This window comes from Rana temporaria, chromosome 2 (genome assembly GCF_905171775.1).
Source record: "Rana temporaria chromosome 2, aRanTem1.1, whole genome shotgun sequence".
NCBI lineage: Eukaryota > Metazoa > Chordata > Amphibia > Anura > Ranidae > Rana > Rana temporaria.
In genome coordinates this window covers 300,254,085-300,326,173 of record NC_053490.1, presented here as the reverse complement: position 1 = coordinate 300,326,173, position 72,089 = coordinate 300,254,085, and positions in this window count along the sequence as shown.

Below are 72,089 nucleotides of genomic sequence, written 5' to 3'. Positions count from 1 at the left end.
GATTCTGATAAGCCCTCCGCCCGCATACCCCGACAACCAACGGCCAGGGTTGTCGGGAAGAGGCTCTTGTCCCTATCGACATGGGGACAAGAGTGCTTTGGGGTGGGGGGGCAGTGCCCCCCTCCCCCACAGCACACACTCCCCCATGTTGAGGGCATGTGGTCTGGTACGGCTCAGGAGGGGGGGGGCGCTCGCTCGTCCCCACCCCCATTCCTATCTGACCAGACTGCGTGCCTGGGATAAGGGCTTGGTTTGGATCTTGGGGGGGGGCCCCACGCTATTTTTTTTGCGCGGGTTTAACCCCTTATGTTCCAGACCAAGCCTAAGAGCCTGGTATGCACCTGGAGGGAACCCACCTTATTTTTTTTTTGGGGGTCTGGAGTTCCCCTTCATGAACAGCGATCTGTCATTTACACATGTCAGTCCCACCCCCCTACAGTTAGAACACACCCAGGGAACATATTTAACCCCTCCCTCGCACCTAGTGTTAACCCCTTCCCTGCCAGTGGGATTTTTAGAGTAAGCAATGCATTTTTACAGCACTGATCGCTAGAAAAATGCCAATGGTTCCAAAAAAGTGTTCGATGTGTCCGCCATAATGTCGCAGTACTGAAAAAAATCGCTGATCGCCCCAATAACTAGTTAAAACAAAAAAAAAATATTTTGTAGACGCTATAACTTTTGCCAAAACCAAACACTAAACGCTATTTGCGATTTTTTGGAACCAAAAAGATGTAGAATACATATCGGCCTAAACTGAGTTTTTTTTTATTTTTTAGAATATATATTTTTGGGGATATTTATTATAGCAAAAAGTAAAAATAATTTTTACATATGTGGGCGGGACTTACGCAAGTCCCGCTCACATATATAAACATCGTTCAAACCACACATGTGAGGTATTGACGCGTGCGTTAGAGCGAGAGCAATACTTTTACCACTAGACCTTCTTTGTAACTATAAACTGGTAACCTGGAAAAAAAAGAAAAATGTGCATGTAATGGGACCAAAAATAGGCAGTCGTGCACTCTAATTGACTTTGGTCATTCACACCAGATATACAATTAGTTCTCTTTGCTTGGATTATTACACATCTATTTGTCTGTGGGGACAGTATATACTTCCTTTTGGTTTACCACTGTTACCTATTTTTTAACATATTTTGCCTGCCCACCCATTTAAGATGTGGGAGTGATGACTCCTGACCTGGGACTTGTGAGCCTTGTCTCACACCTCTCTCCGGGAACTGCGATGCGCACCATGGGACCTCCCCTCTCCCTCTATGGAGCGGGCGGGTCCTTCCTGCTGCGCATCGACGCCACGTATGACGCACCGTGCGTGTGACGTCGCCTGCACGTCTCCTCACCGGGAGCGTCTTATTCCATCTGCGGCCAACGAGAGGAGATCCTTGGAGTCTGACGCCGTATGACGGCGTCACCTCGCTCTCTCCTCCTCTGGCACGCTTGTGGCGTTTGGCTTTGTTCGGCGTGCGGACCACCGCTGGTTCGTGTGTGGCGGCTTGTCCCCCTCTGCTGGTTCTCCTTTGGGTATCGGCTAGCACCCATCGTGCACATCTTGGCTTCTCATGCCCTTTATCAGGTAATTTTTGCAGCCTATCCTGAGCTGCACTCTCTGTTCTTATTTAAGCACAGGAATATTACCTGGTATCTGATCATTACAAACACTCATTGTGTTTTAGAAGCCGCCCAGATGATCTGGAGCCACCATCCATTAAGGTTACGCTGAGCCATCACTTTGTGGACATGTCTCCTCCACGTGCCTCCGTTTGGACCTCCCTACGCCTTATGCTGCCACAGCTCCCGGAAAAGATGTCCTCCCAGGGGAGTCCTCGGGTCTCAGGACACCCATTCACAGAGTGTTCGTGAGTACTGCCACTTCAGGCCATTTGATATATACCACCTTCAGATACAGTAGATACCCGCTGTTCCTCCACCTCACTGACACAGACACTCTATGTCTTATTTCAGACCAGACATTGCTGCTCCTGAAGAGTGGATATCAATACTCCACGAAACGCGTCGAGCCTGTGTACATGCAATGTTTCAGCCGACCAAGTGTATCTCTCTACACTCTCATGGACATTTTTGCACATTATTACGGTCATTGAGATGTTATGATACGGGAAGTTTCTCAGATGGTGTAGCACATGCCCCTACCCACTGTCATGTTTATCATGTTCCTATGTACATATATGAATTTTTCTGTGATTTTATGTATTTAACCCATGGATTGTCATTGATTTACATTTTAATACACCATTTTCTGGTTCTTTACTGCTGACTGCGTGTCTCATTCAAAGTCCCGCCCTCCTAATTTCATTTTCGGTAACCTGGAAAAAAAAGAAAAAGGTCGCCTATGGGGATATTCACGGAATTCATTTTGGCCCCATTGCAGGAGTGTTTCCAATAGTAAAGCGTGACATGTAAGGTATCTATTTACTCAGTGTAACATCATCTTTCACATTATCCCCAAAAATTGGGCTCACTTTTGTGTTTTGTTAATTTTTAACCACTTGAGCCCGGACCATATTTCTGGTCAATGACCGGGCAAGTTTTTGTGATTCGGCACGGCGTCGCTTTAACTGACAATTGCGCAGTCGTGCGATGTGGCTCCCAAACAAAATTGGCAACCTTTTTTGCCCACAAATAGATTATTAAATGTGCGTGTTTACTTCTGTCTTTAACACCTCCCCTTCAGGCTGGAAAGCATCAGATCAGGGGAAACAAAAAAAAAAAAAGCTCTCATTCCATTGCAGCTTGGTTCCTACATGTGTGATGAACTGAGCATGCTCAAACACTTAGAAAACAAATATCCTTTCTTTTTAAAAGGTGAAAAACACTCCTTGGATGCTCATAGAGCGTGGTTTGGGTTAATTGCAGGTGTGCCCAATTACAAGCTCACCCAAACTAGAGACTGCAATTTGTTCATGTGATTTCAATTGCTTCATTACTAGCACTGTTATAAAAAGCTTGGATCGATCAGTCCTCAGCTGCCCTCAGAAGGGGCAGGCTGGCAGAAATGCTGTTGCTAAACACAAATGTGGTTTGTTGCATGGGTTTTGTTTTATTTTGCCAATGGTTTTGGTTTATTTTTAAATGATGTTCACTTTGATGTATTTGTCTATGTGGCCTTATTTTATGAAAAATGTGTGAAGCTATGGTTATTTAGAATTTTGAAATGTATTTTTGTTTGTGTTTGTTTGTTTGTTTGTCTTTTTTTGCTTTCCTTGTTTTGTTGACCAATAAAAATTACTTTAAAATTGTTAAGTTTGTCTTTTGTTACTTTTTCATGCTACATATGTTGACCGCTGCAGCTGAAATCGGTTTGGGCCTAACAAATTATGTGTGATTTTTGTCTAAGCTTCTTTCCTGGTGTGTAATCATGAAATGTTTGCCATGTTTATTCTCCATGACTTTAAAGACAAAACTGGTAATTTTATTTTTTCTGCAGTGGTCCTCAGCCCTCAAGTACCCCCGACAGGACATGTTTTGGGGATTTCTCTTATCAAGAATTGCTGTCCAGACTGTATTTTAAAGCACATGTGCAAGATGAAGGAAAACCTGCAAACATGGCCTGGGGGGGGGGGTTTGCTATTGGTGGACAGGCTTGACGTGCTGATTTACAGCACTGTGCTTAAATCTAGCGCAAGGCAATCCTATTCAAATTGTGGGTGTTTGAGGGAAGCCAAGTGAGTGTTAGAACCCCTGCTTTGTGTTTTTTTATTTTTGTGTTGAGCTTTGTGTCCCTTTTCTTAAAATTGGCTTCACTTCCTGTCACACAGCTGAACAGGAAGTGAGGTTAAAACCCTACCAGTGTAATTTCTTGGGGACACAGGTCAATCTAACTAGTGTCCCCATTAAGCAAATTGCACTCCAGCACTGCTGTGTACACCCCAAATCATGGGTCTTCAAACTACGGCCCTCCAGTTGTTCAGGAACTACAATTCCCATCATGCCTAGTCATGTCTGTGAATGTCAGTGCATTACAAGGCCTCATGGGATGTGTAGTTCTACAACAGCTGGAGGGCCGTAGTTTGAGGATCCCTGCCCCAAATGATTATTTAGTTTGGGGTTTAGTAAAGGCAAAGCCACTCTGCAGTACAAGCATAGTTGCTGAAAATCAGAGAGGAAGCACTGATGGTTTTAACATCCAATCCTGTAGAAGCAAAGTTGTTTTGTTTTCTTCCTTGCTTTGCACTTGTAGGAGTGGATTTGCCTTTAGTAAATGGACCCCAAAGTCCAAGATCCCTAATAATTTGGGGTGTACACAGCAAAATGCTAGAGTGCAATTTACATAATGGGAAACTATTTAGATTGATCTCTGTGTCCCCAAGAAAAGATATTAGTAAGGTTTTACCCTCACTTCCTGTTTGGCTATGTGACAGGAAGTGAATGAATTAGAAAGGGTGAAGACACCTCACAAATGTTGTCACTATCAGGGGTGCAGACATCCCCAAAAAAATGAGCAGATAATACTTATTTGCAAATTAATAATTTTTTAGTTAACATTGGGTGGGGTGCTCTAACACACACACATTCCTACATATTAGCAACGCTGTATCCTGGCCTATTGGCATGGTTATATTTTCTTAGGGCTCTCAATAAAACTCTATGAAATTTGTGCTTAAACTAGAACCAGGGGCGGACTGACAACTCATGGGGCCCCCGGGCAATAGAAGATTATGGGGCCCCTCTGGCTTACAGATGACCACCACGCCAGGAGGTAGTGCAGAGGCGGGCAGCTACAATCTTGGGATATTCACATTAAAAGCATGTCATTTTCGGACATATCAGGGACAGATCTAAAAAAAACACAGATTTTTACATACTGTCGCTGGTTTTACTGAGCCTGGCAACCCGGAATGGGGCCCCCTAGTGGCATGGGGCCCTCGGGCAGTGCCCGAGTGACTCAATGGTCAGTCCGCCCCTGACAAGAACTATAATCAACAAGTTTTATTTTCTTTAATTTTGGATAGAGTAAGGGAGGGTTATAGGCCCTGTCAGTTTATTTTGTATTATCTGTGTCCAATTGGGGAGATTTGCCTTCACTTCCTGCCCCATAGCCAAACAGGAAGTGAGAGAAAAACTATGCAAATTAACCACTTCCCGCCCAGCCTATGGCCGATTTACGTCCGGGAAGTGGTTACACAATCCTGACAGGACGTCCTGCAGGATTTCATGCCGCGCGCGCCTGTGGGGGCACGCAGCGCGGCGATCGGTGATGCGGGGTGTCAGTCTGACACCCTGCATCTCCGATCTCGGTAAAGAGTCTCTCACGGAGACGGAGACTCTTTACCACGTGATCAGCCGTGTCCAATCACGGCTGATCACGATGTAAACAGGAAGAGCCATCGATGGCTCTTCCTCACTCGCGTCTGACAGACGCGAGTATAGGAGAGCCGATCGGCGGCTCTCCTGACAGGGGGCGTTCGCGCTGATTGTTTATCAGCGCAGCCCCCCCTCGGATCACCACACTGGACCACCAGGGATGCCCACCCTGGACCACCAGGGTGTGCAAAAAAAAAAAAATATAGAAAAAAAAAACAAAAAGCATTAAAAAAAAAGAAAAAAGATGCCAATCAGTGCCCACAAATGGGCACTGACTGGCAACCTGGGAAAATCAGTGCCACCCCACAGTGTCCATCAGTGCCACCCCACAGTGTCCATCAGTGCCACCCCACAGTGCCCACCTATCAGTGCCCACCTGTGCCACCCATAAGTATCCATCAGTGCCACCCATAAGTGCCGCCCATAAGTATCCATCAGTGCCACCCATAAGTGCCGCCCATGAGTGCCCATCTGTGCCGCCCATGAGTGCCCATCAGTGCCGCCTATGAGTGCTCATCAGTGCCGCATAGCAGCGCCGCCAATCAATGCCACCTCATCTGTGCCCGTCAGTACTACCTCATCGATGTCCATCAGTGCCATCTCATCGGTGCCCATCAGTGCCGCCATATCAGTGCCCGTAATTGTAAGAGAAAAACTTATTTACAAAAAAATTAACCTAAAAAATTAAAAACGTTTTTTTGTTTCAAAATTTGCAGTCTTTTTTTAGTTGTTGCGCAAACAAAAAAATCGCAGAGGTGATCAAATAACAACAAAAGAAAGCTCTATTTGTGGGGGAAAAAGGACGCCAATTTTGTTTGGGTACAGTGTTGTATGACCGCGCAATTGCCATTCAAAGTGCGACAGTGTTGAAAGCTGAAAATTGGCTTGGGCGGGAAGGTGCGTAAGTGCCTGGTATGGAAGTGGTTAAGGGAATCCAGTGCCCCCCCAGAACTAGTGTGTGGGTCCCCTGAAAATTACTGGGCGGGTCATACAAAAACAGGGTGTGGCTTTGACAGGAAGGGGTGGGTCATTTTTCTATTAGGAGGTGCAGATATGTAGTCAGGCCTAGGGCAGAACAAAACCTAAATATACTACTGCATATTAGGGCTTTTTTAGACCGGATCCGATTTACAGCGTGTTTTTATATTGTGGGAGGAAACCCACGCAGGCACAGGGAGAACATGCAAACTCTATGCAGATGCTGTCACGGGCGGGATTCGAACCAAAGACTCTTTTGCTGCTAGGTCAAAGTGCTATACACTACACCACTGTGCTGAACGAACATGATTGCAGCTGAAAGCATGAGAACTTTTATTTTTTTTTTCAATACCATGCTTTCCAGCCTTATTGACCCCGCCTCTCTCCATAAAGAGGACCTGTCACACACTAGTCCTATTACAAGGGATGTTTACATTCCTTGTAATAGGAAGAAAAGTGATCCAAAATCAAAAAAAGTGTCAAAAAAGTGCAAGAATAAAAATATGAGGTAAAAAAAACAAACAAATAAATAAAATAACGCCCCTGTCCCTAGAAGCTCGCACTCAGAAGCAAATATGCATGTAAGTCCCGCCCACATATGTAAACACCATTCAAACCACACATGTGAGGTATTGACGCGTGCGTTAGAGCGAGAGCAATAATTCTAGCCCTAGACCTCCTCTGTAACTCTGAACTGGTCACCTGTAAAAAAAAAAACAAGCATCGCCTATGGATATTTTTATGTCCCGAAGTTTGGCGCCATTCCATGAGTGTGTACAATATTAAAGCGTGACAAGTTAGGTATCTATTTACTCGGTGTAACATCATCTTTAACATTATCCATAAAAATTGGGCTAACTTTACTTTTTTTTTTTTTTTAATTCATGAACCGTGTTTTTTTTTGGGCCAAAAAAAAGGCGTTTGAAAAATTATTGCGCAAATACCGTTGGAAATCAAATAAAAAATGACCGCTAACTTTATTCCCTAGGGTGTCTGCTAAAAAATTATATATAATGTTTGGGGGTCCTGATTAATTTCCCAGGAACAAAATATAATTTTTACATGAAGGAGAGAAGTGCCAGAATAGGCGCAGTATGGAAGTGGTTAAAGTGAAATAATAAAAGTGAAATATTCCTTTAAATTTGATACAGGGGGGGAGGGGGGTACACGCATGTTTCCCGTGCTTAGAACTGTCCCTGTACAAGATGTCATTTCTGAAGTGAAACAAAAAAAAGGAAGTTTAAAGTACTCATGGCTATAAAGAATACAGTCATTGCTCATTAAAAAAAAATACAAAAAAAAAAAAAGGGGGTCCCTCCAAATTAAATTACCAGGCCCTTCAGGTCTGGAATGGATATTAAGGGGAACCCCGCCGTAAAAACCCCCCCAAAAAATGGCGTGGGGTCCCCCCAAATATCCATACCAGACCCTTCAGGTCTGGTGTGGATTTTAAGGGGAACTCCACCCCAAATTGAGAAAAAAAATGGCGTGGAGTCCCCCTAAAAATCCACACCAGACCCTTATCCGAGCACGTTGACCTGGCCGGCCGCAGAAAAGAGGGGGGGACAGAGTGCGGCCCCCCCCCTCTCCTGAACCGCACCAGGCCACATGCCCTCAACATGGGGAGGATGTCCCCATGTTGATGGGGACAAGGGCCTCATCCCCACAACCCTTGCCCGGTGGTTGTGGGGGTCTGCGGGCGGGGGGCTTATCAGAATCTGGAAGACCCCTTTAACAAAGGGGACCCCCAGATCCTGGCCCCCCCCTATGTGAAATGGTAATGGGGTACATTGTACCTCTACCATTTCACCCCAAAAAAAATGTTAAAGTGTTAAAAATGACAGTAGCCGGTTTTTGACAAATCTTTTAATAAAATCTTCCTTTCTTCTTTCCTTCAGGTTTCTTCCGCTGCTTCTTTCTTGGGTCTTCTTGTCCACATCTTGCCCGACGTCTTCTTCTATCTTCTCCGTCCGTCCTTCAGCCTTGTGGTCCCGCATCTTGCCCGTTGTCTTGTCCTGTCTTCTTCTCCGTCCGTCCGCCAGCCTCCTCGTCCGCATCTTGTGTCTTCTGCGGTCTTCTTCTCGGTCCGCCAGCCTTCTCGTCCCCGGACCCAGCGTTTGAATTTGATTTGGCCGCCGTGTTCCCGCTCCTGGGACCCGCCCCCCTCTGACGCCACAAGTAAACTCCTTAGAAGGTCATGTGCGTCAGAGGGGGGCGGGGTCACATGAGTGTGACACGGCGGGAACTTCTTCTCCGGGCGGCGCGATTGAAATTGAATTCCCCCGCTGTGTGACGCTCTGTGACCCCGCCCCCCTCTGACGCACATGACCTTCTAAGGAGTTTACTTGTGGCGTCAGAGGGGGGCGGGTCCCAGGAGCGGGAACACGGCGGCCAAATCAAATTCAAACGCTGGGTCCGGGGACGAGAAGGCTGGCGGACCGAGAAGAAGACCGCAGAAGACACAAGATGCGGACGAGGAGGCTGGCGGACGGACGGAGAAGAAGACAGGACAAGACAACGGGCAAGATGCGGGACCACAAGGCTGAAGGACGGACGGAGAAGATAGAAGAAGACGTCGGGCAAGATGTGGACAAGAAGACCCAAGAAAGAAGCAGCGGAAGAAACCCGAAGGAAAGAAGAAAAGAAGATTTTATTAAAAGATTTGTCAAAAACCGGCTACTGTCATTTTTAACACTTTGACATTTTTTTTGGGGTGAAATGGTAGAGGTACAATGTACCCCATTACCATTTCACACAGGGGGGGGGTCAGGATCTGGGGGTCCCCTTTGTTAAAGGGGGTCTTCCAGATTCTGATAAACCTCCCGCCCGCATACCCCCACAACCACCGGGCAAGGGTTGTGGGGATGAGACCCTTGTCCCCATCAACATGGGGACATCCTCCCCATGTTGAGGGCATGTGGCCTGGTGCGGTTCAGGAGAGGGGGGGGGCCGCACTCTGTCCCCCCCTCTTTTCTGCGGCCGGCCAGGTCAACGTGCTCGGATAAGGGTCTGGTGTGGATTTTTAGGGGGACTCCACGCCATATTTTTTTTCAATTTGGGGTGGAGTTCCCCATAAAATCCACACCAGACCTGAAGGGCCTGGAATGGATATTTGCCGGGAACCGCACGTCTTTTTTTTTTTGGTTTTTACGGCGGGGTTCCCCTTAATATCCATTCCAGACCTGAAGGGCCTGGTAATTTAATTTGGGGGAACCCCTACACATTTTTTTGTTTGTTTTATGAATGAATCCCTTTAGAATTGTCAGAGCCGACAATTCATTATAGCCGCGTGTGAATTTTTAAATGACTTTTTTCCTTCTGAATGTCATTTTGTGCAGGGGGAGTTCTAAGTGCGGGAAAAATGCGCTATTTCACATGCTGACATTACACCCCCCCTAGGTACGAAATTTAAAGGAATATTTCACTTTTATTGTTTCACTTTAAGAATTATTAATTTCACTGCTCCCGAAAAAACGGCCGTTTTAAAAAATAAAAAAAGCATTGATACATGTTCCCTGGGACAGGACTGAGGTCCCCAAACACTTTTTAGGACAAAACTTGCAGATTAGCCTTTAAAATGAACACTTTTGATTTCTCCCATAGACTTCTATAGGGAGTTCGGCGCGGCTTTACATATTAGTTTCAATGCGCCGGCTGCTACGCTGGTTCATGCGCCCAATTAAGCCTCCACCCGGAGTACTAATTAATGCATGAACCAGCGCAGCGCACAGAGCATAGTAAATCAGGCCCAGTGTGTCCATATTATTCTATCGGACATGCACAGATTTTTTTTTTCGTACGACGCCAGATCGTGCGATTTTTGTTTAATCTGTACAGCTGTCGTTTGAATATGCAATACAAATGCATTACAACAAATGACATCACTTACGAATTTTAATTTTGCCATACGAGAATTTTCGTGACTTTAGTAAACTCATCAGACTCAACATGAGATTAGCATGCAAAAAGAAACAGACGATCATTCATCCGATAATCGGATCGTGTGTACGGGGCATTACTCTATCAATTCCTTTATTACTTGCTCCTTCTGTAATGTAATATATTTATTGCAGTGCCCTTGTGGCCCTCCAGGCATACTTGCCCTCAATCTTTTCATTATAATATACCGCATGTGCTTCTATTATGGATGCTCTCAAAATTTATAGAGTTAGGAATGCAGATAATACTGGGATGTAGTGACTAGGCCTCTGCAGCTTATGCATATATTTGCAAATGTGTGCAAACTAAACCCCTGTTTTTAATGTGAACTGTTCAATTCAGTTTGTTGCAGGCTGGCTGGTAAGTTTAGCTGGGAATTTTTATTTTGGTGTTTCATGTGCTCCTTGCTGTTAAGTCTAGTTATAGGTTGGAGCAGTTGTCGTTTATTGGTACTGTATAGAATTATATACCCGCTCCTTTGCTGCTCGCTGGCAGCTGTAGTTATTTGACTGGTTAGATGGTTCAAATAGTTGTTGAATACCTGTTTTCCACAATACATACAGTGGACAACGAAGCAGCATTTCAGGAAATAGGCCACTGTGAAGGTATGGTAATTATCGGGTTACTTCTTTTAGCAGGTAATTCCATACAAACTACACTTTGCTGTCAGGGTCATGTTAAGCCTTCATTTGTAGCCTTCGGTGCCTTTTTTAAAAATGTATTTCTACTTACAGCCTATAATTTAGGATGCTCACGCTACAATTTACACATTGAAGTATACAACTCAACAATAGTAACAGATTTCAGTAAATAATCCCTTTTCAGATGGCTCAGTCTAAAGTGCCATTCAGACATGTCACTTCTGCTCTGCTTCTTTAACTAACCTATGGTCCTCTGGTAATACTTTGTTCTATATAACATACTGTGTGTATATTCATATATATATCTATATATATATATATCTATATATTAGGGCTGTTACTCATAAAAATTTTCGTGTTCGATTAATAAAAAAATTTTAATCGATTAATCGACTAATTTTGATTAATTATAACACAGTTTTTACAATATTTTTTTATTAAACTCTCCCCCATACTGTAATATCCACATCTCCCCACATACTGTAATGTCCACATCTCCCCCGTAATGTCCACTTCTCCCCCCCATACTGTAATATCCACATCTCCCCCCCTATACTGTAATGTCCACATCTCCCCCCCATACTGTAATGTCCACATCTCCCCCCATACTGTAATGTCCACATCTCCCCCCCATACTGTAATGCCCAGATCTCCCCCCCATACTGTAATGTCCACATCCCCCCCCATACTGTAATATCCACATCTCCCCCGTAATGTCCACATCTCCCCACATATCGTAATGTCCACATCTCCCCCGTAATGGCCACATCTCGCCCCATACTGTAATATCCACATCTCCCCCGTAATGTCCACATCTCCCCAAATACCGTAATGTTCACATCTTGCCCCATACTGTAATGTCCACATCTCCCTGCTCGCGCCGCTACTAGGCCGCTGCTGGGTGTACCAAGATGGCCGCGGCTCCGGAGCTAGGCCAGAGCCGCGGCCTTTCCTATGGGTGAGACCGCGGAAATCAATCCGCGGATCGCCCCGATCAAAATTATTTTGATCGATCAAAGAAATTAACGATTAATCGAGAAATTAATCATTCATTTCCGCAGACCTACTATATATATATATATTTATATATATATATATATATATATATATATATATATATATATATATATATATATATATTCTGTATATAGTATATTCATGGCATGTCTTGAATGATATATGTTACAGTTACTAGTGTGCTCATGTTAGTTCTCAACCAAACTGCCAAGTGATCAAACGGCTGGTGCCATAACTAATCACAGTTGGCATCTGCAGGTCAAAATAAGATGGCAACTTCCTTGGCTGTAAAGGATAGGATGATTTAATTCTGCTTAAAGTGTTAATAAACCCTCAAATCAGTCTGTATATGCAGAATAGCATGTTTGTTATACTTACTGTGGAAATAAGGGGCTAATCCTCTGAATTGATCCTTTATGCACACATCCTTCCGCTCCTGCAGGGTCTCTCTTGGAAAGATCAGATAAGACACAGTCAGAGTAGTAAAGCTGCACATGCTCAGATTGGCCTATATTGCTGGCGAGAACATTTCCTTGTTAAAATGAGATTATCAGGTCACATGGTATTGACATCACACATTTGGGTGTATATACAGATCCTAAATGACAGCCCAGTCCCTCCCTCCCTCCTCCTCCATGCCCAGTAACTAAAAAAGAACACCTTGGGTCGGATGTCACATCTTGATTGATGGATGATCCGCCTCCCTACAGGCTGTCTAATAGACCCCAGATCTCTCCATAAAGAGGACCTGTCATGGCCCTTGCTTTCACAAGGGATGTTGTTCATTCCTTGTACTATCAATAAAGTTCATACACAAAAAATGCCAAATAATAAATAAAATTTAAATAAGGGGAACACAACATAAAATAGCAGCATATGCTGACGATATGCTATTCTCAATAACAAATCCGACAGTGTCATTACCGATCTTGATTAAAGAAATGCAACTATACGGCAGATTATCATATTTTAAAATAAATTGTAGCAAGTCAGAAGCCCTGATGATAGCAATACCAAAGGAAATATCAAAAGGAATAGGCCTAAGTTATATATTTAAATGGGCAGACCAAAGTCTGAAATACCTGGGGACAAGGATTGCAGTGACCTAAAAAAAAATGTACGAATTAAACTTTGTACCGTTATTGAATAAAATACGTGAATTGTTGGAAAGATGGAATAAGGGAATGTTCTCTTGGTTCGGAAGGAGTAATATAATTAAGATGAATATATTGCCTAAAATATTGTATCTCCTTCAGGCAATTCCGATTACATTACCAAGAACTTTTTTTAAGAATTTACAAACAGTACTTACAAGGTTTATATGGGCGGGTAAGCAACCAAGAATAAAGAGGTCACTGCTATCCTTACCAAAGCTTCATGGAGGTTTGGCAGTACCTGATATCTATAAATACTACCAGGCAGTACACTTAGGTCGGGTACTTGATTGGTGTAGACATAAGAACATAAAGATCTGGCCAAACCTAGAGCAAGCACAGTGTAAGGAATTATTAAGTAGAGCTCCCTGGTGTTATAAAGAAGCTGCAATTAATATAAAAAAACATCCAACAATAGGTACCACCTTACGGATTTGTCATAACGTATTTTCTAGGCAATTAATATCTACGTATAATTCACCTCTTATACCTATACTGGGGAATCCGCGATTTATACCTGGCACACAGAAAGGACCCTTTATGGCATTGATCGAGAGAGGGATATATCAGATTTCCCATTTCAGAAGTCGGGGCAACTGGCCAACAATACAGGACTTGATGGATAAGAGTGGACCTTACCAGTTAGAGTTCTGGCAAGCAGCACAACTAATAAATTTTTTAAATACTCAAGTGATGCCATGGTACCGGGAACGGGAAATGTCACCATTTGAGAAACAGTGTATGGAAAAAGAACCAAGTACACATACAATATCTAAAATGTATGCAATATTGAGTAGCCCATCAGAAATTTTCCAGTTGCCCTTTATTCAGAAATGGGAAACAGATTTGGGGAGGATTTTTGAGGAAAACCAAAAAATTTTAATGATACAAGCCATATTTAAGACAGCAACCTGCACCAAAATGCAGGAAAATAATTACAAAATAATTGCACAATGGTACAGGACTCCAGATAAGTTACATAGATATTACCCAAACATAAAAAGTGAATGTTGGAGATGTAAGGCAGAGAATGGCACGATGGTGCATATCTTTTGGACCTGCTCCAGAATTAGGGGGTTTTGGGGAGGTGTCCGGAAGATCACACAAAAATTTAGTAAGACGATTATACCAGAGGATCCAGCTTTCTTTCTTCTGCATCTGTCAGATATCTCCTGTGAAATAAATGGGAATCCTCTATTGTATCATTTGTTGAACGCTGCCAAAGCATGCATACCACTTAAATGGAAACAAACACAACCCCCAACCTTGAGCATGTGGATTAAGAAGGTGGAAGAAGTGAATAGAATGGAGGACCTGATTTGGACAAGTAGGAAAAAAAGAGAAGTATACTGTAAAATCTGGACACCATGGAATGATTGGATTCAGTCTGAGGGAGATGGAGGGCTATCAGAGGGGGAGTAGGGTGTACGGAGAGGGAGAGGGAGAGATATGGATTTTTTTTTATTTTGTTTTGTTTGAATTTTGAATATTTTTTTTGTTGTTTGTTGCTGTTTTTTTTTATTGATCTTTGATAATGGATAGGGTTGAGGAGGGAGAACTTGGGAATGAATATGTGGATAAGGAACTATAAAAACCAAGGGAAGAGAGTGTACGGGGAGTGGGTCAAGATAAAATGGAAGGACATGGGAGAGCGTCCCCCCATGACCGGACATTAGGAAATTTGAAGCTTTTTTGAGCGAGACTAGAGGCCACCCCCATAGAGCTCTCCCCTCTTGTCATGACCCAATATTGGGATTTAATGGGCATGCTCTCGGCTCGGAAGGGTGGGAGGGCAGGTACTAATGGGGGAGAAGAATAGATCCCAATGGTAGAAATATTATTGTTTCGTTTCTTCTCTTTCTCTTTTTTATCTCTCTCTTTTGCATTTTTTTTCTCTTGCTGAGACTAACGGAAAGAGAGATTGCATTATAAATAGGATCATTGAATGTATTTTGACTTTTTGTGTTAAGATGATTGTTAATTCCCATGTTTTGTATAAATGTAGGGGAAAACCATTTTGAAAATAAAGAAATTGAAAAAAAAAAAAAATTGTATAAAATAAATAATAATAATAATTTCAAAAATGTAATCGCCCCTGTCCCACCGTGCTTAAGGGCAAATGCGAACGCATATGTTACTTTCACAATCATATGTAATCAGTGATCGCACCACATATGTGTCATTTTTGCTAGTCAGCATGGCCTGCAATTATATGTGGAGAAAAATATTAAAAGTCATGTAAAATACTATATTTGGATATATATTTTTTGGCAAAAGCGATTTAAACCTTTTTATTGTTGTGGATAACATCTTTCCTATTGTATTTTTTTTCTCGTCGAAAATGTATGGATAATATGGCATTGTTTTAGCAAAAATAAACAGAATAACACAGTGTTAACAGTTTAATTTGTAGTCTTTAATAAAATGCTTTCTCCAGCACATGGAACATGTACAGTATATAGTGTAGAAACATCACTGCTTCACCTAAAATCCTTCTGTTTGGGCCATAAAGATTAACGAGAAAATAGCAGCAGGTAAAATCAGAAATGCATGAAAGAAAAGGTATAAGCAGAAAAATCTCCTAAGGGTATCTTAGAGCTGAGCATATGGGCACAGAGCCATATCTTTATATGCAACAGTTTGGTGACAGCTTGTAGTTAACAGCACTGATATGAACCTCTATAGTGAAGAAAGGCTCCAAAGCATATTTGCTTTAGTTTTGATAAATTAGCCTCTAAATCAGAATAAATCTTTATCATCAGTTATATTAATATATGAATGGGGGCCCAATAACAGGTCAAGAAAAACAGATAATTACACCAGTGTTATTTTTTATATTATTTTCTTCTGTCAGTACAGTATAAGCAAAAAGTGTGTGGGGAAAAAACTGAATTGCCCACAATCTTTACCAGTTAATTTAAAGTACCTAAACCTGTGTAAACGAAACCCGTGCTTTGCCCATCCAGAAAAAAACAAAAGGAAAACTCTACGTAGGTGCATTCACTGTACCTTTCCTTCAATATCACACTTATCCATTTGCATCCTGGGAGTGAGGAAAAACACCTTGTACTTCTGGGTACATGGGACTTCCTCACTTTTGACAGTGCTGGTGTAAGCCAATATATCGCTTAGCACCCAGAGTTCTCATGCCGCGTACACACGATCGCTTAAACCGATGAGAATGGTCTGATGGACCGTTTTCATCGGTCCAAACCGATTGTGTGTGGGCGCCCTCGGTTATATAACCATTGGTTAAAAAAAAGCCAACTTGTTTTAAATTTAACCGATGGATTCCTAACTGATGGGAAAAAAACGATCATTAGCAGGCACAACCATCGGTTTAAAATCCACGCATGCTCAGAATCAAGTCGACGCATGATTGGAAGCATTGAACTTTGTTTTTTTCAGCACGTCGTTGTGTTTTACGTCACTGTGTTCTGACACGATTGTTTTTTTAACCGATGGTGTGTAGGCACGACGGACCATCAGTCAGCTGATGAAAATGATGAAAATGGTCCACCGGTCCGTTCTCATCGGATGGACTGATCGTGTGTACGTGGCATTAGTCTTGTGCAAGGTCAAGCTAGCATATGTTTATATAATAATATATACTATAAGTTTGTTTAGTCAGCTGTTTGAACATTGTCAAGGCTGATTTGGGATATTTTTCAAACATTTGAAACAGTACTAACACACCCCCCCCTGTTTTTCTCCACCTACCTGTAGTGCCCTTCAAAGGCACATACTCACCTGCACAGTGAATCCAGCATAGTCCCTCTGCCTGGGTACCACGCAGTAGGTCCCGAGCCACCATCTTCATCCTCTTCAGTTGATTGTCTCTTCCAGGTGTAAGCAGCCAGCTCCGATGACAAGCCAGACCCACCTTCAGCATGCTGTCTGGGCTGCCCCCCAGCCGGTCTGTGTGCCAATCCTGCAGCCTCCTGGAAGATGGTGTAAGTTTCCCAGGGGGCTGTACAACTAGGTACACATGATTATGATGGGGGTGATTGAATTTGACAGCTAAAAATTAAAACTTTTTGCAGAGGGAGGAAGTGTTAAAGTGGAACTAACTTCCTTTCTGGAGTATAGTCCCACTTTATTAGCCTATTTACATGTATGCATTGTAGCAATACATGTTAACACACTGTACTTGCATTTTCTTCAGGACCCCAACGTACAATTGCCATTAGAACTGCCATACATTATGGTGCACTCCATTGCTATTCTATTTTGCTTTAACGCAACACTTGTTAAGGTATGACATAACAACACACCAGAAATTAAATGTGTGAATGAGCCCCGACCAGAATGAAAATCTATAAATGGACCCTAAACCCTGAACAAAAGTCAGACTTCTAATAGAAGTTAATTGGAGTCCTTTCTACCATGTTTAAAGCAAAATCATGATGCTTTATGGATAAAACCATTATGAGAAAACTGCACACTGTTTCACCGGTTACAGTAGCCAACAAATGGGTGTCTCTTTGCAATCCATGTACATCTAACATTAACCTAAGCCAGTGATGGTGAACCTTGGCACACCAGATGTTTTGGAACTACATCTCCCATGATGCTCATGCAGTGTAGTTGAGCATCATAGGAAATGTAGTTTCAAAACATCTGGGGTGCCAAGGTTCGCCATCACTGACCTATGCATACATCTGACCATTGAAGATCTATATATTTCCCCCTCTGCTAGAATTCGACATCTCAGCATTTTACAAATGAACAAGCCTTATATGTATGTGTCTTTTTGGCCTCCTGTTCTTTCTATTACCCTGTACCAAGTATTGCTGTAATCCTTTCCTGTCTTATTCCTGTCTGTCCTGTTTCCTTACCATTATTCAAGTTTATTCATTCGTATATCTTTGAATACAGTTTTATATATAACTTGATCATCAATTATTTTTGTTTGTGTTCACTGTCTTATCTGTAGTATGTTTTCTTTTTTACTTGTTAGCTGTTTCATCTCTTCATTATTATTGCTCATTATTACTTCCTCACCATGACAGAATAAACACGCCCTGGTTGCATTGTGACAAAGGATGCTAGAATTGATTTCCTGTAAAAAAAAAAAGTTGCCAAGCCTATAAATTTGGACATGGGAACAATTACATTTCTAAGGTTTTGAACTTTACTCAGTGGCATACTCATCACACACTGAATTTTAAAACAGTGTTGAATCCATTATACACAGAAATGCACGTCCTGACAAAATATCTTTGTTAGTAACATGTAAAATCATTTATAAACTTAAAATGAACTCCAGACTAAAGCCTAGGGAATTGCAGAGCTCTCTCGTCCTAGCTCAAGTCAGTTGTTGTGACCTAACAAGAAAGTCTGTGCAACCATGGGATACACAAGAGAATCACAAGTTGGAAACCACTACTGTTATAAAAAAGAAAACACAAAAGCTTATCAACACTTCATAGAAAAGCACTCAGATGTCACTCAAGGCTTCTGAGGTATTCTGTACAAATTGATGAATCAGAATGTTATGGATGGCAGACTTTGGTGTAATAGTTAATATATTATATATACTGTAATGTAAGTGCTTATAAACATAATATTCCAATTATATTTGTGCTCAATGTAATGGCTAATGTACCTTGTATACCCTCATTTTCAGAATAAAATACATTACAATATCAATTATAGTGGCTTTCATAAAACACTGCAATGGCCTGATTTTAGATTTAAAAAGACATCCTTTGTTGGCTTGGGTCACAGTCAATCTTTTCTCCACCCATCAATTAACTAACTCCGTGATATTTTCATCCATGTTCATTTATGAACATTTCCAGTTACAGAAATCTAAAACGCGCCAAGGCTGTCTAACAGAATGTAGTTAATTATGCCAGAGTGAATAACTCAATGATGGCCACTTATGCAATTATAGAGTAGCCCCACTTACCAATCAGTCAACAGATGAAAGGAGGGCTTGTAACTACACTGTAGGAGCTGAAACGATAAGATTCCCAACAGAACTGAAAAAGTAATGTAAAGCAGCAATTATGAATCCAAGCAGGTCCAAGACATTCAATGCAGAGAGGCAGCAGCACTAACCGTGTGATCAAACAGTTGCAGTAAGCCTACTAAAATATGAAGAGAATGCATCCATGTTCCCCTTAAACACTCAAGAAAAATTGGGGAAGTTCTAATTTTCTAACTCCCTTGTACATGATTGAATGTTCAAAATGTAAATAGGTGCATATTACTTCCTGCTCCATTTCACCTTTCTTCCTGCTCCAACACTTGATTTACTAAAACAGTGGTCTCCAAACTGTGGCCGGTGTGCCAGATGCGACCCTTTGTTTGCATCATTCCTGCTACTGGCATCAACACCAATAATGGGGCACTATTCCTCAGTCATACCAATGATGGGGCACTATTCCTCCCGTTGATACCAATGATTGAGCACTATTCCTTCCACTGATATCAACAACAGGGCACTATTTCTCCATTTGACATCAATGATGGGGCACTATTGCCCAAAATGACACCAATGATGGGGAATAATTCCTTCCACTGATACCAATGATGGAGCATTATTCCTCCCACTGATAACAACCATGGAGTACTATTCCTCCCACTAATACCAATGATAGCACACTATTCCTCCCACTAATACCAATGATAGCACACTATTTCTCCCACTGATACCAATGATGGATCACTATTCCTTCCACTGACAACAATGATGGGACACTATTCTTCCCACTGACACCGATGATGGGTCACTATTCCTCCCACTGACACCAATGGTGGGGAACTATTCATCCCACTGATACCAACAATGGGGCATTATTCATGCTACTGGCATCAACAACATTGCACTATTTCTCCAATTGACACCAACGATGGGACACTATTCCTCAAACTGACACCAATGAAGGGGAACTATTCCTCTCACTGATACCAATGATGGGGCACTATTCCTCCCACTAATACCAATGATAGGACACTATTCCTCCCACTGACACCAATGATGCGGAACTATTCCTTCCACTGATACCAATGATAAGACACTATTCCTCCCACTAACACCAATGATGGGTCACTTTTCCTCCTACTGATACCAATGATTGGGAACTTTTCCTCCTACTGATACCAATGATATGGAACTAATCCTCCCACTGATACCAATGATAAGGAACTATTTCTCCCACTGATACCAATGATAAGGAACTATTTCTCCCACTGATGCCAATGATCGAGCACTATTCCTCCCACTGACACCAATAATGGGGCACTATTCCTCCCATTGATACCAATGATTGAGCACTATTCCTTCCACTGATATCAACATCAGGGTGCAATACCTCCCACTTATACAAAAGAAGCATTGTTTACTCCCACTGACAACAGTCCGCTCACCCCCCCAAGTTTGGAGACCCCTGTACTAAAACATAAGGGAAGCTAAAGCGAGGTGAGGTAACATAAAGTTACCTTGAACCTACTTTGGGAAAATTGTATATAAGCTAAAGCAAAATGATGCTGTTGATGTTTTATAAATGGGTGAGGGGAAATAATCCTTGTACTATACACTAGCCAAAGCTAGTGCCAGAACAGGAGTGCTGCCTGTAGTATCTGGGTAGAATGAAAGTATATTTTTTATAGTTAGCAGCAGCAGCAGCACTGAATACATAGGATTGTCATCATTAGAAATAACTTGTTTTTATAGAGTATACTTAAAAAAATGCTTTTATCCTATATGTGCTTTTGTGACCATCCTGTCTAAATACTAACTAACACCTTTTTATTGGAGCTTACAAAGGCACCCATACCAAGGAAAGCATCAAGCAAACCAGGACTCCAATACACAAACTGAAGAACTGACTTCTTTGCAATGGAGCGAAAATCTGATCAGAGAGACTTAAGAACAGAAGGGCCGATTCAAACTGGTAGTATAATTTTAAACACTATCACGTCACAAAAAATAGAACATCTTTGGTATTAAAGGTGGAATTCCAGTAAAAAAATCGAAATCTCACCCTCACCTATTTGGTAGATAACACTTTTGTATTATGCACATTTTGGATTACTAAATGTCTCATTAGCAGTGTTTTTAAACTAGCCTTTACTTCCACTTTAGGAGATGGCTTTAGGAGTGCTACTGTTAGGCCTCGTACACACGACCAAGTTTCTCGGCAAAAACCAGCAAGAAGCCTGCTGTTTTTTTTTTTTTGCCGAGGAAACCGGTCGTGTGTACACTTTTCGACGAGGAAACCGTTGAGGATCTCGTCGAGCCAAAAAGAGAGCATGTCTTCTTTTTCCTCGACGGGAATGGAGAAAATTGGCTCGCCGAGATCCTCGACAGCCTAACAAGGAACTCGATGAGCAAAACGATGTGTTTCGCCCGTCGAGTTCCTCGTTCGTGTGTACGAGGCTTAAGACTAACAGGGGGTTTTGTGACATTGGCCTCCATTCACAGAACCAGATGCATGCAGTATTTAGGTGTTTTTACAAATACCGCATTCAAGCCTGAAAATGTAAATTCACTACTTCTTTATGTGGTATTTACCGCAAAACCATTAGGTACATTCTGCATATAATAGGAGTAAAGTAAATTTACAAATAAATAAAGAAATTCATGCGGTAAATAAGTTGTGGTCCCTGCATGTGTTATTTAAGGAACCGACAGCTGGCGGCATCCTTAACAAGCAGTAAACAACCTGGTTGTTTAGAAATGGGCGGCCACTGCGCCCTTAACCACTTAACGACCGCCGCATGTACATATACGTCCACAAAATGGCACGTACAGGCAGATGGGCGTACCCCCCCGGTACATGCGGTGGTCGGAAATCGTCTGGGAGCGATTCGGGATGAGGGGGCAGCTATTCGTTTCTAACCACCCCCTCGCCATCGCTCCCCAGAGCTGAAGAACGGGGAGAGCTGTATGTAAACACTGTTTCCCCGTGCTTCACTGTGGCGGCTGCATCGAATGTGTCATCCCTTTTATAGGGAGACACAATCGATGACGTCAGACCTACAGCCACACCCCCCTACAGTTGTAAACACACACTAGGTGAAACATAACTTCTTCAGCGCCCCCTGTGGTTAACTCCCAAACTGCAACTGTAATTTTCACAATAAACAATGCAATTTAAATGCATTTTTTGCTGTGAAAATGACAATGGTCCCAAAAATGTGTCAAAATTGTCCGAAGTGTCCGCCATAATGTCGCAGTCATGAAAAAAAATCGCTGATCGCCGCCATTAGTAGTAAAAAATAAATAATTAATAAAAATGCAATAAAACTATCCCCTATTTTGTAAACGCTATAAATTTTGCGCAAACCAACCGATAAACGCTTATTGCGATTTTTTTTTACCAAAAATATGTAGAAGAATACGTATCGGCCTAAACTGAGGAAAAAAAATGTTTTTTTATATATTTTTGGGGGATATTTATTATAGAAAAAAGTAAAAAATATTGAATTTTTTTCAAAACTGTCGCTCTATTTATGTTTATAGCGCAAAAAATAAAAACCGCAGAGGTGATCAAATACCACCAAAAGAAAGCTCTATTTGTGGGGAAAAAAGGACGCCAATTTTGTTTGGGAGCCACGTCGCACGACCGCGCAATTGTCTGTTAAAGCGACGCAGTGCCGATCGCAAAACCTGGCCTGGGCCTTTAGCTGCATTTTGGTCCAGGGCTTAAGTGGTTAACAACCAATGAGCAATCAGCTGTCAGCGGGATTCAGCGCTGACAGCTGAAACTAAAAAATAAATTTCCGGAATTTCCCCATGTTTTTGAATTGCCGACAATTGTTTTTTGTACTTTCCGCTGTCAGCGGGTTACCCCCCTCACAGTTAATGACTCATCGGATGTTAAAGACGTGACTGCCACCCGCTCCTTAACAACAATTTTATTTAGTGGTTATTAAGGACGCGGGCGCTCCTTAACATTGCCTATTTTTTAATGTTAATAAATATGCCGGCTACTGCCAGCCGTTAAATTACTGCATGTGTTCACTACTAAAATACTGCATGACTTCATACAATAATGCATGCAGTTACTAATACTAAAAAAAAATTGAAAAATTCTATGTGGTATCTTACCGCATACTCGGATGCGGTAAGATATCGCTTTATGAATTGTGAAATGTCTTTTTATAATACTTACCTTCATAAAAGGCATAATTTGAGACATGTAAAGAATACATTTGCGAAAAGCCCATGGAATCTTTAATAAATACAGCAGTTTATAATGGGCCCACCACTACCAAACATGTACATCAAATCGTAACTGAAGCTGTGAAAAGGACTGCTTGTGGTAGATACTGATTTTAATCCGATGTCACCAATTGCAAAGACGAAGTGACAACTGTGACACCAGTATTGTGATATTAGCCCTTGGGGCCAGAGAAGAACAAAATCTTCAGTGGGGATTGGAACAATATTAACAAACATTCTTATACTATGCTTTAGTTTTGCTTTTCTGCAAGACTAAATTATTTATTGTCATATAAGTTTTGACCTTGTGCATGATATGGAGGGAAAACTGTCTGAGGCAAGGGATAGCGCTAAACCAAATTGTTTTAATAGTAGTCAATGTATATTTGATAAGGTATATAAACAGATTTTTTCTTTTAAATTGTCATTTTTGCTGTTTGCTGTGAACTCACACTGTATACAGCTCTTGGTGTGTGCATACATACTTTTCAACTTTTCACAGCTTAAAAATATGCAAACATTTCAAAAGTGAAATTATAGAACTAATATCCTAAAATGCATTGGGGGTACATTTATCAATACTTTCACACATTAAGGCAGTGCTACAGTAAACAGGAACAGTGAAAGACCGAGCATCAGATTTACTATAAGAATACAGCTTGAATCATAGATTTTCCACCCTCTTTTTAAAAGACTGCACTGCAACAGAGTTATACCTGACCCTAAGAGCCGGTTCACACTTGGGCCACCTGGGATCAGACTTCAAGTCGCCCCAAGTCGCGTGGGCGAGAAAATGAATGGAAGTGAATGGGAGCAGTCTTAATGTACACTACTGAAGTCGCTCCGACTTCAGAAAAGGTTCCTGTACTACTTCAATCCGACTTCTAGGCAACTTGTTCTCATTGACTTCAATGGAAGTCGCCTCAGAAGTCGGATCACTGTCTTAACTGAAGCAACAATACAGGAAGATAACATACATTTCTCAGGCAAACCCGAAGTTCAGTTTCATCGGACCAAACCGACCGTGTGTATAGGCTATCGGTCTGTTTTTCTTCGGTCCAAAATGTTAAAACATGCTTCAAAACCGAACCGATGGACCGCTGCCTGATCGGACCAAACCGATGGTTAGTACAGAAAAGCATTGGTTCAAAACCCGAGCATGCTCAGAATCAAGTCGACGCATGCTTGGAAGCATTGAACTTCGTTTTATTCAGCACGTCGTGTGTTTGACGTCACCGCGTTCTGATCCGATCGGATTTTGGACTGAAGGTGTGTACACATATCAGGCCGTACGGCCACTTCAGAGGTGAACCGATGAAAACGGTCCGTCGGACCATTCTCATCGGTTTTGTCCGACCGTGTGTACGGGGCCTTAGGCCTTTGCCTCTTGTTTCCCCCTAAAATAACTATTGCTGCTTGGTCCTGACAAAGAAGAGCCTAGATCACTGGGATATCATCCCACTTTCCCCATTTGAATACCTGCTGTTTAACCACTTCAGACCCAAGGACGTCCCTGGGACATCCTCGGCTTTGTGCGGTGATACCTAAATGATGCCTGCAGCTGCAGGCATCATTCAGATGTCGCCGTCTTCAGCCGGGGATTCTGTGCACCAGAAGAATGATCAAAGCGGCGGTTCCGCCACTCGATCGTTCTTCTAGGCAGCGGGAGGGGATGGCCCCCCTCCTGCCGCCATCCAGTGCTTCTCCAGGCTCTCCCGTGCCATCGGGGGCCCGGAGAGCGAATCGGCCGGCGCTCGTTGGTGAAGCATAGAGATGACTGGTGACCAGATGGTATTGATATTTTTTTGCTGTTGACAACTTGGGCTTACTAGTGTTTTATTACTTACATTTCAGCAACTGGTTTATTTTGGCCATCTTTAGCCCTTTCCTTTTCTGGAACCATCTAAAGGGTCTGTCCAGTGTTATCCAAACATTAAATTTTGCGTTGGCTAAATACAGCCTCACTACTTACAGACTCAATTTCCCTTATGTAGACTCTCTTCAAATATATGGTAAGCATCAGGCTTCCTATTGATTATTATTTGTACTATGGCCACTGTGTTTTCTGGCAATGTCTGATCTTACATACATGTCTTTTATTTATTTCTTGTTACAGCCCTGATTGACATCTCATGCTACTCAATTAAGGTTGAGATACAAGTCTAACCCCCTGCTAGCCTTCGCTGTACAGCTCCCTATTCATAGAGTATTGCGCCAAGTTGTCCATTAATTAATTTTTCCATTAATTTTTCCTGTATTTTCTTGCCCCTTTACCTTGGATTAAATATCACTAAGGTAAGCAGTATTGCTTCAACTTTACTTATTTTTGCTAACTAGCATACCTCTATTTACTATGCTTCCTGTCTCCTTCGTACTGGAATCCTTGGGACTTTTTGTCAGGCATCTCTCTTGTTGTGTGTGGTTTTTTCCACCAATTTTTGGTATACATGGGTGACACTTTTCCGTCCTTTTCTTCACCGAAATGCATGATATATATCAGCACTCATGATTTTTGAATATACATACAGTTTGCTGTACATATTTATTTGTCAAAAAACATATACTATATATTCATGTTTGTGTCTCTATCAATACAGCACATTGATCTAAATAGGTCCTTTGAAGAAGCGCTTATCTATAGCGCGAAACATGTCGGGACCCCTATCAATCCAGCGCAAATGCTAAGATCTCCAGTTGATACAATCTGAAGACTTATTCCAGGAGTTACTTTATCCATCTATGGTCAAAAATGTTAGTTCGCATCAGGACGTCGTTTATTATTTCCAATTTAGTAATGTCTAAATTGGGTGCTACTTTATTATAACCATATATAATCTTCTGTGACTAAGCTACCTCAATCACTGTGAACGCTGTGTAAATTAGACATTATGGGGGTTATCCACAAAGCCGCGGCGCAACCTAACTTTTCGGATTTAAGTTACTCCGCCGCAAAATTCCCAAGTTAGGTGCCGATCCACAAAGCACTTACCTGGAATTTTGCGGCGCTGTAACTTAAATCCGTCCGGTGCAAGGCGTTCCTATTCAAATGGGCGAGTCCCATTTAAATTAGGCGCGCTCCCGCGCCGGACGTACTGCGCATGCTCCGTCGGGTAAATTACCCGACGTGCATTGCGCTAACTGACGTCGCTCCGACGTCATTTGCTTAGACGTTAACGTAAATGGCATCCAGCGCCATTCACGGACGTCTTACGCAAACGACGTAGAATTTAAAATTCGACGCGGGAACGACGGCCATACTTAACATGGCTTAAGACAACTAGGGCTTAGCCCTAGTTTTACGCGGCGGAACTCGACGTAAACGACGTAGATTTAGAGCGTCGGGCCCGTCGGAGCGTTCGTGGATCGCCGTAACTGGTCATTTGCATATTCTACGCCGGCCTCAATGGCCTCGCCACCTAGCGGCCGGCCTAGAATTGCATCCTTAAGATCCGACAGTGTAATTCAATTACACATGTCGGATCTTCGTCCTAACTATGGGAAACTGAGTCTGTGGATCAGTTCCATAGTTAGGACCAGGGATACGACGGAGTAACAGCAGTTACTCCGCCGTATCTCTTTTGAGGATCTGGCCCATAGTGTATATTTCTTGGAGATCAATTTTAAATTTATTTAAAGTATATTTTTGTAATAAATAATTTTTTATATAAAGTTCCCGTTGGTGGTGACTGTTATCTTTACCAACCTACCATGCCGACAAAGTCCATGACTAGCCCCTAAGTCATTTTTTCCTTATAAACTCTGTTTAGGACGTGGCATATGCGAAAATATCATGCATCCACATGCGCACTACATGTGAGGATGCATTTATCCTTTTGACAGTCATCTCTATGACCGTCGGAGGACCGCGCGCAATGTTATGACGTCACGCCCGGTACCTGGAAGTAAACAAAGCCGCTATCGCGGCTGTCGGCATGTAATCGGTGATTTTTTTTCCACCGATTTCATGCTTGTAAGCCTGTAGGAGAGATGTGGGGTCTTATTGACCCCACATCTCTCCATAAAGAGGACCTGTCACAGTGATTCCTATTACAAGGGATGTTTACATTCCTTGTAATAGGAATAAAAGTGATCAAAAAAAATGTAAAAAAAAGTGTAAAAATAAAAAAATGAAGTAAAAAAATTTAATAAAATAATTAAAACATTTTTTTAAAACGCCCCTGTCCCGGTTGCTCGCGTGCAGAAGCGAACGCGCATTCAAGTCCAGCCCACATATGTAAACACTGTTCAAACCCCACATGTGAGGTATCATCGCGTGCGTTAGAGCGTGTGCAACAATTCTAGCACTAGATCTCCTCTGTAACTCAAAAATAGTAACCTGTAAAAAAATTTAAAGCGTCGCCTATGGAGATTTTTAAGTACCGAAGTTTGGCACCATTCCATGAGTGTGCGCAATTTTAAAGCGTGACATGTTAGGTATCTATTTACTCGGCGTAACAACGTCTTTCACATTATACAAAAAAATTGGGCTAACTTTACTGTTTTGTTATTTTTTAATTCATGAAACTGTTTTTTTCCCTAAAAAAGGCGTTTGAAAAATTATTGCGCAAATACCGTGCGAGAAAAAAAAGTTGCAATGACCGCCATTTTATTCCCTAGGGTGTCTGCTAAAAAAAATATATAGTGTTTGGGGGTTCTGGTTAATTTTCTAGCAAAAAAAATTTGATTTTTACATAAAGGAGAAAAGTGCCAAAATAGGCCCGGTAACGAATTGGTTAAACACTATTATTATATTGTCATTCTTCCATGAAGCTGTAACTATGGGGCTTTTGACATGATTTATGATACATGCATAGTATGCACACTACATGTAGCTACCGTATTTATCGGCGTATACCGCGCACTTTTTTGCCCTGAAAATCAGGGCAAAATCGTGGGTGCGCGGTATACGCCGATACCCGCTTTCCCGCGCCGAGTTTGAATACTGCGCCGACATATACCGAGCGCAGTACACTCGTGTATTGTTGGGCAGTCTTGGCTCCTCTCGCGCTGACGTCCTGGACATACAGGACGTCAGCGCGGGAGTAGCCGAGCCTGCCCGACAATACACGAGTGTACTGCGCTCTGTATATGTCGGCGCAGTATTCAAACTCGGCGCGGGAAACGAGCGGGGAGGACGCGGAGACGCCGCAGAAGGATGCCGGACCCGATGAAGAGGACACCCGAAGCCGCAGACGGATGCCGGACCCGACGAGGCCGCCGATGGATGCCGCGCAAAACACCAAAACTGTAAGTACAAAAAAACTTTTTTCCACAGGAATTCGGGGCAACTTTAGGGGTGCGCGCTATACGCGGGAGCGCGCTATACCCCAATAAATACGGTACTTCTGCTTCTGTAATATATGGTTGTTGAACAGCTGTTCATTTTATTTTTTTTGTAAACTGGCATATTTTTTTATTTTTTTGTTTATAAAAATAAAGACCGCAGAGGTGATCAAATACCACCAAAAGAAAGCTCTATTTGTGGGGAAAAAAACACGCAAATTTCACTTGGGTACAGTATCGCACGATTGTTAGTTAAAGCGACGCAGTGCCAAATTGTAAAAAGTGCTCTGGTCAGGAAGGGGGTAAAAATCTCCCGGGGCTGAAGTGGTTAATGAGAGGCACCCTGATTTGCATCTACATTTGTTTGATAATAGTCTCCACTGTTGAAAATTCCAGTACAATTCAACAGGTTTACCATTGATTACGAGAACATCAAGTACAAAAGTCAAGAGTAAAAACCATGCAAGCGGTATATTTCATTATTTTGGAGAGGAACGCTAGGTGTGCTTAAACAGGCCTTGATGTAATTGTAAACTACACATAAATGATCTAGTTTTCAAAAGCACTCTGTAGAAACAATTTTAGTTCTTTCTGATCTTTTGTAGCCTTTTTACAGACACTTGAGGAGATGGCTGCATGGCATTTCTTAAAACTGGTTTTCTGATGGTGATAACAGTGGACATGTGTAATATCTGTACCTGCTAAAAAGGTAGTCTTCATTGAAATACCATGTAACAACGCAAGAGCACACGTGGTTGACAGGGATGGAGTGTTGTCACATAAAAGAAAGCGCTTAAGGAAAATTATTATTATGGCAGAATCAACGTGTTTTTTTACTGAAAGCTGCTGATTTAAAAATATGTAAAAATACACCCTGTTGCAAATTATTATGCCAATGATATTTTTCTCATTTACCTAAATAATTAATGTAAACAACAGTCAGCATAATTCTCATGTTATTAACTATTCAGAGTAGGGATGAGCCGAACCCCCCCCGTTCGGTTCACAGCAGAACATGCGAACAGGTAAAAAATTTGTTCGAACATGCCAACACCGTTAAAGTCTATGGGACACGAACATGAAAAATCAAAAGTGTTAATTTTAAATGTTAATATGCAAGTTATTGTAATAAAAAGTGTTTGGGGACCCGGTTCCTGCCCCAGGGGACATATATCAATGCAAAAAAAGTTCTAAAAATGCCAGTTTTTTCAGGAGCAGTGATTTTAATAATGCTTAAAGTGAAACAATAAAAATGAAATATTCCTTTAAATTTCGTACCTGGGGGTCTATAGTATGCCTGTAAAGTAGCACATGTTTCCCGTGTTTATAACAGTCTCTGCACAAAATGACATTTCTAAAGGAAAACAAGTCATTCAAAACTACTAGTGGCTATAATGAATTGTCAGGTCCAGGCAATACAGATAAAAGTCATTGAAAGTCATTGAAACATTTAAAATAAAATAGTGTGGGGCTCCCCCCAAATTCCATTACCAGGCCCTTCAGGTCTGGGGTTCCCTCCAAAAACCCATACCAGACCTAAATGTATGGATTTAAGGGGAACCCTGCACCAAAAAATAAATAAATGGTGTGGGGTTGCCCCCAAAAATCCATACCAGACCCTTATCCGAGCATACAACCTGGCAGGCTGCAGGAAAAGAGGGGGGTTAGGAGAGAGCGCCCCCCTCCTGAACCATACCAGGACACATGTTGATGGGGACAAGGAGTCTGTGGGTGGGGGGCTTATCAGAATCTGGAAGCCCCCTTTAACAAAGGGGACCCCCAGATTCTGGCCCCCCATGTGAATTGGTAAGGGGTACACTGTACCCCGACAATTTCACAAACCTCCGTTGTTTCAGAAGGGGACGAGGTCACCCGTACACGTCACTGGGTAACCCGGTGATTCCCCTTGTGTCTCTGGCCCCACCCTCAGCTATATAAGAGCTGTCAGGCTGGCAGCGCGCCATTCGTCGGGTGCCTCCGGTGGAGGCAGGATCGTGTGCGTCATATCCTCTCTGGAGATCATCGCTGAAGATCGAGAATGGATTACATTTCTGGAGATCGAGAATGGATTACAACGCTGGAATCTTTTTTTTTTCTTTTTTTTAATAAAGGACTTGTCCCAAGCCGACTCCTGTCATTTTTTACATTTTGCCACTTTTTTGTGAAATGGTAGGGGTACAGTGTACCCCTTACCAATTCACATAGGGGGGCGGGATCTCGGGGTCCCCTTTGTTAAAGGAGACTTCCAGATTCCGATAAGCCCCCCACCCGCAGACCCCCAGAACCACCGGGCAAGGGTTGTGGGAATGAGGCTCTTATCCTCCCCATGTTGAGGGCATGTGGCCTGGTATGGTTCAGGAGGGGGGGCTCTCTCGCATCCCCCCTCTTTTCCTGTAGTCTGCCAGGTTACATGCTCGGATAAGGGTCTGGTATGGATTTTTGGAGGGAACCCCACGCCATTCTTTTTTTAAAAAAATGGTGCGGAGTTCCCCTTAAAATCCATACCAGACCTGAAGGGCCTGGTAATGGAATTTGGGGGGACCGCCACATATATTTTTTTCAATGACTTTCAATGACTTCTATCTCTATTGCCGGGACCCGACAATTCATTATAGCCGCGAGTAGTTTTAAATGACTTTTTTTCCTTTAGAAATGTCATTTTGTGCAGAGACTTATAAACACGGGAAACATACGCTACTTTACAGGCATATTCGAGACACCCCCCCAGGTAAGAAATTTAAAGGAATATTTCACTTTTATTGTTTCACTTTAAGCATTATTAAAATCACTGCTCTTGAAAAAACTTCAGTTTTTAAAACTTTTTGTGGCATTGAGCCCAGGTTCACACTGGGTACGTTTTTCTTCGATTTGAGATGCGATTTCACATGTGAAATCGCATCTCAAATCGGCGCCATTTGCCAGCAATTGTTGGCAATGACACCGTCCTAATCGGTGCGACGCTGCATCTGCGGCGCTGCACCGATTTCAAAAAGTAGTTCCTGTACTACTTTTTGCGATTTCTGGCCGCGATTTACATTGACATCTGTGCAGAAACCTGCACAGATGTCTCTTAAATCGCGGCCGAAATCGGGACTCCCGGCGGGAGTGAAATCGTGCGAGTTCAGCTGAACTCGCACAGCTTCACTCCCGCAGCCCAGTGTGAACCAGGGCTGATACATGTCCCCTGGGGCAGGACCCAGGTCCTCAAACACTTTTTATGACAATAACTTGCATATTAACCTTTAAAATTAGCACTTTTAAAGGGTGTTCGGCGCCTTTTCGAAATTTGCCACGAACACCCCAAATTGTTCTCTGTTCGGTGAACAGCCAATCTTCGACCCAAACATAAAGCTCATCCCTAATTAAGAGTACAATTCAAATTTTATTGAACAAACCTCCTAATGATAAAAGTTTTTTTTTTCAAAAAAGTTTTTTTACAATGCACTGTTTGAAAATATTACGCACAGTAAGTTGAAAAACACTTTATAGGTTGTAAAGAACTGAAAATTGGCATTTGTTGTGTTTGCAGCATATTTACTGAAATCAAAAGCTATTATAATCAAACTTTGAACAACATTTTAACTTTTTAAACATTCTAACAGGTCACGTTCCATTTTAACATAGGACCCCTTATTTGATAGCAGCTTCACAAGTCTTGCATCCATTGAACTTGTGAGTATTTGGACAGTTTCTGCTTGAATTTGTTTGCAAGATGTCATAATAGCCACCCAGAGCTGCTGTTTGGATGTAAACTGCCTCCCACCCTCATAGATCTTTTGCTTGAGGATGCTCCAAAGGTTCTCAATAGGATTGAGGTCAGGGGAGGGTGGAGGCCACACCATGATTTTCTCTCCTTTTATCCCCATAGCAGCCATTGATGCAGAGGTATTCTTTGCAGCATGAGATGGTGCATTGTCATGCATGACGATGATTTTATTACAGAAAGCAGAGTTCTTCCTTCTGTACCAGGGAAGGAAGTGGTCAGTCAGGAACTCCATATACTTTGTAGAGGTCATCTTTACATCTTTACACCTTTGGGGACCCTAAAGGGGCCGACCAGCTCTCTTCCCATGATTCCACCACCGCCTTGCTGACGTTGCAGCCTTGTTGGAACAGGGTGGCCGTCCACCAACCATCCATTACTCCATCCATCTGGACCATCCAGGGTTGCACAGCACTCATTAGTGAACAGAACTGTTTGAAAATTAGTCTTCATGTATTTTTCTGCCCAATGCAGCCGTTTCTGCTTGTGAGCATTGGTTAGTGGTGACCGAATGGAAGGTTTATGCAGAGTTGCAAGACTCTGGAGGACTCTACACCTTGATATCCGTGGGACTCCAGAGACACCAGCAGCTTCAAATATCTGTTTGCTGCTATGTAATGGTGTTTTAGCAGCTGCTTTCTTGATCTGATGCATGGATCTGGCAGAAATCTTCCTCAATGTGCTTTTATCTGCACGAAACCCGTCTGTGCTCTGAATCAGCCACAAATTTCTTAATAGTGCGATGATCACGCTTAATTTTCGTGAAATATCTAATGTTTTCATACCTCGTCCAAGGCTTTGAACTATTTCAATATTTTTGGCAGCAGAAAGATCCTTTTTCTTCCCCATATTGCTTGAAAATGGTGGTCTGCTTAATAATTTGGAACACCCTCCTTTAGTAGTTTTTCCTTTAATTGGGCTCACCTGGCAATCTAATTATCACAGGTGTCTGATATTGTTTTCAGTAATCAAAAGAGCCCTGAGACACAATGCCATCCATGAGTTAAACTGAAAAACAAAATATTTAATCTTTGTGACACTGAAATAGAATTTGCATAATAATTTGGAACAGGGTGTACTTCTAAAATTACATTAACATGCTTAAACATAACATTTTAGTGACTCTCTTTACATATTCTTAAACAAATGAAACATGCACCACTGCTTGTCAAGTGCAATAATACGTGAATAACAGAACAAATGACTGCAAAGATATGCCTAAAATATATATTTATTTTCAAAGGAGGGAGCAGGTGAGCTACAATAAGGCCTTTAACTACTTGCCGACCAGCCGACGCAGTTATACCGCGGCAGGTCGGCTCCCCTGCGCGAGAGCCCGCCGCTCGTCCCGGACTCCTGTGCGCGTGCCCGGCGGGCGCGATCGCCGCCGGTCACCCGCGATTGCTCATTACAGAGTGAGGACCAGGAGCTGTGTATGTAAACACACAGCTCCCGGTCCTGTCAGGGGAGAAAGGCCTGACCGTCTATACAATGTATGAACAGCGATCAGTCATTTCCCCTAGTGAGGCCACCCCCCCTACAGTTAGAACACACCCAGGGAACATACTTAACCCCTGCCCCGCCCCCTAATGTTAACCCCTTCCCTGCCAGTGGCATTTATATAGTAATCCAATGCATTTTTATAGCACTGATCGCTATAAAAATGGCAATGGTCCCAAAAATGTGTCAAAAGTGTCCGAAGTGTCCGCCATAATGTCGCAGTACCGAAAATAATCGCTGATCGTCGCCATTACTAGTAAAAAAAATATATTAATAAAAATGCTATAAAACTACCCCTATTTTGTAAACGCTATAACTTTTGCGCAAACCAATCAATAAACGTTTATTGCGTTTTTTTTTTTTTTACGAAAAATATGTAGAAGAATACGTATCGGCCTAAACTGAGGAAAACATTTTTTTTATATATTTTTGGGGGATATTTATTTTAGCAAAAAGTAAAAAATATTAATTTTTTTCAAAATTGTCACTCTATTTTTGTTTATAGCGCAAAAACTAAAAACCGCAGAGGTGATCAAATAACACCAAAAGAAAGCTCTATTTGTGGGGAAAAGAATACGCCAATTTTGTTTGGGAGCCACGTCTTACAACCGCGCAATTGTCAGTTAAAGCGACGCAGTGCCGAATCGCAAAAAATGCTCTGGTCTTTGAACAGCAATATGGTCCGGGGGTTAAGTGGTTAAGCGAACCTTTCCATTGAACCTCCTTTGTAAAATACTAATGACAAGAAAGGTACCTGAATGCTCCTGCAAAAGCCTTTAAAGTGCCCTGGATCCCCCAAAACCCCAGATTCTCCTACATGTAGATATTAACATTTGTTCATATATACTGTATGTTAGGTATTGAACATGATTGGTGGCCTCAGTAACCAATAGCTATGGGGTGGAAAGAGATAGGGCAACCTTGGACCAGGAGTATCAAATTAAAAAACACAGCAGTTTAGATTTAGTTACTGCGGAACTGTTTATCTTGCAGCTAAACTATTGACTCTAACAGATTTTCTTATCTGGCTGATTGTCACAGTTTGCAGCACAGAGGCAGAGGGAGGGGACAGGGGAAGTGAAATAAGTGAAACTACTACCTAAAACGTAAGTAAATGTTGCTTTAGTATGTGTTTTATGAACACCCCCCTCAAATACCTGTATATCTTAGAGGGTAAGTCCATCCCAATTTTTACATTTATAATGGTGACCTTTATTACATCCAATTTTAATTTTTTTCCTACAAGGAGAAGAATAGTAAGAACTACAGCACACATAATGTAGCAGAGAACATGGGAAGAAAGAGTCACAGTGGAACTATGTGACCTATATATATGTCCAGCCTATAAACAATATTCTTAACGATGGAAGGAGTTGTTTTGTTTCATTTTTGCATCCTTTGTATCCTCACTTTCTATTGATGAGCAAAACAGTTGCAAACATACTCTGAACCCCTTTGAAGTCTATGGGGACGAATCCTGCAAATTAATTTAGCCCATTTGTAAGAATAATAGAAAAGGGACCCTCAAACAAAACACACGGGGAGCTGGAATATACCAGGGAGAACATGTAACAAAGCAAACAAATGAAAAAAAAAATACCCTTCAGCAGGAAGCAGCACTTTTAATAAGACTTAAAAAAAACCATTAAAATGTACAGGATACAAAGGAAACAATTAATGAATATTAAGCAGCAGGGAGGACTTGGAGTTCCAGATATACGGAAATACTACTATGCAACACATCTGAATAGGTTAATAGACTGGAACAGACACTCAGATACGAAGCTATGGGTACAAATTGAACAGGCACAATATAAAATACCCCTTGAAAGAGCACCATGGTGGTTCGCCTCGTCGCCGAAGGAAACAAACAAAAATCCGATAGTGGGCAACACGGTGAGGATTTGCGCAACAGTACTACCCATGATAGGTATTGAGCCTAGGACCTCTCCATTATACCCAGTGATAGGTAACCCCCTCTTCCCATTGGGATATGAAGACGGAGCATTCCGGCATTTAAGGACCAGAGAGTGCACACAAGTAAGGAGGTATATCCAAATGGGGAGATGGGTAACAATAGAGGAACTGATGGAAACAGGAAAGGTATTTCGTCTAAAATTCTGGAGCGCACTTCAGATGGTCCATTTTTTTAATACCTTGCCGAATCCTGAGAGCTTCGAAAGACCCCTCATGAGGTTTGAGAAAATGTGTAATGAAAGAGGAACGCTATCACATACTCTCTCAATAAGCTATGAGTTACTAGTGCAATCAGGAATCCACCCTCCGAAGTGCGTTCAAGAATGGGAAAGAGAACTAGAAAAGACATTTAGTCCGGGACAGCGTCAATGTATATATAGGCGAGCACATGAGACATCAATTTGCGTGAGAATACAAGAGACAAATTATAAGATCTTTACGAGATGGTACAGGACACCAGAAAGACTAAATAAAATTTTCCCAGAGGTAACCAATAAATGTTGGAGGTTCCAGGAAACCAAAGGAACGATGCTACATATATTCTGGGATTGCCCTATGTTGAGGAGTTTTTGGTTAGAGATTAAAAGAGCTCTTCAGCTCTGTTCAAAACACGAGATCCCGGAAGACCCAGAATTCTACCTTCTACATTTAAATCAAATATCAGAAAGAGATTACAGGGAAACAATCATACGCCACCTCTTAGATGCAAAGGCCTGTATAACGAAGAAGTGGAAGTCATCAAACCCACCAACAGTGGAGATGTGGATAGGTAGAGTTAAAGAAATAAGTAAATTAGAAGAGTTAGTCCTGACAGCACAATACCAAAAGGAAAAATATTTAAGAACGTGGATACCCTGGAAGTTCTATACGGACGCCAGAGGAGAGGCTTAAGGAGGGTCGGGTCGAACGTTATAGAAGAAGATCGGGAAGACCGGGAATGTTAAAGGGGTATGTGTATGGCTATTTGGGAAAATACAGGACTGCAGAGAGGGGCTGGTGGAGAGGAAAATCCTGATTCTTTTTTTTTCTCTTTTTTCATTTTTTTCCCTCCTCTTTTTTTTTTTTTTTTTTTTTGTTTTGTTGTTGTCCTTGTTTTTCTTGGATGCCCTTCCCGGGACTCCGGGGGGGGGGGGGGGGGGGCAAAAGATATGAACGAAAGAGAAATATGCCTAATAGGGGATGTATAATAATAAGTAGGATTGTGATGGTCGGGTTGTATTATTGCTTTTGTATTATGTATTATGTATTGTATTATTTTGCTTTAAATAAAAAAAGAGATTCATTTAAAATGTACTATTCCTTCAAATAACATGCTTGGGGGATGCCCTAAACCTGCCTGTGAACTAGCCCACCTCTATGATGTACTAAAGCAGCATTTACAAAGAAAAAACCGGCAACTTAAACTGCTGGTAAATAACAGCTCCCAGCTCACAGCTTGTTCTGTTTGTGACTGGGGACTCTGATAAACATTTATATAAATTACAAGGGTTGGGTATGAGTTGTAAGGGCAACCCCACAAAAAAGACATAAGAGGCCCCTAAAATACTTAACAAACCCTTTTTGAATTTTAAGGAGATACCCAAAGCAAAAAAAACAACAAAAAAACAGGAAAGTCCCCTTTTTAAGCTTAATACCAGACCTTTATCCCAGCATGCAGCGTGGCTAGCCATAAAAGAGAAGACAGCGAGCGAGCATGCGCCCTCCCCCATTCTGAACCATACAAGACCACATGCCTTCAATATAGGAAGGGTGCCTTGCCGAGGTAGGAACCTGGCAAAGCACATTTTCCCCATGTTTGTTAAGACAAGGGTGTCATCCCCACATCCTGGCCCAGTGGATGGAATAGTTTTTAGGGGAAACATATTAGAATCTAGAACCTCTTTTGAAGTTGTTTACATAGTACCCCTGGTTACCCATTCAATAAATGTAAAATAGTAAATAAACACACACAGTGTAAACAAAGTTCTTTATTAAAATAATAATATTATCCCATAATGAACAAAAATGAATGTCCCCTGCAGTCCAAAAATAATGTCCAAAAAGAATGTCCTACGATGTCCAAAAGTAATGTATTACGATGTCCAAATTTTATATAAATGTTGCATTTTACTGCAAATGACAGCAAAGCTCCAATGCTCTGATTTACAGTGGGCAGCTTCCAGCATCCTAGCAACCAATGCCCATCCTTTGCCCCATGTATTGCTGGCAGCCGAATGTAAACAATGCAATGTAACCTTTTAGCTTTACACTATGGACCGTCCTATTGCATTATTCTATGCCTGATGTTGATGTTGCACATGGCAGAGTTGATGGTGACACATTGACCCTGCTGAATACCTCAGTGCCTTCCTGGTCTTTGAGTTAAAGGACTCAAAGACTTCCTGGTTATGATTAAGCGTTCTTCAGATCTATAGTGTGGGAGTCTATTTTGTACTGGTGGAGAAATGCACAAGGGGGATTCACACAGAATAATTTGTATGTTAATTGGTCAAATTTTGGTTCAATAAATGGACTTTTATAATTTGTTGAATTCACTTGGGTGGTCTCACATGATTTGTGTTCACTTTATGTTATTTTCATTAAGTGACAAATTTAAATGCATATCACAACATTATTAAATTCATATTTATCTAGGTGCTTGCTGTAAGGCAATTCATTTTAAGCAGAACATGGAAAGATGGACAGCTTTGTTGACAGGTACAACACAATTTAGGCAGTCTAATGGTCTCCTTTGTAGGCATTCTGTCAATTTGTGATTCTTGGAAACTATTACACTTTTCTTCAAAAGTTAAAAGTATAAAGGAATAACAGATTTGTTGTTGAGTAAGAATCAAAGTTGGTCAGTCTATTTTTAAAGAAATTTTGCAAATGCATAAATATTATGCTGAGTAGTATATGTCTCAAAACCCTATTCAATGTTTTGTTCTTAGATTGGAAATAGGAAAAGAGTGTCAGCTTTGCTGACAAGCAAATAAAAACAGTATTTTTTAGAGATAGAATTGGCTATGGCAGTGTTTAAATCTCTAAAACAGCAGTTTCTTTTTGTTCCTTACACTAAATAATGCTGACTTGCATAATAACTCCAACTCACAGATTGCACTATCCTCTCTCACCCCTATCCTAGGAAAAAAAAGGTTTCTATAAGGAGAGAGCACGTGCATTTTACTGTTGTTGATTAGATACTTCAAACACAAGATAGCTTTTTTCATTTGTTTTAAATATTTTATCTAATATAATTAGAGAAATTGATTTATCTCCTTACTTTTTCCTTTGATGCATCCCTATACTTTTACATACAGATATGACACATAAAGCAAAACAAAGACACAAAGGGTACATTTCCAAATGTTCTTTTGGTTTCTATAGGCCATACTATAAGCATCCTGTTCTTCATCTCTTCTCTTCTCTCCTATCCCATCCTCTCCCTTCTATGACTCTACTTTTATAGAGATTATTAAAAACACCACACCTAACCTCAACCCCCCCAAACAATTAAACATATACGTATTTATTACTCGATGCCACTGTGGAATTAAAAAAAATAAAAAAAATGTTATCATTCCATTATTAGGCTAGGTTCAAATCTATGCTTTTTTTGGCATGCTGTTTGCACAGGCACAGCAGCCCATTCATTCAAATGGTCTGCTGTACCCACAGAACACGTAGGGAAAAGATCCTGGCACAAATGTATAAGAAAGAACCAGGACGGCCGCACTCCAAAAATAAAAATTTGTTCCTTTTAATAAAAACTGGTCACAACATGGATGTTTCACACTCTCATAAGATCCTGGCACCTTTTAAAACCATAGCTGCAGAGCTATTTTGCACCAGGCAGTTTCATGCACCCAAAAAGGTGCTGTACTTTCAGATGTGTGAGGGTGCCATTAACCACTTGCCGTCGCCGCACCGTCATAATACGTCCACAAGGTGGCTCTCCTAGGCGAGATCACGTATTATGACGTCCTACCTTTTAGCCGCCACTAGGGGCGCACGCGCGCGCCCCCCGCTCCCCCCGACCTCCCGTGCGTGTGCCCGGCGGGCGCGATCGCCGCCGGGCACACGCGATCGCTCGGTACAGAGCGGGGAACGGGAGCTGTGTGTGTAAACACACAGCTCTCGTTCCTGTCAGCAGGGGAAATGCTTTTCTTCGGTTCATACAATGTATGAACCGAGGATCAGTGTTTCCCCTAGTGAGGACACCCCCCCCCCCCCCACAGTAAGAACACACCCAGGCATACTTAACCCCTTCCCCGCCCCCTAGTGTTAACCCCTTCACTGCCAGTGGCATTTTTATAGTAATCTAATGCATTTTTATAGCACTGATCGCTATAAAAATGCCAATGGTCCCAAAAATGTGTCAAAAATGTCCGAAGTGTCCGCCATAATGTCGCAATACTGAAAAAAAAATCGCTGATCGCCGCCATTACTAGTAAAAAAAATATTAATAAAAATGCCATAAAAATACCCCCTATTTTGTAAACGCTATAACTTTTGCGCAAACCAATCAATAAACGCTTATTGCGATTTTTTTTTACGAAAAATATGTAGAAGAATACGTATCGGCCTAAACTGAGGAAAAAAATGTTTTTTTATATATTTTTGGGGGATATTTATTACAGCAAAAAGTAAAAAATATTAATTTTTTTCAAAATTGTCGTTCTATTTTTGTTTATAGCGCAAAAAATAAAAAACGCAGAGGTGATCAAATACCACCAAAAGAAAGCTCTATTTGTGGGAAAAAAAGGACGCCAATTTTGTTTGGGAGCCACGTCGCACGACCGCGCAATTGTCTGTTTAAGCGACGCAGTCCCGAATCGCAAAAAGTACTCTGGTCTTTGGGCAGCAATATGGTCCGGGGGGTAAGTGGTTAAAGTGGTTGTAAAGCCTCAAGGTTTTTCTATGCATTACGGTGAAAATCCTTATGGTGAAAATCCTCCCCCTTTTCTTACCTAAACCTGATTCAATCCAGCAATGTGCTTGACCACAGCAGCTCCAGCTGCTATCTCTCTCCTCATTGGACAGATTGATACAATCAAATGCAGTGACACAGGAGCAGGGGGCGTGGCCGTCTGTGTCAATGGACACAGCAGCGGAACTCAGGAGCGAGCACGCAAGGGTGCCCCCATTGAAAGTGTCTTTCTGTGAGGGCACCCGAAAAGGAGAAGGGGCCTGGAGCACCGGCAGGGCACCCCAGAAGAAGGGGATCTGGGCTACTCTATGCAAAACGATTGCACAAAGCAGGTAAGTATAGGCATGTTTGTTATTTTTTATATATAAAAACAAAACAAAAACAACCCCTTTAAGAATTGATGACACCCCTGTGTCTGCTAACGAGCAGCAGGTATTGACTGGGGGTGCCGGAAGGCATGCAATCTTCATGCATTCCCGCAACAGCAGTGTAAATACATTTCATAGAGAGGACTAATAAAGTGAGACAATGGTCACACCTATATTTTTAATAACAGGCTGTGAGGGAGTGGAGGGAATAATTCACCCTCCTTGAGAGTTGGTTTCCCAACTTTTATCCCATAGTATCTGACCTTATTTTCTCTCCTATTGATTTCCATACTCTTAAAGTGGTTGTAAAGTGAAATAACTATTACTGCCAGTCTCTCTGTTTTACTAAGTTATCCTACACTGTGTACACGTTTTTATAAAATTGTCCCTGTAAATACCTTATTTCAGATCAGTTCTGGCCGGTCAAGTGACCTCTGGCCTCTTTCCTCCTCCAATCAAAGGGGAACAGCGGAAGGGGCCGATATCCCACTCTAACATTAGCCGGGAGGTCACATTACCACTGTGCTCATTGCTCAGCCCCTCCTAGTGTAGCCCTTAGATAAAAGGAGGAGGTCACGTGACTGAGCAGAACTGATCTGCATCATGGTATTTACAGGGACAATTTTATAAAAGCATGTACACAGTGTAGACTAGCTCAGTAAAACAGAGGGCCTGGCAGTAATCTTTATTTAACTACTAATAGCAGCAGAAAGGGGGGGCGCAGTAGGCGGCTCACGCACACACAGAAGCTGACAGGCAGGTAAGGAGGGGGAGAGAGGAGAGCAGCGGGATGATGGAGGCACGTAACCTGGTAACAGTAATCATGGATCAGCAGCCATGATTGCCGTAGTAAGCACACTAATGGGGACACAGGAACAGGCAGGATCAACTGGATTTTTGTACAGCATAGAGAGGGACAGATTAGACAGCACAAGCACTGTGCTCTTTAACATGCTATAAGGGAACAGGATCTCTTTTTTTTGGGAGGGGGGTTACAATCTCTTTAAGTCATCTACCTTCTTTACTCCCATTCATGTAAGCTGCAAAAATTGGAACATCGCTTCCAATCTGTACAATACTTATTATAAAAGCCTCAATGGTTGTTTACCAAATCCTGCATGTGACAAGTCTGATCTACTTTCGTTAGCCACTTAAAACCCACATCTTGACACAGGAGATCAGTTTACCTATCCCTATCAGCTAGCACGTAACATTCAATATAACTGACTGAAGGTCTGTTTTGTTTGAACTGGGGATATCAGTCTTGTTTTTCTATGCTTAATGTAAAACAGACTAGTTCACTGCTCTATAAAGCATTTTTTTTTCAAGCTTAAAATTGCCTTAAATGAGCGATTGTAAATTTAGCATACCAAAAAAAACATTTTTGTATAGCTAAAGTTGACATCCACAAATGCCTATGGCCCCATCCATGCACTATGAAGTTTCTAGGATTTAATCATAGCAAACAAGTACTGTACACTGGTAATACTAAGCAGGCCCAGCATATGAACTCAAGAGAAAGGTTGTTCCAAATGACAGCATGCCAGAACACAGGAGGGCTTCTAAGGAAAATGCTTAAGGCTAACCACCAAATCCAAACAGGCCATTTCAAGGACACTGGCCACAAATATAGTTATCCTGTCAAAACCAATATGCTTTATTTTACTGCAACTAAGTTTGAAAATAAAAAGCAAAAGAACAGTGTGTTTTATTGTCTAACAAAATATGTTCTGTAATATTCATGCTAAATATTGGCCCGGATTTATTATAGCTAAATGTTTATGGATTATAGATTTCTCTTTGGCTGCTTACTTGCATCTTGCAGTGGATGGTTAGCAGCAAGAAAATGAACTGTCAGCTGTCATTGAGAAGATATATTAGGATGATAACACTAAGGTCCAGCTGTAAAGTGTTTTGTTCAAATGATGCTGCACATAAATGTGTCGACCCTGCTTTCTTCCTAGAGGTTACTAAGTATATGTTATGTGCAGCTAGGAAATGTATACATAAATATGCTGCAAAGTCAAAATCTTGGAAACATTTATAATATACCCTGTCACTAAAGAAGCTTGCAATTTAAAGGGGTTGATTCAAAGTGAAGTGAAGCTTCACCATATTCACTAACCTCTAGGTAACATAAGTGCAACTGCATTTGCAAAGTGCACAGTCTATTTGTTTTTAGTAATGAACTAGAACTGTTTTTTAATGAACTAAAACACATTTAAATATTTGTAAAATGTGTCTTCTATTTCTCCTTTCTTTTGTTTCATATTTGAAATGCAAGCTTTGTTCTAGTATTCTGAGCCTTCCTGTTCCAGAGTGGCTACAATCATTCCTCATGCCTCCCTTGTGTATGTAGCCACCCTTCACTGCTCATCCCCATTAAAAAAAAAACTACATCTATGACATTTAGTGCTGACACGTAGCATCCTCAAGGTCCCACCCTTTCACCTTTTTAGTGGTGGCTGGTGCTCAATATTTTGGGTTGGGGGTGGGAAAACCAATGCCACCTACCGGGGAAATGGATGGGATGGCGGCGAAACCACCTTCAAAAAAGGGTGTGCTCAGCATACCGAGCCCTTCCTTTTTTGAAGCCAATTAGAGCCTCAGGTTTTAATCACATGCTTAAAAAAAAAACCCTGTTAAAATCCATGCGTCCGGCACCCGGCATGTAGATTAAGGGCCTGGCGCATAAATTAGATGGGGTCGCCGCTGCTCCTTTTCCTTATCACTACCCAAATGCCTCAGCATCAGGCTCTTGATTGACAGCCATACCAAGCAATACAACACACATGTATGGTCAACCTCCAGCTTGCTCACAACTTACCACCTTCTGGCTCCAGCGGAGTATCTGGGGGGAAAACATTGCACATGTGCGGTTTTTGAACAACCGATACACCACTTCTACACTCATTCCTCATTATCATGGGGTGTCCTCACTCCTCAATGTACCATCCCACTTAGCTTATATGCAGGATGAAGCAGATCACACTGAATGTTATGTTATTGGCCAGGCTTTGTGAAATCCACAGTTGGCCTACAGTTATGTATTTTGAGGAAACATACATTTCTCTACACTACATCATGATTTCTAATCTACCTGACTGCACTGCAAAATGTATTATAAAGGTGAATTTTAAAACTTTAAACTTGCCTGTTGTGTCTCTGACTATCCCCAAATGTCAGGAATAAAAATATTACACAGTGTCAGAGGCTGGAAGAAATATAGGGTAAAGCCTCCTGTCTTAACAGAAAATAGATTTTGTTGGCATACAACCACCCAGCATAAACTGTGAGAGCGTAAATATTTCTGATGTTGATTTCAACTTCAAAGATCCTCCAAAAGCAAAAAGAAAAAAAAAAGAGAAATTAAAATGCTGCTATTTAGTGTTTTTGGTTGGAGGGAAAGAAATTAACATTTATACAACAATGTGGAGTTTTGTTTGTAGATACGCCTTTTGCTTATTACAAAAGATAAAACATGATCCCAAAAGAAAAACTCAATGTTTTCCAGATACAAATCCTACAACCAAGTGCAAAATGTAAGTAAATCAGTTTAACAGTTTAACCACTTAAGACCCGGACCAAAATGCAGGTAAAGGACCCGGCCAGTTTTTGCGATTCGGCACTCTGCCGCTTTAACTGACAATTGCGCGGTCGTGCGACGTGGCTCCCAAACAAAATTGGCGTCCTTTTTTCCCCACAAATAGAGCTTGCTTTTGGTGGTATTTGATCACCTCTGTGGTTTATTTTTTGCACTATAAACAAAAATAGAGCGACAATTTTGAAAAAAATTCAATATTTTTTCCTTTTTGCTATAATAAATATCCCCCAAAAATATATAAAAAAACGATACGTATTCTTCTACCTATTTTTGGTATAAAAAAAAAAACGCAATAAGCGATTATCGATTGGTTTGCACACAATTTATAGTGTTTACAAAATAGGGGATAGTTTTATTGCATTTTTATAAAAAAAATATTTTTTTACTACTAATGGCGGTGATCAGCAATTTTTTTCGTGACCGCGACATTATGGCGGACACATCGGACAATTTTGTCACATTTTTGGGACAATTGTCATTTTCACAGCAAAAAATGCTATAAAAATGCATTGTTTACTGTGAAAATGACAATTGCAGTTTGGGAGTTAACCACTAGGGGCACTGAAGGGGTTAAGTGTGACCTCATATGTGTTTCTAACTGTAGGGGGGCGGGGCTGGACGTGTGACATCATTGATCGTGTTTCCCTATATCAGGGAACACACGATCAATGACAGCGCCACAGTGAAGAATGGGGAAGCTGTGTTTACACACAGCTCTCCTCAGTCTTCAGCTCCGGGGAACAATCGTGGGACTCCAGCGGCGATCAGGTCCCGCGGTCACAGAGCTTCGGACCTGCGGGCCCGCACCCGCAACACACGGCTGGGCACTTAAAGAGGACGTACAGGTATGTGCTTGTGCCCAGCCGTGCCATTCTGCCGATGTATAAATCAATGTAAAGCTGATTTCCAGGAATGCTTTCACTTTCTAATATCTGCTGGCTTACTTCGGGCTTATTTTGGGTTAAAGGGGTTGTAAAGGTTTGTTTTTTATTTTCTAAATAGGTTACTTTAAGCTAGAGCATTGTTTGGTTCACTTACCTTTTCCTTCAGTTTCCCTTCTAAATTGTTTTTCTTTGTTTTCTTTGTCTGAATTTCTCACTTCCTGTTCCTCCTCAGTAAGCTGTTCTGGCTGACTTTCCACCGCTCGGATGAAGGGGGCAAGCTTACTGAGGAGAAACAGGAAGTGAGAAATTCAGACAAAAAAAAAAAACATTTAGAAGGGAAATGGAAGGAAAGGTAAGTAAACCAACAATGCACTAGCTTAAAGGGTCACTAAAGGAAAACATTTTTTTCTGCTGAAATGACTGTTTACAGGGTATAGAGACATAATAATTAACTGATTCCTTTTAAAAATGATTCAAAATAGACAAAAAACAATCATATATTGTACCTACAGTTTAGTTTAGTTTTTGCTGTTGTTTCCTGGTTCTCTGATGTACAGAGACAAAGAGCCAATAGAGGGCAGTGAAGGTTTTGCAAAAACAGAACAGAGAGGAATTACAGCAACATCAAAGCAAAAACGAACAATGAGGACATGAAACCAGGACTGCAGTAAGGTAAAGGAAGCTATTTAGCTAAAAAAAAAAATCCTTTAGTGACCCTTTAAAGGAACCAGGTTAGAAACCAAAAGACAAACCTTTACAACCCCTTTAAGTCAAACAAGATGCATGCCAAGCAATGGACTTATCTCTTTAATTTATATTTGCCAGTTTTACGTAGCGCCAGGAGTACAGTTATCACAATACTCCCGCTGCTCAAATAGTAGACACTGGCCCGGATTCAGAAAGATGAGCGCATCTTTCTGCGGGCGTAACATATCTCCGATACGTTACGCCGCTGTAACTTTGGGCGCAAGTTCCGTATGCAGAAAGAACTTGCGCCCTTAGTTACGGCGGCGTAACGTATGTGTGGCGGTTTAAGTCCGCCTAATTCAAATGGGGATGTTGTGGGCGTGTTTAATTTAAATTTAGGATGACCCCACGTTTTTTATGTTTTTTTTTTAACGGCGCATGCGCCGTTCTTGAAATATCCCAGTGTGCATTGCTCCAAAGTACGCCGCAAGGACGTATTGGATTCGACGTGAACGTAAATGACGTCCAGCCCTATTCGCGAACGACTTATGCAAACAACGTAAAATTTTCAAAACTCGGCGCGGGAACGACGTCCATACTTAACATTAGCTACGCCTCATATAGCAGGGGTAACTATACGCCGAAAAAAGCCTAACGTAAACGACGTAAAAAAATGCGCCGGCGGGATGTACGTTTCTGAATCGGCGTAAATACCTAATTAGCATATTCCTCGCGTAACTATACGGAAGCGCCACATAGCGGCCAGCGTGAATATGCAGCCTAAGATACGACGGTGTAAGACACTTACACCAGTCGGATCTTAGGGAAATCTATGCGTAACTGATTCTCTGAATCAGGCGCATAGATACGACCGACCCCACTCAGAGATACGACGACGTATCAGGAGATACGCCGTCGTATCTCTTTTCTGAATCCGGCCCAATGAGTATTATGTATTGAAGTAGTTAACTGCAAAATGGGAAGTATCTCTCCCTACACAGCATTGTCAGCTCTTCATATTAGTTTACACTAGCAATATGGCTACTGTGAGCCCATCTATTTTTTTTGGGCTGCTGTGAGCCCCACCATTTAATAGTCATCTATGAAGGTATATTATGTGCTTAGTTTTACACTGCAAAACAGGAAGTAGACTTTCAGTAAATAATCTAAATTAAAAATACAAAGGCAGCAAGTGTACCAACATAATGTAGCAATTTATTTTAATTAAAATGATAATTACTAATTAAAGTGATTCTAAAAGTTGTAAAGATTTGAAAAATAACAAACATATTATACTTACCTGCTTTGTTTAATGGTCTTGCACAGACCAGCCCAGATCCTCATATTTTTGGGCCCCCCACAAGCAGTTCTGGCTCTGCCACCCTGCCGAGTGTGCCCAAAAGCAAGCCTCTTACTATGGGGGCACTCGAGTAGGCTAGCTCCTGAGCTGCGCTCCTGTGAATGGACATTTTCTATTCACACACAGAGCATGGCTCAGCATTGCCCCCTCTCTCTTCATTGGCTCACTGGCTGTGATTGACAGCAGCAGGATCCAATGGCTTTCACTGCTGTGTAAGCAAAAGAGGAGAGATAGACCCAGGAGAGCCACTGCTCTCATGCACATTGCTGGATTAAGATGGGGCTCAGGTAAGTATAAGGGGAGGGGGGCTGCTGCGCCCAGAAGGTTTTTTACTATGCATAGAATACGTTAAGGTAAAAAAATATAATTAAAACCACTTTAAGATGCATGCACAACTGTAAAATGTGAAATTGTTTATCTGTGGCCCAGAGATTACTTTCTTTGACAGTCTAGGAGCTCTCTTGCCATGGCCAGTGGATGTCAGCACTCTAACATGTACAGAATGCTGGGACCTGCTTCCATGCTTTCTAGCATATGGCATCTTGCAGCCTGCAGGACGTAGAGTTCCTCCCACTCCCCTAGGTCAAAGTGCGGTTGGGTTTCCAAAATGATGCATAAAGTTTTTTGAAAAAGGATATTCGGCTAATTTAAATGAAAATGCCTTTAACCACTTGAGACCCCGCGCTGTAGGCGAAAGACGTCCACAGCGCGGCTCTCAACTGCCAGGTGGACGTCCCTGGACGTCATTTTTATTTGCATTCACCATGTGCGCAGCGGGGAAAAACTGTGCCTGGCGCATCGCTGAGCTGCCGGTGCGCATGCCTGGCGGCCGTTATGTCGGCGTCCCCGCGATCGGCAGTGACAGAGCAGGGACGTGGAGCTCTGTGTGTAAACACAGAGCTCCACATCCTGTCAGGGAGAGAGGAGACCGATGTTGTGTCCCTTGTACATAGGGACACAGATCAGTCACCTCCCCCAGTCAGTCCCCCTCCACACACAGTAAGAATCACTCCCAGGGAATACATTTAACCCCTTCCTCGCCCCCTAGTGTTAACCCCTTCCCTGCCAGTCACATTTATACACTAATCAGAGCATTACTATAGCACTGTTCGCTGTGTAAATGTGAATGGTTCCAAAATAGTGTCAAAAGTGTCCGATGTGTCCGCCGCAATATCGCAGGCCTGACAAAAATCGCAGATCACCGCCATTACTAGTAAAAAATAAAAAATAAATCATAAATTTAACCCCTATTTTGTAGGCGCTATAACTTTTAGCGCAAACCAATCAATAAACGCTTATTGAGATTTTTTTTACCAAAAATATGTAGAAGAATACGTATCGGCCTAAACTGAGGAAAAAAATTGTTTTTTTTAAAAAAAATGGGATATTATTATAACAAAATGTAAAAAATATTGGGCCAGATTCATGTACAATTCCGGTGGCGTAACATATCCCATTTACGTTACACCACCGCAAGTTTTCAGCGCAAGTGCTTGATTCACAAAGCACTTGCCTGTAAACTTGCGGCGGCGTAGCGTAAATCTGTCCGGCACAAGACCGCCTAATTCAAATGGGGTGTGTATCATTTAAATTAGGCGCGTTCCCGCGCCAAACGTACTGCGCATGCTCCGTTTTGTAATTTCTCGCCGTGCTTTGTGCGAAATGATGTCACACCAACGTAATTTTTTGAACAGCGGCGTGCGTTACGTCCTTTCCTATTTCCGGACGACTTACGAAAAAATAAAAAAAATTCAAAATTTGACGCGGGAACGACGGCCATACTTTAACATGGCTAGTCTAAATATAAGCCATTAAAATAGCATCCGTAACTTTACGACGGGAAATGCCGACGTAAGAGAATGCGACGAGCGCGCGTAGCTTAGTGGATCGCCGTAAACAGCTAATTAGCATACCCGACGCGGAAAACGACGCAAACTCCACCCAGCGGGCGCCGAAGTATTGCATCCTAAGATCCGAAGGCGTACGAAGCCGTACGCCTGTCGGATCTTACCCAAATGCCGTCGTATCTTGGTTTGAGGATTCAAACTAAAGATACGACACGGGAAATTTGAAAATACGCCGGCGTATTTCATCTGTGAATCTGGCCCATTGTGTTTATTTCTAAATTTTCTGTCTTTTTTGTTTATAGCGCATAAAATAAAAACTGTAGCGGTGATCAAATACCACCAAAAGAAAGCTCTATTTGTGGGGAAAAAATTATAAAAATATAATTTGGGTACAGTGTTGTATGACCGAGCAATTGTCATTCAAAATGCATCAGTGCTGAAAGTTGAAAATTGGTCTGGGCAGTAGGGATGAGCTTCGTGTTCGAGTCAAACCCATATTCGACTCGGACATCGTATGTTCGATCGTTCGCCTGCAGGTCGGCCTTGTGTAGTGTGTTGCGGCGGTGGTTAGAGATCTGTCTGAGAGAGAGAGAGAGTGTGTCCTTTTTTCTAGGTAGATAGAGCAGGCAGGCTAGTCAGTTAAAGTCACAGTGTGTAGAGGATATATATACATCCCAGGTGTTGTACATATATTTATACACTGTATAGTTTAGCTAGATCAGTTCTTCCTAATTTACTGGCAGGCAGTTGATTGTGCTAGCTGCAGTATTCTCACGTGGTGTATTGCCTGTGTCCTCTGTAGTTTGCACCTAAAGGCTAAAGCTACTTGGTGTGTACTGCACGTGTCCTCTGTAGTTTGCACCTAAAGCTACTTGGTGTGTACTGCACGTGTCCTCTGTAGTTTGCACCTAAAGCTACTTGGTGTGTACTGCACGTGTCCTCTGTAGTATGCACCTAAAGCTATTTGGTGTGTACTGCACGTGTTCTCTGTAGTTTGCACCTAAAGCTACTTGGTGTGTACTGGCCGTGTCCTCTGTAGTTTGCACCTAAAGCTACTTGGTGTGTACTGCACGTGTCCTCTGTAGTTTGCACCTAAAGCTACTTGGTGTGTACTGCACGTGTCCTCTGTAGTTTGCACCTAAAGCTACTTGGGGTGTACTGCCCGTGTCCTCTGTAGTTTGCACCTAAAGCTACTTGGTGTGTACTGGCTGTGTCCTCTGTAGTTTGCACCTAAAGCTACTTGGTGTGTACTAGCCGTGTCCTCTGTAGTTTGCACCTAAAGCTACTTGGTGTGTACTGCACGTGTCCTCTGTAGTTTGCACCTAAAGCTACTTGGTGTGTACTGCACGTGACCTCTGTAGTTTGCACCTAAAGCTACTTGTACTTGGTGTGTACTGCACATGTCCTCTGCAGTTTGCACCTAAAGCTACAAGGTGTGTGTACTGCCTTTGTCCTCTGCAGGCCATTAGTATGTCTGGAAGGCCAACAAGGAGAGGCAGAGAGTCACAAGGGCAAGCAGGCTCTGCTTCTAGGGGCAACAGTGCTGGTCGTGGACACGGTGCATCCTCATCAGCATGTGGCCGTTGGACACGCTTGTCCTTGTTTTCGGCAGCTGGCCGTGTTGAGCCGCAACATGCCGAAGACTTGGTAGAGTGGATGACCAAGCCGTCCTCATCCTCCTCATCCTCTCTCACCCAGGCTCAGGAAACTTTGTCTGGCAATGTAGCTGCCAAGGCGTCCTCTTCCCTCTGCTCAATGACATTACGCACTCCTTTCCTAGCCCCACCATGTTCTCCTGAGGAGTCCCCCGAACTGTTTGACCACAGTGTTGGGTACATGCTGCGTGAGGATGCGCAGCGTTTTGAAGGCTCCGATGATGGTACACAGATAGAGGAATGCAGTAACGTGAGCCAAGAGAGAGGGAGTGTCCAAGAAGGACAGCAATCTGGCAGTCATGTTCCCCCAGCTGCAGCATACTGCCAGGTTTTCTGCAGTGATGAGGAGGGAGGGGATGATGAGGTCACTGACCTCCAGGGGCCAGCTTAAGGGCAGCACACCGACTGCATCACAACGCAGAGCTACGCATGTGCAGGGCGCTGCTGTGTCTCAGCGTTATTCCAAAAGTTCTTTGGTGTGGGCCTTTTTTGAGATGAGTGCATCAGATCGCACCGCTGCTATTTGCAACATATGTCTCAAGCGTATCTCGCGTGGCCAAAACATCACCCGCTTGGGCACCACATGCTTGACCAGACATATGTTGACCTGCCATGCAGTTCGTTGGCAAGCGTACCTCAAAGACCCACACCAAAGAACAAAGCGGACCTCCCCTTGCCCCTCATCAGCTGGGATCTCCAACCCCACTATACCCTCAGTCCTCTCTAAAGCCTGCACTGATAGGACTGAAGGTGTAGAATTAGGTGTGTCACAGCCTAGTACATGCGGGCAATCTACTATCGGTACACCGATGGCAGATTGTACCAGGCAAATTTCCCTACCCCAGCTGCTGCAGCGCTGAAAGAAGTTCTCTCCCAGCCATCCACATGCCCAGCGGTTAAATGCTAGCTTAGCTAAATTGCTAGCACTTCAACTGCTGGCTTTTCAGTTGGTAGATTCTGCCCCCTTCCGTGAGTTTGTGTAATGTGCGGTACCTCAGTGGCAAGTTCCCAAACGCCACTTTTTCTCACGGAAGGCGATTCCGGCTCTCTACCGTCATGTGGAAGGCAATGTCCATGCCTCGCTGGACAGGGCGGTCAGTGGTAAGGTGCATATTACCGCTGACTCATGGTCTAGCAGGCATGGACAGGGACGTTACCTATCTTTCACAGTGCATTGGGTGACTCTGCTGGCAGCTGGGAAGGACGCAGGACAAAGTACAGTAGTGTTGGAGGTTGTTCCGCCACCATGCCTCCAAAATGCTACTACTGGTTGTGACACACCTCTCTCCTCCACCCCCTCCTCTTCTTCCTCTGTGGCCTCTTCCTGTGCTGATGTGTCCTCGGAACCAGTGGTGCTCCGTAGGCGTTCAAGGGGCTACGCATGTGCGCAGGCAAAGAGATGCCATGTGGTGCTTGAGCTGGTGTGCTTGGGAGACAGGAGCCACACTGGGGCAGAGTTTCTGTCAGCTCTGCAGGGGCAGGCTCAGAGGTGGTTGATGCCATGCCAGCTTAAGCCAGGAATGGTAGTTATCGACAATGGCACCAACCTCCTCTCCGCCCTGCAATAGGGACAACTGACCCATGTGCCCTGTTTTGCTCATGTCCTTAATTTGGTGGTGCAGCGGTTCTTGGGCAGGTACCGGGCTTACAGGATGTCCTGAAGCAGGCCAGGAAAGTCTGTGTGCATTTCCAACGGTCATATAATGCCAGTGCTCGGCTGGCAGACCTCCAAAGGGAATATAACCTGCCCTAGAACCGCCTTATCTGTGATATGCCCACCAGGTGGAACTCTACGTTGGCCATGCTGCAGCGGCTGCACACGCAGCAGAGGGCCATCAATGAGTACCTGTGCCAATATGGCAGCAGAACTGGATCAGGGGAGCTTGTTTTTTTCCCCACGCCAGTGGGCCTTGATCAGGGATGCATGCACTGTCCTGTCACCATTTGAGGAGGCCACAAGGATGGTAAGCAGTGACAGTCCATGCATCAGTGAGACTGTCCCTCTTATTCACATGTTGGAGCACACGCTGCATGGAATAATGGACAGGGCCCTTGAGGCAGAACAGAGGGAGGAAGAGGAGGACTTCCTTACCTCTCAAGGCCCCCTTTATCCTGACAGTGTTCCTGCTTGCCCGCCTATCACACAGGAAGAGGATGAGGAGGAAGAGGAGGAAGAGGATTGTGTCAGCATGGAGGTGGAGCCTAACACTCAACATCAGCAGCAGTCTTCAAGGGATCAATTACAGTCCCAAGGAACCCATGGACTTGTATGTGGCTGGGATGAGGTGGCTGCGGATCCTGTCGTCCTCAGTGACCCAGAGAACTCCGCACCTAATGCCTCAGCAAACCTATGTTGTATGGCCTCCCTGATCCTGCAAAGCCTGAGGAAGAATCCTTGCATTCGTGCTATCAAGGAGAGGGATCAATACTGGCTGGCAACTCTCCTTGATCCACGTTACAAAAATAAGGTTGCGGACCTTATCTTGCCGGCGCAGAGGGAGAAGAAGATGAAACATCTGCGGGAGGCCTTGCAGAAAGGTCTGTGCAACGCATTCCCAGAGACTGGGGGGTTACAATATCCAGGTCCTGGACAACGTGTTGCTGAGGCTTCGGTCGGTCACAGAAGGAGAGGTGGAGAAGGTGGCCGTCTGACCGATGCGTTCAGACAATTTTTTAGTCCGCAGCCCCAAGGTATGACCGGTTCCAGCAACCATCGCCAGCGTCTGTTTTACATGGTGCGGGAATACCTAGGGGCAAGATCAGACTTGGACACCTTTCCCACCGAAAATCCTCTGGCTTACTGGGTCTTGAGGATGGATCACTGGCCAGAGCTTGCACAGTACGCAATTGAGCTACTGGCTTGTCCTGCATTCAGCGTTCTTTCAGAACGCACATTCAGTGCTGCTGGAGGCTTTGTAACCGATCACAGGGTGCGCCTCTCCACCGTCTTGGTCGATCGACTGACCTTCATAAAAATGAATCAGGCTTGGATCACCACCAGCTACCAAGCACCTGATGCTGATGTAACTGAGTATTTTTTTTTTTAAATGTCAGATCCCTTTAAGACTGCCTATGCTGATGCTGAGTGACTATCCTGTTATGCTGAGTGACTATCCTTTTCCTCATCAATGATCATGCTGATAGCTTGTATGAAAATTTTTGGTTCTGGGCACCGCCACCAGAGGCTAAGGCCCAATTTTTCTGTTTAACAGGGGCGTGTAATTACAATTTTGGATGCAATACTTTGCAGCAGGCTCATTCCTGCGCTCCAACTAGAGTATCTGTGAGGGGTTGCAGTGTTGTGGCACCATCACCAGTGCCTAAGGCCCAATTGTTCTGCCCCTGTTTAACAGGGGCGTGTAATTACAATTTTTGATGCAATACTTTGCAGCGGGCTCATTCCTGCGCTACACCAACAAAGGCCCAATTTTTCAGCCCCTGTTCAACAGGGGCATGTAATTACAATTCTTGATCTAATATTTCACAGCAGTGCCCACCAAGAGTAACTGTGAGGGCTTACAGAGTTGTGGCACCAGCGCCAGCACCAAAGGCCCAATTTTTCTACCACTGTTCAACAATGGTATGTAATTACAATTCTTGATATAATAGTTCACACAGCAGGGCGTTCCAGCTCCCACCAAGACTAACTGTGAGGGCTTACAGTGTTGTGGCAACACCAACACCTAGGGCCCAAATTTCTGCTGAGTATATACAGGAGGCCCCTACTTTCAAACATCCAACTTACAAACGACTCCTACTTGCAAACGGAAGGAGACAACAGGAATTGAGATGAAATCTACCCCTAGGAAGGGAAATTCTCTTCTGTAAGAGGTGTCTCCTGTCCACTGATGCTTTATCACCAATCCTTGTTTCACTACAAAACCCAAATTTTCAAAACATCATTTGTCATTGGGACAGAGAGTGAATTGCAATCTTCTGAACAGATGCACACAGACAGCAAAACAAATGTTTACAGGGGTGATAACCCTTCTCTATGTTTTCAGAAAAGCTTAAAAATAGATTTTATGGCTGGAGCTACACTTTAAAAAAGTACCAGTTCAAAATTACAAACAGATTCTACTTAACAACAAACCTACAGTGCCTGTTTAGTTTGCCTATATAATGCTGTTCAAAGTATATAGGGCCAAAGGGGCTTGTAATGACCTGGGGGGAGTGGGGGGAAACCCATGCTATTTTTCTCAATGATTTTTATCCATATTGCAGGGACCAGACATTACATTAAAGCCGCACGCAGTTTTAAATTACTTTTTTCTTATAGTAATCTCATTTTGTGCAGGGACAGTTCTAAACACGTGCCACCTCACAGGCATACTATAGACACCCAGCAGGTACGATATTTAACCACTTAAGACCCGGACCAAAATGCAGCTAAAGGACCTTGCCCCTTTTTTTGATTTGGCACTGCGTCGCTTTAACTCACAATTGCGCGGTCGTGCGACGTGGCTCAAAAACAAAATTGGCGTCCTTTTTTTAACACAAATAGAGCTTTCTTTTGGTGGTATTTGATCACCTCTGCGGTTTTATTTTTTGCGCTATAAACAAAAATAGAGCGACAATTTTGAAAAAAATGCAATATTTTTTACTTTTTGCTATAATAAATATCCCCCAAAAATATATAATTTTTTTTCCTCAGTTTAGGCCTATACGTATTTTTCTACCTATTGTTGGTAAAAAGCGTTTTAAGCGTTCATCGGTTGGTTTGTGCAAAATTTATAGCGTTTACAAAATAGGGGATAGTTTAAGTGCATTTTTATTTATTTATTTTTTTTACTACTAATGGCAGCGATCAGCGATTTTTTGTCGTGACTGCGACATTATGGCGGACACTTCGGACAATTTTTACACATTTTTGGGACCATTGTCATTTTCACAGCAAAAAATGCATTTAAAATTGCATTGTGACTGCGACATTATGGCGGACACTTTTTTGGGACCATTGTCATTTTCACAGCAAAAAATGCATTTAAAATTGCATTGTTTACTGTGAAAATGACAATTGCAGTTTGGGAGTTAACCACAGGGGGCGCTGATGGGGTTATGTGTGACCTGAAGTGTGTTTACAACTGTAGGGGGTGTGGCTGTAGGTGTGACGTCATCGATTGTGTCCCCCTATAAAAGGGATGACATGGTCGATGATGCCGCCACAGTGAAGAACGGGGAAGCCGTGTTTACACACGGCTCTCCCTGTTCTTCAGCTCCGGGGACCGATCACGAGACTCAGGCGGCGATCGGATCCGCGAGTCCCGCGTTCACGGTCACGGAGCTTCATTAAGCATCATTAAAATCACTGCTCCAGAAAAAACGACCCTTTTTAAAACTTTTTTCTCCATTGATACATGTTCCCTGGGGCAAGACCCGTGTTCTCAAACCCGTTTTCCGACAATAACTTGCATATTATGCCGCGTACACACCATCGCTTTCTGCGATGGAAAAATGCGACGCTTTATGTGCTTTAAAAAAACGTCATTTTTCAAACTTCAATTTGAACAACGACGTAGCATACACACCATCGCATTTTCACAACGCTCTAGCACAGCGCAGTTCCGTCAATCACGCACGACGTCACTATAAAGGGTCGTTTCCATGCGGAAGACGGCCTCTTTTGCTGATATCGTGTTGCTGCGTGTTAGTAAAAGTTTGGTGAGATACGATTCGTGATTTTCAGTGACTGTGCTTTAAATTTCGTTTTCTGTCGTACAGTTTGTCTATTTGTTGTCGGATCTGTGATACAGTGCTTGTACTAAGGACGTATTTGTTTAGGCATTACGTTTTGTGTGCACGGTGCTGTTTAGCAGGTCGTTCTTCAAAGGCCATTCTTTACTTCAGGGCGTAATTTTTAGTCTGATCTGATTTGACGACCGTTTTCTAGCCATGTTGCGGGTACGAACTCGTCGCCGAGATCGTGCTGTGCTTGTTGTTAGGATGTGTGCTGCATCCCAGCGACGGTCCATGAACAGGGTGAGGAGGAGGTTGTGGACCAAGAACTGGTTGCTACGCAGGGACCAGTTCTCTCATATGCCTCTGCTGCGGGAGATCCGAGAAAATAACCCTGATGATTTCAGGAATTTTCTTAGGATGTCTGACCCCGTATTTCAGCAGCTTTTGGCTTTGGTGTCGCCATATATCACCAGGCAGGACACCGTTATGCGGGAAGCCATCACTGCTGAGCAGAGGCTAGTTGCTACGTTGCGCTACCTTGCAACAGGGAGAAGTCTGCAGGACTTGAAGTTCTCGACGGGCATCTCCCCCCAGGCTCTGGGCCTCATAATCCCTGAGACCTGTTCGGCCATCATTCAGGTTCTTCAGGAGGACTATGTTAAGGTAAGTGGTGTTCTTTCAATGGTCAAACTATGTCCCAAAAAAAAAAAACATTTCTAATATGCTCAGAATGCTCACTTTGTCTCTATGTATGCTGTTCTACACAATTAGTAAAGCCCTACATGTTTATTTAATTTAGCCAACCTGTCCATCATTCTATGTTGTGGCCAAACCCACCTAGCATAGTCCCTATATCCCCGTTTATTTGTGGCCTCCATTGTAGTGCTGCATTTTGTGTGTCCCTATATCCCCGTTTATTTGTGGCCTCCATTGTAGTGCTGCATTTTGTGTGTCCCTATATCCCCGTTTATTTGTGGCCTCCATTGTAGTGCTGCATTTTGTGTGTCCCTATATCCCCGTTTATTTGTGGCCTCCATTGTAGTGCTGCATTTTGTGTGTCCCTATATCCCCGTTTATTTGTGGCCTCCATTTTGAACTACATACTAATAATTATTTTTCTTAGTTAGATTTTTTTTGGGGGGTTGTTTCTCATGTGAGAAACTCATCTTGAGCCCCACTCCCCCTAAATATATTTTTTCAACATCAGAGGGGGGTGATTAATATGCTTAAGTGTTCACATGTTATTTTTTAATAATAACCATTTTTGTGGAATTGTTGGTGGGATCCCTTGTAATTTTAGCTATATTCTGTTCAAAATCTTTGTTTTAATGTATTTTTTATTTTCTTTCTATCCAGTTCCCCACCACGCCACAGGAATGGCAGACTGTGGCAGCGGACTTCTCCCAGCGTTGGAACTTTCCGAACTGCGGAGGAGCCATTGATGGCAAGCACATCCGCATTGTGCCCCCACCCCATAGTGGATCCCATTTCTTCAATTACAAGGGGTTCCACAGCGTTGTTTTGATGGCGGTGGTCTCTGCAAATTACGAGTTCTTGTACGTGGATGTTGGGAAAAATGGCCGGATGTCGGACGGCGGTGTGTTTGCGGAGACGGAGTTCGCCCAACGGCTTCGGTTGGAGGACCTAGGATTGCCACCTGCGGAGGAGAACGAAGAGGGTCTGCCCTTCGTGTTTGTAGCAGATGAGGCTTTTGGTTTGGGTCCCCACCTCATGAGGCCATTTCCCGTACGCACCCTCACCCATGAGAGGAGGGTTTTTAATTATCGGCTGGCCAGAGCAAGACGTGTGGTAGAGAATGCCTTTGGAATCATGGCCAGCCGATTCAGATTGTTTTTAACAGCAATAAACATGGCGGAATACAAGTGGAATTACATCATCCTATCTTGTTGCATTTTGCACAATTTTTTGAAACGAAATTCTCAAACTTACCTGACGGTATTGCCTGATGAGGCTGATCTTGTGGCTCCGGAGCCGGGACATCAGGCTAGCCATAGAGGCTTGGCCCCCCAAACCGCACGTGCAGTGCGTCAATCCTATGTGGACTATTTTATGGGGAGGGGGGCCATTGCAATGCCTGATCTTGAATAAATAATTAACTTTACTTTTTGTTTGATGAAACAGTCTTTATTTGTTTGATTTTAGTTATTTTTAAGTTTTGGGGGGTAATGTTTCTTTTTCCTAGGTTCTCATCCAGCCATGTGTTTGGGATGTCCTAAATTCCCATGAGTGTGAAATCTTAATAACTCTACAAATATGCCTGAGTAATTGAATGAGTCTGCATTGATACCAATAACTACACACAAATTGTTTGGAGTCCAAAATGTTATTTATTTGTTACTTTTTTATTTTTGATTAGTACAACAAATCATTTATTTTTTTTTTTTTTGGTCTTTTTTGATTAGTACAAAATATAATTTATTTATTTTTTTTTGGTCTTTTTTGATTAGTACAAAATATATTTTTTTTTATTTTTTTTTTGGTCTTTTTTGATTAGTACAAAATATAATTTAGTTTTTTTTTTTTGGTCTTTTTTGATTAGTACAAAATATAATTTTTTTTATTTTTTTTTGGTCTTTTTTGATTAGTACAAAATATAATTTTTTTTATTTTTTTTTTGGTCTTTTTTGATTAGTACAAAATATAATTTTTTTTTTTTTTTTTTTTTTTTTTTTTAAATTCAAGGAAAAAAGAAAATACACAAACAATTAAACCCTCCCCAAAACATTAATAAAATTTTTAAGCTGCCGTTCCAGCGTCTTTGCTTTGTGGCGTATTTCACGGCAGGCCAGACGTATGTCCTCGACTTGGGCCCTGCAGGTGAGAACCTCGCCGATGAGGAGCTGGGCACTATACGTGTCCAGTCCCTGACCAGCCCGATTTCCTCCTGAAATGTGGAACCAAAACATCTGATAAAAGATTGTATGCCTATATCTATATTTACAGAAAATGTGGTAGATGTTACTTTACCGGATGTTGAGGCAGGTTCCTCTTCCTCTACATCCCTCGGGGGTGTGGCTTGATTGGCTTGTGCCTCCTGCCTTTCTGCTTCATTGTGCCCTACAAGATTGAAGAAAGGGAAAACATGAGGTTCAACCATTACGAGCGGCATGAAATGACACCCAAAAATTTATAAATGATAAACAAAAGGTCACTATTGTTGATTTTTAAACAATTATCAAGAAAATAGACCAGTATTTAATCCATTCACAAAGTAATGTCAAATCTGTTAACCCAATTTTTAATTTTAGATATGTAAGCTAAACAAGTCTCCCCTGGATCTGCTCACCCCTGTGTGTGACCCAACATAGGTTGTGATTGTGACAAACAATTGTGCTACTGAGTACACATGTTCAATAAAAAAAGGAGTAGCAAACGCTCCTTTTTGTGAATATCAAGGTATTTACGTTTCTTCTAAAATAAGCTGAAACACATTTCCATCTATTCCAGAATTGAATACACCTTTTTTTTAAGCCCCAAAAATGTCACAACTTTCATATTTGTGTCGACTAATTGGTCATAGGAGTCGTCGTTCATTCGCCCACAATTCATAAATTTACGATTTTTGTTCAGATACAGTGCTTCAACTCCCCTTTGCACATGCAAACTAGGCATGATGCCATTTCTCATTAATATGGTCTTGGATTATTGAAAGTCACCGAATGAACGACGACTACGACGACTGCATCATGCGTCCACATTCATAATATTCATTTTATGGTCAACCTGGCAAAAAAAAAAAATGGCACAAAGAACACACCAAAATAATTAAATACACATGGAAAAAACTTACTTCTTCTTCGAATCACCCTATTAATTCTGTAAAGTTGGTGGGGTTCCCTTTTTTTTAAATCCGACCACCTTTTGCGCAGGTGCTCTCTGCTCCTGGTTTTCCCAAACTTCCGCTGGAGCCTACGGATGACCTTCTCCATAATTTGGGCTTTTACTTTATTGGGATGCATGTAGGGGCCATGCTTGGCATCATAGTCCTCCCTCCTCAATATGGTGACCATCTCCACCATTTCATTAAAGCTCATGTTGGAGGCTCTGCAGCGGAATCTGCGGCGTGGTTGGGCCTGGCCTGCCTCCTGGCTTGAGCTAGAATACACCTCCATGTTGTCCATCTTTTCTCACTCACCAAACGACAGAGAAGGGGCGTGGAAAGGACGATACCGAACGTCAGGGGCGGGGTGTCGTGCGGAGCGTCACGCGTGCGTAGTGTAAAAGGGATGGGACGTGTTTGTAAACGGCGTGCATAGTCTGTGGAAGAAGGCGTAAATCACGATCTTTCCTAACGACGAGACGTAAGTTTTTTATTCCGACTTTATTATAGTGAATAGGGAATGAGTTTGTGGGCTAGTTAGGGGAAGTAAGCTAGTGGCTTTAATTACATTATGTTTTGGCTTCTGTTTCATGTGCAGAAAGAATGGATGCCTTCAAGGATGCGGAGTTCCTGACAGAATTCATCCAAAAATGGAAGGAACATCCAGTTCTGTGGCAAACCAAAAGCACAATAAATAAAAACAAAGATGCCAGGGAGAAAGCTAGACAGAGCATGCTTGTTTTTGTGAAAACAAGGGTCCCCAACGCCACAACAGCCACTGTGAAAAGCAAAATCAATTCCATCAGGGGCACCTACAGGGCCCAACGGGTCCAAGTCCTGGCCTCAATGAGGTCTGGGGCTGCAGCTGACTCCATATACAAACCAACCCTGTGGTACTATAGTCAGCTGCAGTTCCTGGACGACCACATTGAGACCAGGACATCCATGTCTACCCTTCCCCCAAGAGGTAGCTCCCAGCTTCCCAGCAGCCAATCCTCCAGTGTTCCCTGCAGACAAGAGCAGGCAAGCTCGGAGGAAGAGGAAGAGTTCCTGGAGGACCCCAATTGTGAGCCATGGAGAATGGTATGTGTTTTTTGTATGAATTTAGTTAGTATATGACAAGTATAGTAATAATGGTAAATGTATGTTACTATTGTTCTAAATTCTATGTGAATCTCGTAAGTTTAGGGATAGGATCAATAGTCAGTAGTGGGAAAACATGATGGGGTCAAAATGGGCAAATTAATAATGTTTATGAAGGAGTGGGTGGCATTTTCAGATAGGCCAGTAGGGGGGAGTAACGCAATACACCTGCAAGGGGTCCCAGATGGAAGACACCCTTTTTGAGTACTATCTAGTTGACACTAAATTGAATAAATTATTTTTTGGGGAAAAGGCCACTTATTTACTAAATTAGGCATGCAACAACCCACATAATTCCAGGGGGACCATGTCTGAAGGTGTTTAAGGGGCCACATAATTAAGGATGGCGACCCTGTGTGTAATATATATTGACATTCAATTTGCATCACTCATGATTGTAAAAATGTGTGTGATTAATGACAAACACAAATAACATATGTTCCTTTTTTTGATACACAGGCAGACCCAAGCCAGGAAGAGCCAGGGCCCACAGGGAGCCAGGAAGAGCCAGGGCCCACAGGGAGCCAGGAAGAGACAGGGCCCACAGGGAGCCAGGAGGAGCCAGGGCCAACTGCAAGGCAGGAGGTGGCAGAGCCCACTGGGAGCCAGGAGGTGGCAGGCCCCAGTGGGACCCAGGAGGCACGCCGGCGGGATACCATCTCCCGGATCCCTCCATTCCGCAATCCCAATAAACGGCTCAGGAGTATGCGACAAATGGAGGAGGAGACCCAGGGCCTGCTTCGCCAAGCTACTGCAGCCATCCGAGAGCCACCCAGTGAAGTTGAGGGGTTCGCAGCGCTCATTGCAGCCAAGATGTACAATCTGGAGCAGAGCCAGCGTGTGCGCTGCGAACTCCTCATCTTCCAAGCCATAACCATGGCATCCCTGGGGCAGCTCGATGACGACACCCACATTGTGCGGATTGCTCCTCCTGTCCTTGCTGCTCCTCCTGCTCCTGCTCCTGCTCCTGCTCCTGCACCTGCTCCTGCTCCTCCACCTCATGAGGCTGCTCTGGCTCCTGCCACCTCATCTCCTCCAGGAACCCAGCCCCCAAGGACTCGGGCTACCGGGAAGGCTGCAGGGAAGACTGCAGGGAAGGCTGCTGGGAAGAAAAGGGCGAAGAAATAATACGGTGCCCCTGATGGAATTTTAATGTGGACTCACAGGCTGTATTTGTGGCTTCGGGGACCCTTGTTTTCAGAAAAAAACAAGCATGCTCTAAAGTGCTGCCTACCTTGGCATCTTTGTTTTTATTATGTTGTGTTTTTGGGTTGCCACTTTTTTTTTTTGAAATTTTTATGAAGACTAAAATAAAAATTAATTTTTCAGCCAAATTTCAACATGTTTCTTTATTGTAGATTTGAGAGATCAGTATTGAGTGGGCAGACCCATTACAAAATAAATAATGCAAACATTAACAAGGTAAAAAAACATGCTTGGTGAGTTAACTAAAAAATTAGGTTGTTGCAGACACTTCACACACTCCTAAATAAAAACAAAATAGAGATTACTAATCAAATTGGTGACAAAAATAAAAAAATAAAAAAAAAGGTGGACCAATATATATATTTAAAATGTTTAAGATGGAAGATACAACTAAATAACAGAACACAAACATAAACATTATCAAACAAGAAAGAAACTAATTAAAAGCTTGTCATAACTATGTAACAAGATCAGATCTTGTCTATAAGCTGAAAAACACCTTAACGAATGTGCTGATTCCATTCTGAACAGTCGTTTTACATGAATGAGCGCTGCCGTCTCCTAACTTGCTTCTGAGCATGCGCGGGCTTAAATCGACGTTTTTACGTACACACGGTCAATGTTTAGAACACAGAAAACGACGTCGGCCAAAAACGACACATAAAATTGAAGCATGCTTCAATTTTTTTCTGTCGTTTTTTAGAAGACATAAAACGACGTTTTTGCCCACACACGGTCAATTAAATTGACGTTTTTGAAAATGACGTTTTTTTCCATCGCAGAAAGCGATGGTGTGTACGCGGCATTAGGCTTTAAAATGAGCACTTTTGAATTTGAACGTTCGAGTCCCATTGACGTCAATGGGGTTCTAAATGTTCGCGTGAACGTTCGGTCCGTTCGAAGGTTCTGGTGCGAACCAAACAGGGGGGGTGTTTGGTTAATCCCTACTCTGGAGGTCACCATTGGGCTTCAGGGACCCTGGGACTTTACTACAACAGTGCACAATACTTTGGAAAAATATAAAAGGTGATATTACATTGAGTAAATAGATACTAAACATGTCAAAAGTTAATATTGTGCACGCCTGTGAAATGGCATCAAACTATGGTACCAAAAATTATCCATGGGTGACACTTTAAAAGCCATTGCAGGTTGCCAGTTTATTGTTACACATGAGCTCTGGCACTAGACTTATTGCTTTCACTCTGATGTTCACGGCGATACCTTACATGCTGCAATCACGGTTTACAAATGCGTGTGCGACTTGCATGCGCATTTGCACATGAGGGGGGTGCTTTAAAATGTATTTTATTTACATTCTCTTTAAAAATCCTCATCACTTCCAGCTTTATTTAAAACAAATAATATTGGGGAAAGGTCGTTCATCCATCTGCCCTGTGCGCAGCCAGTCAGACCACTCAGGCCATGTACACACGGTCGGTCCAAACCGATGAAAACGGCCTGAAGTCCAGTTTCATCGGTCCAAACCGACCGTGTGTACGGCCCATCTGTCTTTTGTCCTTCGGACAAAAATGTTAGAACTTGCTTTATAATCGAACCGATGGACGGCTGACCATCGGTCCAAACCGATGGTTAGTACACAAAAGCATTGGTTCAAAACCCGCGCATGCTCAGAATCAAGTCGACGCATGCTTGAAAGCATTGAACTTTGTTTTTTTCAGCACGTCGTGTGTTTTACTTCACCGCATTCTGACCCGATCGGTTTTTGGAACGGTGGTGTGTACGCACATCAGACCATCAGGCCACTTCAGCGGTGAACCGATGAAAACGGTCCGTCGGACCATTCTCATCGGATGGATCGACCGTGTGTACGCGGCCTCACAGTGGTACCAGGCTCCCCATAGGAACGGGAAAGCCTAGGAATGGCAGCAGGCAGCAGTGGGTGAGGGGGCCCCTTCTGAGCACTGTAAGGCCGGGTACTCACGACCAAACATGTATGGTGAAAGCGGTCCGTCGGACCGTTTTCACCATACATGTCTGCCAGAGGGCTTCTGTACGATGGTTGTACACACCATCGTACAGAAGTCCGCGCGTAAACAATACGCGGGGCGTGTCCGCGGTGTCGCCGCGTCGATGACGCGGTGTCGCCGCGACAATGACGCGGCGACGTGGGCGGCCCGCCTTTAAAATGCTTCCACGCATGCGTCGAAGTCATTCGACGCATGCGAGGGACGGCGGGCGCCTGGACATGTACGGTAGGTCTGTACTGACGACCGTACATGTCCGAGCGGGCAGAATTCCAGCGGACTGTTTTAAAACAAGTCCAGGAATATTTGTCTGCTGGGAAAAGGCCCGGCGGGCAAATGTTTGCTGGAATTCGGCCCGCTCGCGCCCACACACGACCAAACATGTCTGCTGAAACTGGCCTGCGGGCCAGTTTCAGCAGACATGTTTGCTCGTGAGTATGGGGCCTAAAAGTAAGCAAGGGAAGTGGGTAATTAGTAAATATTTTTTTCTGGATTTGGGCCTTCAATTCTATGTCTTTAAAGGGAGAATTAAACCCGCTTAGCTAAGGAAGCTGTCGTCTTAGCCTTTTTTTTTGATCTGCAGTCTCCACGGTGCTGCACATATTATCATTTATGACACCAACCATTTGATGGCTTGACAGTTAATTTGATAGCACAAGCAACAGTGACAGATATCTTTCACAGCATGACTTGAATGTAACTGTTTCGGGAAAGAGTTAAATCAATGGGTTTAGTTACGGTTTAAAGCCCATCTAATACTACCCTTTCCACAAGGTGACGATGGTGCTTAGCAAATTAACTGTAGAACCAACAGGCAGAGCTGAAACCCTATTACAGGAAGTGGAAAATGGATGGATCTATAGGTTGTATTTACAATATATATACATATATATATTTACACTGCTCAAAAAAATTAAAGGAACATTTTGAAAACATATTAGATGTCAACGGGCAAAAATCTCATGCTGGATATCTACACTGATATGGACTGGGTAATGTGTTAGGAATGAAAGGATGGCACATCATTTGATGGAAATTAAAATCATCCACCTACAGAGGGCTGAATTCAAGGACACTCCGAAAATCAAAGTGAAAAAATTATGCAGCAAGCTAGTCCATTTTGCTGAAATTTCATTGCAACAACTCAAAATGGTCCTCAGTAGTTTGTATGGCCCCCAAGTGCTTGTATGCATGCCTCACAACATCAGGGTATGCTCCTAATGAGACAACGGATGGTGTCCTGGGGTATTTCCTCCCAGATCTGGACCAGAGCATCAATGAGCTCCTGAACAGACTGAGGTGCAACCTGGCGGCACCGGATGGACTGAAACATAATGGGCCAGATTCAGATAGAGATACGACGGTGTATCTCCTGATGCGCCGTCGTATCTCTGAGATCCGACGGTCGGATCTATGCGCCTGATTCATAGAATCAGGTTCCGCATAGATATGCCTAAGATCCGACAGGTGTAAGTGACTTACACCGTCGGATCTTAGGCTGCAATCTCACGCTGGCCGCTAGGTGGCGCTTCCGTTTGCATACGCGAGGAATTTGCAAATGAGGAGTTACGTCGACTCAGAAACGAACGACCGCCCGGCGCTTTTTTTTTACGTCGTTTGCGTTCGGCTTTTTCCGGTGTATAGTTACCCCTGCTATATGCGGCGTATCCTATGTTAAGTATGGCCGTCGTTCCCGGGTCGAATTTTGAATTTTTTACGTTGTTTGCGTAAGTCGTTCGCGAATGCGGATGGACGTAATTTACGTTCACGTCGAAACCAATGACGTCCTAGCGACGTCATTTAGAGCAATGCAAGCTGGGAAATTTAGCGGATGGCGCATGCGCAGTTCGTTCGGCGCAGGAACGCCCCTGATTTAAATTTTACACACCCCCTAGCAGCGGAATTTGAATTCCGCCGGGGGATTTACGATACCCTGCCGCAACTTTACAGGCAAGTGCTTTCTGAATAAAGCACTTGCCTCAAAAACTTGCGGCGGCAGATCGTAAATCAGATAGGTTACGCAGATCTAAAGATCCGCTAACCTATCTGAATCTAGCCCATTGTCCCAGAGGTGTTCTTTTGTATTTAGGTCAGGTGAGCGTGGGGGCCATTCAATGGTATCAATTTCTTAATCCTTCAGGAACTGGCTGCATGCTCTCGCTACATGAGGCCGGGCATTGTCGTGCACCAGGAGGAACCCAGGACCCAGTGCACCTGCGTAGGGTTTGACAATGGGTCCAAGGATTTCATCCCAATACCTAATGGCAGTCAGGGTGCCATTGTGTAGCCTGTAGAGGTCTGTGTGTCCCTCCATGGATATGCCTCCCCAGACCATCACTGACCCACCACCAAACCGGTCATGCTAAACAATGTTACAGGCAGCATAAAGTTCTCTGCGGCTTCTTCAGACCCTTTCACATCTGTCACATATGCTCAGGGTGAACCTGCTTTTATCTGTGAAAAGCATGGGGCCCCAGTGGCGGACCTGCCAAATCTGGTGTTCAATGGAAAATGCCAATCAAGCTCCACAGTGTCCGGCAGTGAGCACAGAGCACACTAGAGGACATCGGGCCCTCAGGCCACCCCCATGAAGTCTGTTTCTGATTGTTTGGTCAGAGACATTCACACCAGTGGCCTGCTGGAGGTCATTTTGTAGGGCTCTGGCACTGCTCATCCTGTTCCTCCTTGCACAATGGAGCAGAAACCGTTCCTGCTGATGGGTTAAGGACCTTCTACGGCTCTATCCAGCTCTCCTAGGGTAACTGCCTGTCTCCTGGAATCTCCTCCATGCTCTTGAGACTGTGCTGGGAGACACAGAAAATCTTCTGGCAATGACACGTATTGATGTGCCATCCTGGAGGAGTTGGACTGCCTGTGCAATCTTTATAGGGTCTAAGTATCGCCTTGTGCTACCAGTAGTGACACTGACCCTAGCCAAATGCAAAACTAGTGAAAACAGTCAGAAAAGATGAGTAGGGAAAAAATGTCAGACACCTCCACCTGAAAAACATTCCTGTTTTGGGGGTCATCTCATTGTTGCCCATCTAGTGCACCTGTTGTTAATTTCAATTAACAGCAAAGCAGCTGAATCTGATTAACAACCCCCTCTGTATACACCCCTCCCCCTCTGCTACTTAACTGACCAGATCAATGTCCTAGGAGTTCTGATTCAAAAGTGTTCCTTTAATTTTTTTAAACAGAAGGGCCCGGATTCAGATACAACTTACGGCGATGTATCTCCAGATACGCCGCCGTAATTTCATGTGTGCAATTTTACGCTGGCCGCTAGGTGGCGCTTCCGTTGATTTCCGCGTAGAATATGCAAATTAACTAGATACGCTGATTCAGGAACGTACGTGCGCCCGGCGCATCAAGATATGTCATTTACGTAAGGTGTCGGACCGGCGTAAAGTTACCCCTCATAAAGCAGGGGTAAGTCATGTTAGGTATGGACGTTGGAAACGTACGAACAGCGTCGTATTTTACGTCGTTTGCGTAAGTCGTCCGTGAATGGGGCTGTGCGTAGGTTACGTTCACGTCGACTAAGCATTGAGCGGGCATAATTTACTTTGAAAATTCGACGTGATACTGAGCATGCGCGCGCATGCGCTGTTTCGAAAAGAGCGTCATTTACGTGGGGTCACCAAACATTTACATACAACACGCCCCCTACCAGCCTAGTTTGAATTAGGCAGGCTTACGCCGTGTCAGATACACTATGCCGCCGTAACTTAGAGCGCAAGTTGTTTCTGAATACGGGACCTGCCGCTCTAAGTTACGGCAGCGTAGTGTATCTGAGATACGCTACGCCCGCCTAAAGATAGGCAGATGTTTCTGAATCCGGGCCTGCATGTATATATATATACTGTATATATATATATATATATATATATATATATATATATATTATGGACAAAGCTAAGTGACTTTTTGTTTTCTTATACAGTTGTGTTGGTGGTGGAGTTATTCTTTAAAATGTGACAAATCATTAGTCTGAGGTTGAGGGCAAATCACTGTTTTATTGCTACTTTTTTAATTAAAGTTGATTTTTTTTTATATAACTTCCTCTTATGTTACTTTTGTACTTATATACTTAGTACAGTATAATAGATTGCAGTTTTTCCTTTGTCATCCTTTAAAAGACTGAAATACGTTCTTTTTCTTACAATGGCATCTTAGCATTTCTCAATTCTGCCATAAAATTATCTCTTTAATGCATGACAAAGTGTCAGAATTGCTAATCTAAAGGGCAGCGGATAACTTTTTTTAGTTTAAGATTCTCAAAATTAGCTGAATATACTAAACATTTTTTTTATGTGGTACATTTACATAAGTCTGGGAAAAAAGAAGATACTTTGGATCAGTGTATGGGCATCTACTGTAGGTAAAGGATAGGGATAACTGGCACACTGCATAGGGAAAGATTGGGATCAGTTATGAAATTATACTTTATTTCTTAATGCTAATTATTTGCTGCCATTTCTGTTTTTAAAGTACGACAATTAAGTCCTGCTAGATCACTAGGCCCCTTTTGCAGATATAGCTATGTAAAACATTAAAAATAAGTTTCTATACTGTTTAAAATCCAGTAATATAGTCTTACCCTGCTCTTCACATGCTCAGTTGCTCTTTATTTTTAGGCACTGTGCTGAATTTGTAGAGGCCGTTTTTGTCCGATAATGTTTACACTGATCTGACACGAAAGTCGTACGGCTTCCGACCCGACTTTTCCCTACGACTTCATGTCCAACTTCAGTGCGACTTCAATTAAAGGGATCCGACTTTGATCGGATCATACAAGGCCCTTTGGGTCTGGTATGAATCTTAAGGGGTTAAGGGGTTAACTCCACACCAAATTTGAAACTGGTATGATTTTGAGGGGAAACCGAAGGGTCTGGTATGGTCTTGGGGAGTGGGACGCCACAACATATTTTTTTTATTTTTGGCGTGGGGTTCCCCCTCAAGAACCTCAAAGCACAAGTTGCATGCCACAAGTCGGATCAGTTAAGATGATGATACCAACTTCTATTCAAATCAATGGGCTGAAATGCAGGAAGCATTTTCAAAGTCAGACCGACACAAGTTGGACCAGTTACAATGGTTCTCATAGGAAACCATTCATTTGGACATATCATGCGATTTGTGCTCTGGAAGTCGGAGCACATGTTGGACCAGTGTGAACAGGCACTTAATGGAAATTCCAACAAAGACGATACAAGCCAATTTGTAACAAGGCACACAATATTGGTGAGTAAGATTCCTAATGTGTGGTGAAGGGATCACTACAGGAGGTCACCATTGATGGAAGATCCATGGGGATTGTTTAGAGATTGAAGCTTCATCAGCCTTTTGTTTGAACTTGTTCTTTTTTTTAGTTAAAGGATTACACAGAACTTCTGAGGGGATTTTTATTTGCTTTGCATTTTTTTTCAGCAAAAAAATAAGTAGCTAAGTATATCTAAAAATTATTTAAAAAATGTATTACATTTTTAGCTATCTCTTTGGAGCAGGTTTATGCATAGGACCCCATCTTCTGAGAATAGCTTGCAATCTACAATAAAGAGACTAGGGGACAGTTTTTTTTAAGTGCATGGACATATTTACCACCCAAGCCTTGAGATCTTCAATCATTTTTGCACAATAAATTTAGAACTGATAATAAAGATATTTTAGCACAGTGCATACAGGGATACATTTGGTAAGCATAACTCCCCTGAGGTCTCCTTAAAGTGATATTAAAGGCAACTTTTTTTTTATTCTTTTACTTACCTAAAATAAAATAGAAGTTATACATACAGCACCTGTTCTGTGCAATGATATTGCACAAAATGGTCTCATACCTGCTCTTCTGGAGTCCCTTGCCGGAGCTCTCCACTCCTCCAGCTGCCTCCTAAGGGGGCACCCGTGCATGTCCATAGAAACACACAGCATGGCTTAGTCATGCCTCCCCGCTTCCTCTTCACAGGATTTGACTGACAACTGACCGTGGGACCATTTTTAGGGGAAACCGAAGGGTCTGGCATGGTCTTGGGGAGTGGGACGCCACAACATATTTTTTTTATTTTTGGCGTGGGGTTCCCCCTCAAGAACCTCAAAGCACAAGTTGCATGCCACAAGTCGGATCAGTTAAGATGATGATACCAACTTCTATTCAAATCAATGGGCTGAAATGCAGGAAGCATTTTCAAAGTCAGACCGACACAAGTTGGACCAGTTACAATGGTTCTCATAGGAAACCATTCATTTGGACATATCATGCGATTTGTGCTCTGGAAGTCGGAGCACATGTTGGACCAGTGTGAACAGGCACTTAATGGAAATTCCAACATAGACGATACAAGCCAATTTGTAACAAGGCACACAATATTGGTGAGTAAGATTCCTAATGTGTGGTGAAGGGATCACTACATGAGGTCACCATTGATGGAAGATCCATGGGGATTGTTTAGAGATTGAAGCTTCATCAGCCTTTTGTTTGAACTTGTTCTTTTTTTTAGTTAAAGGATTACACAGAACTTCTGAGGGGATTTTTATTTGCTTTGCATTTTTTTTCAGCAAAAAATTAAGTAGCTAAGTATATCTAAAAATTATTTAAAAAATGTATTACATTTTTAGCTATCTCTTTGGAGCAGGTTTATGCATAGGACCCCATCTTCTGAGAATAGCTTGCAATCTACAATAAAAAGACTAGGGGACAGTTTTTTTTTAAGTGCATGGACATATTTACCACCCAAGCCTTGAGATCTTCAATCATTTTTGCACAATACATTTAGAACTGATAATAAAGATATTTTAGCACAGTGCATACAGGGATACATTTGGTAAGCATAACTCCCCTGAGGTCTCCTTAAAGTGATATTAAAGGCAACTTTTTTTTTATTCTTTTACTTACCTAAAATAAAATAGAAGTTATACATACAGCACCTGTTCTGTGCAATGATATTGCACAAAATGGTCTCATGCTGCCTCCTAAGGGGGCACCCGTGCATGTCCATAGAAACACACAGCATGGCTTAGTCATGCCTCCCCGCTTCCTCTTCACAGGATTTGACTGACAACTGACCGTGGGACCATTTTTACCTTAATCCCCTGAGCGGTAATCTCGAGTCTGGCTCAGGGTGGAATGTCAGGACCAAAAGCA